The sequence below is a fragment of the Salvia splendens genome, chromosome 9, assembly GCF_004379255.2.
Source record: "Salvia splendens isolate huo1 chromosome 9, SspV2, whole genome shotgun sequence".
Lineage (NCBI taxonomy): Eukaryota > Viridiplantae > Streptophyta > Magnoliopsida > Lamiales > Lamiaceae > Salvia > Salvia splendens.
In genome coordinates this window covers 23,446,854-23,517,740 of record NC_056040.1, presented here as the reverse complement: position 1 = coordinate 23,517,740, position 70,887 = coordinate 23,446,854, and the positions used below count along the sequence as shown (strand labels likewise).

Sequence of the window (70,887 nt, the reverse complement as noted above, 5' to 3'; positions counted from 1 at the left end):
GACTTCACTCCTTCCATGGCTACGCCGCCCTTGATCAGATATTTGTTGGGGTGTTGTAGTCCGGTGCAAGCATTTAAATGGCTATTTCCCTCTTTTTGCCATTACTTAGATACATTATATAACCGAACTACCCCACTATGTACCAAGCATGCATTATAACTATGGTACTATTATGCTTTTGTAATGAACTTAGAAACCTTATGGTTTGTTTCCATCACATGTATGCGGTTTTCATATATAAAATACCTACTTATCGGCTCCAAATGTGAGGAATTACTACATATTGAGTCCATCATCAATTGTGGATGAGTAGTTCAGTAAGGTGGTAGTCGAATACTGACTAAATAACAATAATCATAACACCGACAAGCAACCATCCATGATCCACCATTGAAAACAAGAATGTCCATGCATTCGGAATTACATATTTAAAATCTAGCAGCTGATGTCCACACAAGAATGTCAATGCATTTATATTACATACAAAAACTAGGTGTTGAAAGAGGAATTCATAACCTACTAAATAACTTACTGAAATCAAAACATGAAACTAGAATTCCCATAGTATAGTAACTTCCAACACCCACAAAAGAAGCCAAAAAGTGAGATTCAGGCAGCACGGCGAGTCTCCTCGATCATCCAGAGCACATACAACTGTTTTGCATCATCCGGCATGCCAAGAAAGACCTCAAGCCACTAAGAATTGGCCCCGAGGATGTTGCACAGTGAGAACCTCTACTCAAGTGTCAGATGAGGGACTTGGCTAGGCTTATCAAACACTCCTTGCATTGCCTTGCCTTCCCCAAGTCAAACTCATATCCAATCCTAGATGAAATCATCTCAAGGCGAGCGTTTGTCTCGGCATGTAGGTTTCCCAGGAAGTCCATCAAATTTGCATCAGCTGCATCTGTTTTGCGCTTCACCCTAGTAGTCCTCTGTGTGGATCCGGTTCGGCCATTTAGTCCACTCATATTGTCACCAAGAGGGTCCTGTGTCTGCGTCTGCTGCGGTGCAGTGTTGTTTTCATCAGGGAAAAAATCATCGAAGATAGCGTGGTAATTATTCTGCACATCTTGGCTTGACTGCTCGTTCTATGATATAGCATCCCTCGCTTCCCTAGCAGCCTGGCCAGTGCCGCAGCCCCTCCTCCAGTCGCACGGTCCTTCCCAAAGATTTGCTTCCATAGCTCCCACAGAGGCCACGGCTTGTCATGCATCAACTTGGCATTGGCATCGACCTAGCAAAAACATAGCAACGATACAGTAGAAGGCAATACAATGGATATGATATGATATCTCCAATGAATTAAAGTTGACTCAACAAGAATAAGCCTGCTCAATTATACACCATAGACAAAAAATAACGAAATGCATGGCACACCTTACATAGCAACGATAAAGTAGAAGGCAATACAATGTGTATGATATGATATCTACGATGAATTAATGTTCATTCAACAAGAACAAGACAACCAATTATACACCACAGACAAAAAAATAAACAAAGGGCACACCTTTCAAATTTGCTCCTATTGTTCATCTGAACAATCAATTTTGTAGTCATTGTTCACGTTGAAGCCAATGCTACTGCGGGAGAGGATTTGGCACAAGCTGTTGTAGCATTTTTTCAGGTGGATATTTTTGATGTGATATGGGGAGTGCCCCTCAAATCAGTATTAGGGAACTCCTTCCTCAAACTTTCCTCAATCCTCATATGATACCCGGCCCGAAAGCCATTATCACTTTTCCATCCTTGAGCAACCAACTTAACCAAGGATGCAATTAGTACTTCCCCCTCGCGGGTTGACCACATTCTACGTGATCGCTCCCCCTTGCGAAACTTCAACCTTGCTGTTTTCATGCTTCCTGAGTTGTCTCTAGATAACAACAGAGTAAAAAAATCACAAAATCACATTGGAGTAGCAGTCATAAAGTTACTGGAACAACTAGTAAATTAGAACCAACCATTCGGAGAACCGGATTGTTTTGCAGGTGGGACGAACGCTCTATTGTAATCCGCCATTGATCCTGTGCGATACCAACAAATAATGGATTGTTCACAAATTACTATGGAGGGAAGTATTTTGAAAGAAGTATACAAATTGTAGAAGATAAAAGTGAAACCTGGATGCAGATGGATGAGCTTCTGATAATTTTCTACAAACCAAGGCCTAATTTATAGGAGAGCGAAAAAATTTGAAAATTGGGCGCCATACTAAAAATTTATTGCCGCTATTTTGCATTTGGTGAAGAGAAGGGTGAAGATGTCAAGTTGGTAAAAGGACAAGGGCATATTAGACTTTTTAGCTTCATAACACCTGCATAAATGCACACCAAATGCTTTGCACGTGAAAAAAATGATATTTCAACCGATTTGTATAAGCGTATCCACAATGGTAAATAGGTCAGCCATAGGCTAATCATAACTCCTGCCACATCATCAACACTAAAAACTCCTCCTGCCACATCATCACGACAAGCAACTGGACAAGCAATAGGCTAGCCACAATAAACAAAATTATAAAAAACAAATAATTAACAATCACACAAAATACGGAATTAAATTTACGACACAGATACGGGAAAATTCAATAATAATATTTAAATTTAAAAAAGTACATTAATTACAAAAAAATATAAATTAATATAAAAAAAATTCAATAATAACATTTAAATTTAAAAAAATTACATTAATTTTAAAAAAAACCCTCCTCCACGCACGAGCCCCCGCCTCACTCGTCGTGGCCGTCGCCGTCGCCGTCGCCGCCGTTGTCATCGCCGCCCGCGTCTGAGCCCCCAATTGTGCCGCGGCGGCATCCAAATCGACCCGCATACTCTCGAGCATTGAGTGAAGAAACCTCTTCTCCACGGGGTCAGTTGCCTCCTTTCTGTCAGCTAAGATCTTGTACATCTGAGCTCGCATTTGTTGACGCGCGAATAAGGCGAGCTCGGCTGTCGACTTGGCAACAGGGGGGATGCCGACCGGACCTCCTGGGACCCCTGGCGAGCCAGTTGCGCCCACCTTTGACCAACTGGGCGAGTGCGGCGAGTAAACACGGGAGGGGACGGGAACTCCTGAACATCCTCGGGGAGGTTGTGGGAACCGCCGCTGCTGCCGCTGTAATCACCGGTATAGTTCAGTCGCAGCTTCTTCGGCCAGCCAGCATCGACACCTGCCCGAAACTTCTCGGAGTCCATCAGCACCTCATAGCAGTTCCAGTAGATGAACTCCTTATAAAACCCGGGCACGGGGAATGCTTTCTCCGCTATCCTCCTGCAGTCCTCGTCAGTTTGGCCATTGGTCTGCATGCGGAGGGCGTTGGTGTACAAGCCCGAAAATCAGGAGACCGCTACCTTGATTCGGTCCCACCCCTTCCAGCATTCCTCCCAGCTGTGTGGCCTCCCCTCCGGGCAAAATACCTTGTAGGTTGCTGATATTTTAGCCCACAAGTTGACGATCCTCTGATTGTTCGAATGGAGGGGATCATCGCAAATACTCACCCAAGCCTTGGATAGCGCGACGTTTTTCGCATCCGTCCACTTCCTCCATGCCGGGCTGTCGTCATCAGCCGGCTGCGACGACTCACCGACCAGTCACTTGCCCTTCCCCTTGCCCTTCTTCTTCTTTGGCTTGCCCCGACCCCGCCCTACTCCCCCCGTTTGAACGAGAGTGTCCGCATCCCCGAGATCTATCCCCAACTCCTCTAAGGAAAAAGTATCACACCCAGTGAACTGCGTCTCCGATGGGGTCGATGTGTGTGAAGAAGCAGTAAAAAAATCAAAACTGGGACGATAGACGTTGTCCCCCCTCCCCCAGCGTCCCCTGCATCCCCGGCTGCATCCACGGGTGCCACCCCGGCATCATCTGCATCCCTAGTTGCATCCCAGTACCCCCTGCCCGCCCGGCATCGCCGGCCCGCCCTGCATCCCCTGCCATCCCGACATACTACCCCCGGATGCCATCCCGGGCATCATCTGCTGCCAAGGGTACATGTTGTAGTACCCGGCCATCGGACCCCAACCACTTCCCACGGGTACCGTGGGAGTGTGAGACTCGCTCGTCACTGGAGTAGACTCGTTGTTGTGCTCCATTTCGCGTTGTTGCTCTTGTACAGAAATTAAGATAGAGAGAAAACTCGTTAGAACAAGTGGTGCGAATGAAAATGACGTGCAAATCGCGTATATATAGTGTTTTGAAAATTAAATAAAAAAAATAAAAAAATCGGCTGGCCGATCGCAATGGCGGCGCCCAAAAATCGGCGTGCGCTCGCCATTTTTCTCGCCGATTTGCCGCTCGCCGGCTGCAATGGTTCGGCAAGCGGACCGGCTAGCGCCAGGAATCGGCTAGCCGATCCGCTCGCCGCCATTGTGGATGCTCTAAACCAAACAGCTGACCCAGTTTTCCCTTCTTTACTGAACTGTACTCAATTCTCATTAGAATTTAATTCTATACATTTCACATCTAATAAAGCAAACATGCCCTAAATATTTTGTTTTATGAAAAGTTGCCTAGTTCAAAACATATTTACTAATTATATTCAAATTAAATTTCCACAATATTTGCGTAACAAAACAATTACATCAAATACTAGGGTTTTTTTAACTACTGCTCAACCAGGACATGTCCACAATATTTGCGTGTACACGATTTAACGTAATAACAATTACTCCGTTTACCAATTTTTAATTCAAAACATTTATTTATAATATTAGATAAATTTTAATTGATATAGTTTATATACGATAAACATCAGTCTTAAACACCTCGATGGGATATAATCAACATGACTTTGATCAAGACAGAGTTTAATTCAAAAACAATATTAACACATCTTGTCAATAATTATTATTCCCTTCGTCTCTAGATAGTTGAGTCGTTTGTTTTTAGCACCCGTTTTGAAAAAACGATAGTATTAATAAATACTAAAGTCGAAAGAAAGTAATGTAAGAGATGAAATAATTTAGATCAACTACCTTAGGATAGGGGGAGTACTACCCAAGATGTCTTGATTGAGTCAGGTTGCAAAAAAAATCAACCCATAATGACAAGTCAAAGCAATAGAAAATCATTACCATACGCTCAATGATATACATTAATCTATAAATAATAATTTTTAAGATGTCGTCTTTCACTACGACAAGAAAGATTTCTCTTAATGTGGTATTTTCAGTGCTATACCATAGTAGGGTCATTCGTCTCCCAAAGTTAGAGCATCCACAGTGGGGCGGATGATGGCGCTGGAATACGCATCGTCTGCGGTATCTTCCGCCCTATTGCAGGTCACGCAGACGATGCAACGCGTTTTCTTTTTTTATTTTTTATTTTTTATAATTTCTTATCTATATATACCTTGTTTCTCATTCCATTTTTCACACCAAATTTTCTCTCTCATCTCTCAATTCTATTTCCCCCACACACCAATCTTTCTCACTGAAAAAAAATGAGACCCGGCGACGACTGGAGTACCTCGGAGGGCATTACTCGGGCCTTATTCGATTCCGTTCAAGAGGCTGCAGTTGATTGCTTGGCCAAAATGTAGCGCAGAGCATATCCAAGCGGAGCAGGTCCAGAGGCCAATTCGACATCGGACCTTTGTACGCCGCGAGCACGACTTAGCTCACCAACGACTGTTCACAGGCTATTTTGACGAGGAACCACGGTGGGGTCCGACGGTTTTTACCACCGGTTTAGAATGTGGCGGGATCTTTTTCTCCGCATTGTCCACACATTGGAGGCACGTGATCAATACTTCAAGTATCGAGAAGATGGCATCGGCAGACCCGGACTTACGCCGTTGCAGAAGTTCACAGTTGCGATCCAATAGTTGGCCTACGGCACCACGACGGACATGTTCGACGAATACCTTCACGTCGAGGAGACAACTGGCCGCGAGTGCCTGAAGAAATTTTATAGGGGAGTTGTGGAGGCTTTCCACAACACATATTTGTGAAGGCCGACTACTGACGATTGCCAGGCCCGGATAAACATGCACGAGACGGTGCACGACTTTCCTGGAATGCTAGGGAGCATAGATTGTATGCACTGGGAGTGGAAAAATTGTCTGACGGCGCGAAGATGCGAATTTACTAGTGGATACAAGGGCAGCCACCTTACGATGATCCTCGAAGCCATCGTTGACCATCGGCTCTGGAGCTGACATGCTTACTTCGGTATGGCAAGGTTGAACAACGACATCAACGTCCTAAACACATCGTATCTCTTCATCGAGCAATGCAATGATAATTGCCCGGCCATCGAGTTCACTGCAAACGGACGCCCGCATCATATGGGGTACTACTTGGTTGATGGCATATACCCGAGGCGGCCTGTTTTTTTTAAGACAATCAGCTGCCCAACGGATCGGAAGATTGCTTTATTTGCGCAATGACAGGAGGCTGCGCGGAAGGATGTGGAACATGCATTTGGTGTGCTCCAAGCGCAGTGGGCAATAGTGAAAGGTCCGGCGCGTTTCTGGTACAAGGAAGTCATCGCCGATGTCATGTATGCGTGCATCATCTTGCATAACATGATAGGTGAACACGAAAGTGGAAGAGTCACCGATTGGGGCGATGATGAAGCTGGATCTAGCTCCGGCACGGCGACCCCGCCCCACGTTCGAGGATTACTGAAGGGCTACAATAAGGTTCTAGCGGCACAGGCCTCAATGCGCAACCAACAAGACCATGTTCGGCTCATGTCCGACGTGGTTGAAGAAATTTGGGCACGTAACCGTCGCTGAAATTGTAGTTTTTAAGTATTTTGTATTGTGCTCTTTCAACTATCAATAAAATGAAGTTTTTTTTTAAAAATTTTGTTGTGTTACAATTTTATATACTAATAAAAAGTAAAATAAATACAAAAGATAAATAAAATGCTATAGGGCGGAGTATACGGAAGGTTATAGGGCGTCCCACTGCAGGTGGACAGATAGGAGGATAAAATGCAGATGTGGTGGAGGATAGGGTGCCCTATAGGGCGGGCTATAGGACGCCCCATCGTGGATGCTCTTAGAAAGACTTTACACTTGACAATGTAACCTTTTATATTGTTGAGGTTGTGAAAATCAAATTACTTTTTTTTTAAAGAACCAAGTAAGAGACTATTAAGTGTTAATTATTCTCATTAAGGACTCGTTCGGTGTGGACGATTTCACCAGAAATGGCTTTATTTCTGCGCATTCATGTTGTTCGGTGTGTCTTAATTACCGGAACAAATGGCAAAGCCCGCACTGTTGCAATCATAAATGCCAATTTTTAATTACCTGGAACCACATATTTTTTAAGTCGGCATCGGGGACTTCATCAACAGATGAGGTGTGTCTTTCCCAAATTATCCTTCTCGTTTTTTAATACACCCCCTTCCTTCAGCAATCATTTTCCCACACAACAATTGAAGCTCCAGAAACCCTAGACAGCAGGAAGATGGCACAACATAGCTCTCAGTTCGCATCATCCAAAATCCAGACTTTGCCGGCGGATTGGCATCTTCTACTCCAAACTCTATAAGCTTGCTCCAAGCCGGAGCCCCACTTGGCCATGAGCTCTTCCCCTCCCCTTCCCTCCCTCGCCGCCCCAGATCCCCATTTCAATGATCCTCTTTATGGAACCAGCAACGACCATAACCACCACAATCTTTAAATGCATTCCTCACTAATTTCATCCCCAAATCCAACTCCAATCGGTGGAGAAATTCACATAAATTCCAACAAAGCATACACACTTTTGCTAGAGCTGAATTCCTACCTTCAATCCTCGTCAAATTCAAGGTTCACATAAATTGTCACAAAAATGTTGTTTCTTGTAAAAGAAACATATTTTGTGTAAGAAATTCCTCCAATCAAGATGCAGAAGCCCAAATTTCTCAAGAAAAAGGAGCTCGCGATAATGACGGCGGTGGCCCCTCAACTAGCTTCTTGTCTTTTCTTTCTTTGTCCCTGGCTTAAGCTCTTCTCTTTAAGTATCTATGATTCAATTGATCAATTCATGGAAAAGGGTCTTTTCTTTTCTTTGTCCCTGGCTTAAGTTCTTCTCTTTAAGTAACTATGATTCAATTGATCAATTCATGGAAAAAGGGGAAACGGGAGAAGAAGATGAAACTGTATTTGTTTAGAGAATTTGGCTGAATTGATCAATTCATGAAAAAAGGGAGAAGATGATGAAATTGTATTTGGATTTTGCTAAACCAAGGGGGTAGCGGGTGGAATTTTGAAAATAAAGTGAGGGCAATTTTGTCATCTGCACGGATTTCTCGTGTCAAGGGAAACTCATTTCGGTATCACCAAACATCAGCATTTGTATATGGCTAGGTGGGACCGCCCACATTTATTTCTATCCGGTATCATTTCACACAAAACCAATTGTGTGTAACCGAATAAGCCCAAAGTGAAAAAATTGATTGCGTAAGACCATCCACAGTAGGCGCCCAGCAACCGCCCAGCCGAGCGCCGGCGCTGGGCGGTTCGTTGGGCGGTCTATTGCAGCCGCCCAGCGGCTGAGTGGAGAGAGAAACCGCGCAGCGCTGGGCGGTCGGCTGGGCGGTCCGTTCGGCGCTATTGCAGCGCCCGGATCGCCCAGCGCACCGCCTAGCGCGAAAATTAATTTTTTTTTCCGAAACACTATATATACGCGCTTTGCTCGTCATTTTCATTCGCACCACTTGTTTTAACGAGTACTCTCTCTAATGTATTTTTTATTAATGCGAGGAGTGAATTGTCACTCTTTTTTATTAATGTATTTTTTTTAAAATTAATGTACTTTTTTTAAATTATTGTACTTTTTTAAATTTTAATAGTATTATTAAACTTTTCCCGTATATGTCTCGTAAATTAAATTTCGCATATTGTGTGATTGTTAATTATTTCATTTTGTATATATTTGTTAATAGTGATGTGGATAGTATTATTAATGTTTCCCGTATATGTCTCGTAAATTAAATTCCGTATATTGTGTGATTGTTAATTATGTCATTTTATATAATTGTTATTAGTGATGTGGCTATTGATGTGGCTGGGCTATTTATGATGTGGCTAGGCTATGGCTGGGCTATTTATGATGTGGCATGAGGATTTTTAGTGCTGATGATGTGGCAGTGGCTAGGCTATGGCTGGGCTATTGCTGGGCTATTCCTATTGTGGATGGCCTAAGACCATCCACAATAGGAATAGCCCAGCAATAGCCCAGCCATAGCCTAGCCACTGCCACATCATCAGCACTAAAAATCCTCCTGCCACATCATCAAAACAAGCAAATAGCCCAGCAATAGCCTAGCCATAGCCTAGCCACATAATATCCACATCACTATTAACAAATATATACAAAATGTAATAATTAACAATCACACAATATACGAAATTTAATTTACGAGACATATACGGGAAAAGTTTAATAATAATATTAAAATTTAAAAAAGTACAATAATTTAAAAAAATACATTAATTTTAAAAAAATACAATAATAAAAAGGAGTGCCAATTCACTCCTCGTCTCCGTCGTCGCCGCCTCCGTCGCTGTCGCCACCATCGCCGCCGCCGCCGCCGGTCTCCCTCCGTGCCGCCTCCAACTCGTCCTGTAGGCTCATGAGCAAGGTTTGAAGCACGCTCTTCTCCACGGGATCCGTCGCCACCCGCCATTCGGCCATCGTCTTGATCAACTGAGCGCGCGTTTGGGCGCGAGCGAAGAATTTGAGATCCTCGATGGATTGGCCAAGGGGGGATGCCGACTGGACCTCCTGGGAAGCCCCGGCGTTCCCCCTCGCCTCCCGCTGAGCGCGCCTGCGCCCCATCGGGCGAGGTCGGCCACCGACCGAACGCGGCGTGGGGAACTCCTGCGTCGTCTCGGGGAGGTCGTGGGAACCACCGCTGCTGCCGCTGAAATCGCCGGTGTAGTTCAGTCATTGCTTCTTCGGCCAGCCAGAGTCGACACCTACTCGGAACTTCTCGGACTCGTTCAGCACAAGATAGCAGTTCCAGTAGGTGAAGTCCTTGTATACCCCCTTCAGTGGGAAGGCTTTCTCAGCTATTCTCCTGCAGTCCTCCTCCGTTTGGCCACTGCTCATCATGCGGAGTGCGTTGGTGTACAAACCCGAAAATCGGGAGACCGCACCCCTGATTCGGTTCCAGGCCTTCCGGCAATCCTCCCTGTTGTGTGGCCTCCCCTCCGGGCAAAATCTCATGTAGGCTGCTGCTATCTTGCCCCACATGTTGACGATCCTCTGCTCGTTCGAAACGAGAGGATCGTCGCAAACACTCACCCACGCCTTGCAGAGCGCGACGTTCTCCTTGTCCGTCCACCTCCTCCGTACCTCCTCCTCACCTGGCTGCGACGACTCGCCGACCTTCTTCTTGCCCTTCTTCGCGGGGGCGACACGCACCCGCTCTGCCCCCCTTCAACGAGAGTTTCCGGAGCTCCGGGAGTATCAAACACCAAGTCATCTAAGGAGAAAATATCAAACCCCAAGGGCGTTTGGGTCGATGTGTGCGATGAACCAGTCGAAAAATCTAAACTGGGGCGATAGACATCCCCCGCCGTCGCCGGGGACCCCCCATAAGTCCACTGTGTAGCCGGTACTACCCCCGGAGTCCCCTGTGTCGGCGGTACCCCCCCGGGCATCATCTGCATCCCGGGTGCCCATCCCGGTGGTGCCTACACCGGTACCGCCGGAAACCCCCCGGCGGACTCCCCCCGTTGGCATCCCGGAATACATCTGCTGCCACGGGTACATGTTGTAGTACCCGGACATCTGACCCCATCCACTTCCCACGGGGATCGACGGAGTTTGTGACCCGCTACTCCCGGAACTAGGCTCGTTGTTGAGATCCATTTCCCTTGTTGATCTTGTACAGAAATTAAGATAGAGAGAGTACTCGTTAAAACAAGTGGTGCGAATGAAAATGACGAGCAAAGCGCGCATATATAGTGTTTTGGAAAAAAAAAAAAAATTTCGCGCTAGGCGGTGCGCTGGGCGATCCGGGCGCTGCAATAGCGCCGAGCGGACCGCCCAGCGCCACGCGACCGCCCAGCGCTGCGCGGTTTCTCTCTCCATTCGCCCGCTGGGCGACTGCAATAGACCGCTCAGCGCCGGCGCTCGGCTGGGCGGCATTGTGGATGGTCTCCGGCGCTGAGCTGGGCGGTCGGCTGGGCGGCATTGTGGATGGTCTAAAGAGTACTAGAAACGCTTTCGCAAGTGGCAGTAGAGAGTAGCAGATACGCTTTCGTCGTCGAAAGTAGATCAAAGTTGATTTCACTGCAATTCCAAAATTGTTAAACTCAGGCATAAAACAAGCAGAAAAAAATAGCGTATTCCTTCTGCCGGCAAAAATGTCGGCCATAAAGTTCAGTGTAATGGTGAGCCTCTTCAACTGGATGCAGAAGAGCAAGTCCTCCTCCATCAAGCGCTCCAAATTCCGCAAGTTTCTCGACACCTTCTGCCGCCCCAAAAACGGCGCCGACTACTTCGCCGCCATCCGCCTCATCCTCCCCGCCCTCGACCGCGAGCGAGGCTCCTACGGTCTCCGCGAGCACGTCCTCGCCACCTGCCTCATCGACGCCCTCGGCATCTCTCGCGACTCTCCCGACTCCCAGCGCCTCCTCAACTGGCGCAAGGGCGGCGCCAAGTCCGGTGCCTTCGCTGGAAACTTCGCTCTCGTCGCCGCCGAGGTCGCTTATGCAATTGATTCACATTTTCTTCCACTTCAAAATTTGAACCGATTTTTTTCCCGTATATTCTCTTCATTTTATTCAATTGCTTTTAATGTTATTTTATGTTTTGTAGTTTTAATATGTCTAATCCGAATTACATTTTGCGAACTACTTTCACCATTTTGGCCGCTTGCAGTTGTCCAACGATTAGGGGCAAATGAAGACAAATAGTTTGATAGAATCTAAAATATTAAATATAAGGATAGATGAAACATAAAAATTGGTTGGGGGTGATTGATAGTTTTCTGGAATAGAAGTGTTTCTGAAGCATGGTTATCACTCTGATTACTCCTATCTATGTGATAGTATTATTATTAGGAGAAATGTACACTCATCATCAATCATTTTACTATTCCACATGGCTCCATTTGTTTTCAAATCTTCATTGTTGTTACGAATTTTATCTTTTGCTTGTTTTCAATGGTGCTGCTCCTACCAGACATAAAGAGCGTCTAACTTTGATTTTCTATCATTTATCATTTTGTGCCTTAATTGTTTGATAAGTCAGCAGGCCATGTACCAGTATTCAGACTCCAGTCTCTGCATGCTACTGTTTTCCCACTAGTTTGATAATAATCTTTTTCTCTCTTATTCTATGTCAATTTGTTGATTTAATTGACTATCTTTGCATTTTTCACGCATATTATGTACCCACATATCGGTGTCATGGTTTACTCTCTTATAAGATGTCATCAGCTCTTGCATGTGTTGGCAGGTGCTTCAGCGGAGGCAGGGAATGTCTTCAGGGGAACTTACTATACTAGAGTTAAATGAACTACTTGATCGTTTGTCCACTTCTGATAATAGGTAGAATTTATCCTATAGGCCTATCACAGCATATTTTCCTTATTTCCAGTGAAGTTATTGCGTTCATAGCTTGCCTTTCAATCTATGTTCTTTTTTGGCCTTCCTTTTTAGTGTCTTGTAATTGTTTTTGATCCGGTCTCGTGGAACAGAAACAAATGGATCCTATTCTCACTCTGTAGACCACACATTAAATAATCAAGAAGATAGATACTTTGGTTGATTCATATGCATCATGAATTAATACCTGGATTTGGGGTTCTTGGTGCAGATCAGAAAAGATTTATGTTCTTTCTGAACTGATAAGGAAAACAAATGTTCAAGAAATGAAGTGGATAATCATGATAATTCTCAAAGGTGGTTTGGGTTTATGTTTTATTCATCTCTTGTTTTGATGTTTTTCTCTTAAGCTTTAACCTTCTTCATCTTCTGCAACTCTGCCAAATTTCAGATCTTAAGCTGGGGATAAGTGAAAAGAGCATATTTCATGAATTTCACCCTGATGCTGAGGACTTGTTCAATGTCACCTGTGATCTAAAACTCGTTTGTGAAAAGTTACAAGATCACAGCCAGCGGCATAAGCGACAGGTTGGTCTCAGACTCTGGAAGTATCATATCTAATGACATTTATTTATCAAAAAACCATTAACGGGGGAGGCATAAAACTTCGTATGTCCAACTTTTTATAAAAAAACTATTGCCTGTATGTGTATTAGAATTGACATAATCAATAGATGTATGTTATTTGACTAATGAAATTTTATTCACCTGGTCAATCACAATTTCATATTCTCTTGGATTTTTTCTATGTCATGCTGCATTCACTGTATTTTTTTGTTTTAGAAAGTGATTTACTGGACAATTATATCTATTAGACTCTTGAAAAAGTAACTTTCATGACCGTTGTTGCTGTTTAGCTTTTCTTTATTTTCCTAACTAGGTTTTACTCTATTGCCAATATTAGGCTAAAAACATGGGGCCTTTTTGACGTTAGATAGATTCTCATCTCAGCAGACTATGCTTTGTCAACTTCTGAAATTAATATCCAGATTTTACGGATAAATTAAGGTTTGTCAATCTGTGACTTCTATTTCTTTCTCAACCACAACACAAATGAGAGACCTCACCCTTTCTTCCCTGCTAAAATGGAGCGTCTCTTTGCTTTTTTCCTTTATTCCATCTGAAATCCCCTGATCGGTACTCGGTAGAGAAAACACCCTATTTGACATTATTCATACTCAGATAGCTCGGTTCTTTAATATTCTAAATTTCTAATCTATGCTCACATGTCTTTTCTTTTATCCCTGCTGTGTTATCTCTTTTCAAGTTTCGTATTAGATAATTAGTCCTTTCATCTGCAACATGTGTTTATGACCATGATGCTTTTTATTCTTATGTAGGACATTGAAGTTGGCAAACCTGTCCGACCTCAACTAGCTTTGAGAGTGAGCAATGCGGCTGCTGCCTGGAAAAAGGTAGGCCATTCAGTCAGAAGAATCATTTGTCAGAAACAATTTTATTTATATATTATTAATTTTTTTGTTTATTGGCAACATCGAGTTCAACTATTAGAAGCATATAAAATTGCCCTTTTGCCCCTGAATCCCAGCTTCTTTATTGTCTTGCATATTTCTTTCCGACCAAATAGCTTCATGGAAAGGAAGTAGTCGTTGAGTGCAAATTTGATGGTGATCGCATCCAAATCCACAAAAATGGAGCTGACATAAATTTTTTCTCAAGGTAGTTTACTTTCTTACAATCAACTCTTTTGTTACATGTGCTGAGTAGTTCAAATAATTATGCACCTTTCTAACTGGCTGGCTGGTACTACAACCTTTTATTTTTCGTTACCTGAGTGTCAATTTAGAAAGTAACTTGGGATCGTCTATATAAACAAAACAAAACTAAGTCGATTCAAATTAATTTAAAGTTCACAAGATGTCATGAAAGTGCTTGTACTGCAGTTGGTAAGGTGTTTCTTCCTTGTTCACTTGCCAAATGATCCAACCCCATTAGTCACAAATTAATAATATATTTTTTTGGAAATGCTTCAAAAAAATTTAACAAACCAGTTCAACTGGCTGACTGTTCACGGCCGAACCAACTGTTTTTTCTGGTTCATAGCGGCAAAAAAGTATGCCGGTTTAATGTTTGAATCAGACGGGACCAAGCACTGATTTGCAGCTGAACCGGCCACTCCAGTTCAGTTTAAAAAATAGTGTGCACCCCCATACTTTAGTTGTCACCTTATAGGTCACATGAATTATAAACAGCTATGCTTCAATAATTAGTTACTTCTATTTAATGTTGACACTTGACAGGAATTTTCTTGATCATCCAGAATATGGATATGCCATGTCAGACATTATAAGAGAGAATATTCTGGTGGACAGGTGAGTATTGCGAAAACCAGTAATTTGCCTCAGCTGTTCGTTCATCTCTATATTTAACCTTTATTTAATTCTATCATCTAAAAAATGCTGATTACCTATTTTATTCTTGATTTATAAAGAAATGCTGTTCTAATTTGAAAAAAAACTCCATCCTTGAAAAAATTGGAAAGGACATCTTGGCTGGAAATAGCATTTTGACCAAATAATGCTAATTAATAAATTGAACTTTGGGAACCCTTAAAAATAGTAAATTGAACTTTCTTTCCCTCCTTATGCAACCTTGACTAATATTTCATCGGATCCCTCATTTTCCACTCTCACTCTAGTCTCTACACCAAGAAACAGGGTTTTAGGAAATTCGAAATCATATCATGACCTTAGCAGCATATCCAAAAGGATCTGAACAGATTTGAGATGCCATTACTTCATCTTCATGTCACCTGATAATTACATGGCATAACTAGTTGCTTTTTCTACTGCAGATGTATTCTTGATGGTGAAATGTTGGTCTGGGACAAATCTGCAAATCGTTTTGCAGAGTTTGGTTCAAATCAAGAAATAGGTTTCATTTCACTGCCTTTGACTGTGTTTGCTGTATCTCTAGTTGCTATGTGTATAATGTTAAGCAGTCTTCTGTATCCCTTGTTTTGTCAGCCAAGGCTGCCAAGGATGGGCTTGATACCGATCGACAGGTCTCTTTATTTGTAATATATTCAAATAAATTTTCAAATTTAATCACATCCATTCTGTTTTTGACCTTCACTTTCTTCTAATGCAGCTGTGCTGTATCCATATGTGGTTTAAGCAAAACAGGACAGGATTTTCTTGAATTTCATGTTTAGTTCTAGTTGAGGTGTACAAGAAATAAAATTAATTCCTATCAGTTAAGAAGTTTTCTGGCCTTTGTACAGCCTTCTCTTCCCTTGTTCTCCTATTTTTCTTCACTGCTACTTCCCAGCCCTCCCCCCTTTTTGAATTTGCCTTAACATGACATTTGGCTAGATGTTGCGTTTGACATCCTTTATGCTGGAGATACCAGTGTTATTCACCAGAGCTTGAAGGAGAGGCATCAACTTCTTCAGCAATTTGTCAAACCTATAGCAGGTTGTTTGGAAATTTTGGTTCCTAATGGTGGCCTTAATACACATCGTCCTGCTGGTAATGATAATGCACTTGTTTCTTACTTTCTTTTTCGTTATAACCTGGTGCATTTATATTTATAAATGTCAATGTTAAGGAAAATAATACTCCGTTTTACTTTGTAATTATGATAGTGTGATAGGTTTTTACCATTGTATAGTACTAGTCGGCAGTGCTTTGATGTTGCTATAAGGAAACAAAAATTCATAGGTTTCCTGTCATTCTGAAGCATATTGTAATGACACAGGGGAACCATGTTGGTCTCTAATTGTTCATGATGTTGATGGCATTGAGAGGTTTTTCAAAGAAACCATTGATAACAGGTTATTGTTTCCCCTCCCTCTCATTTTCTTGCTTCCCCATTTTCTCTCCTCTTTGAGCTGTTTTTGGTGCTTGTGTCCTTGCATGAGCTTGTATTCCATCGATCAATTTGGCTTTAGCAATCTTTACTATGTGATTTTATTTCACGGAAGATAAAATATTGGGCACACTCACCTTACATTTTCAACGTTTACATTTCAGTTGAAACTATAACTAATGAAGTCAATTAAATTATCACGAATCATCTAGCATGTTACATAGAAGACAAATTGCCCCATTTAATGATGCCAATGAACAAGTAGAATTGGTCTGTCTCTTGATATTTAACTAATTAATAATGATTAGAGGTTTGATTTCATTTACAGGGATTAGGTTCTCTGTGACCATCTTGTATATGCTGAAACCAAACAATATTCAAAGCCAGACTTCATGCATTTATTTGTTTCTATACAGCACATATCTTTTTTGAGCTCTGGTTTAAATATAATCTACGATTAGGGAAATGGGACTATAAATATGAGGATGAAGGGGGAGGATAGCAGACGTGGAGAATTGACGCAGTTTTCATTTTCCAGTGATGCTTTCACTTGAAGCTGTATTTATTTTGTGTAATTTTGTGATATCCAGCTGAACTTAATTTCCTTTCTTCTACTGGCAATGTTAGAGATGAAGGAATCGTCCTGAAAGATCTCAGCTCTAAATGGGAGCCTAGTGATCGCAGTGCAAAGTGGATGAAGTTGAAGCCTGATTACATCCGAGCAGGCTCCGATTTAGACGTTCTTATAATAGGTCTGAGATTTACACTTTTAACTTAATTTTAGAAGTAATTTTGGCGTTACCATCCTGTACTTAAGCTATTCAATGCAGGAGGTTACTACGGTTCTGGACGTCACGGAGGCGAGGTAAGAAAAGTTGCTTTAGCTGGTTGATTATGATTGCTATCTAACTCCCTCAAGAACCTATTTACATTGTGTTCGATGATTGAATCATTGAAGGTAGCACAATTTCTTGTGGGCCTTGCAGAGCGTCCAAGCCCAAATGCATATCCAAAACGGTTAGTCTTTCTGCAATCATTGGCTTCAGTGTTTAGTCATACGTTGCATCGGAGTTGTGTATAGTGTTAAAAATGTATGTCTTTTACTTTATTCATCTGTTACTTGTTGATTGTTGATGAAAGTTGTCTCTGCATCATGTATTTATAATAATAGGTATATTTAGGCATTACTCTACTTTAGCAATTTGTTACTGGTCGTTTTCCTGAAATTATGTAAATGATTACATGGATTTTGTTATTATCTTTAGTTATTATTTTCTCAGTTGTTGATTAGTGGAGTCTTAGAGATAGGTTTAATTAGTAGAGTTCGAGTAGGAGTGGTGTCTTTATGTAATTGTGACAAATAGCTCTTCATTAGATGAGCTATGGGTCTTTGGAAAAAATTAGATTATGCTGATAATTTATCTTAACGATGGTAGTTTAGGCTAGCTGTAGGGCCTCGAAAGAGGATTATCTTTGTAATCTGTCGTTCAGTTTCTATCAATTATATTCAGTTTTATTTTCTGTCCCTTGCTGATATTCCTGCTTGTCTTATGTTCGTTCTTCATAACAGCTGCCTTATTTCAACACAATTATGCTCTTAAGTGGGATAGATTCTACCACCATAGTTCACCCAAGTAAATTATAAGAAGCATAGTTTCAACCGAGAGAGCCAAGTATACATTTGTTCAGAGAGGAACGGCCTTGCTTTGATTAATAAATATTCCATGCCCTAATATTAACTAGAAATCCCTAAGTCCTTCATTCAAATATCTTGGCCTGCCATCTTTGAAGCTATATTCAGAAAGACAAATTCTTCGTAAGTTATGCAAGAAAAAAGATGCATGCCATGAAAATTCAGTTCTAGAGTTTATCCATCTTTCTTTCAAGTAGTGGAGCTTCCGGCTGTAGGCAGTGTTAGAGTGAGATTTGGGGAGGATTTTTGGAGGGAGGATGTTTCCTTTGCTGTGTCTCCATCATTCTATCAGCACCTTCATTCCATAAGCAATCGTTTGCTTCGCTTATCCACTTTTATTTCTCAAATGGGTTCGCCCCGCGTTCTGGATCTGCTCTCTTAGTGGAACTCTGGCACATCTGATCTTAGTAACATTTTGGGCCGAGTGGAGAGTACCAGGATATGTGGGGATGAATCGGGTTTCTTCTGGTGTTTTTTCTAGTAGACCTTTATACCGATCATACTTTTCTTCTCGTCCTTGTTTCTTTTTCTTAATTTAAATAAGGATACCAAAATTTTAAAGTAAGGTTCTTTTTAATGGACAATGATTTGGAGTGGATTCCTTATCCACTGTTTGTATCTTATCTTCTCATTTAAAATTTCTGCTTCTTACAAACGACAATACATACAACACACTCATACACAAAACACCCTAAACGATCATTCCTATTTTTTACTCATGTTGATTTTACACTATTATCTTACCATACTAACTATATTTATTTTGATCCAAGATTCCTACTGCTTGTTTGACATTAGGTAATTGGAATACTAAAACCCTGTTTATCTTTTATGCAATTTAATCAGTGAAGCTCCTGATGTAAATGGATATTTTTATTTTTGGACTTTGCAGTATATTTTTGTACTGAAGGAAATGATGTACCCTAGCTCATCTTATGCCTTAATTTCCTTTCTCCTTTTCAGAATACATTTGCTTCCATCATATACTATAGCATATTAATGGTATTTACTGCAGTCTACTCCTATAAGTTGAAATATATTTAGCGTTGGAATGCTGTGGGGGGTTTCATCATCAAAGTTGCAGTGTTGGTATTAGCTCCGATTCTGATTTTTCTGGCATTGCAGATTTCTTTCATTTTGCAGAGTGGGTACAGGACTTTCTGACGAAGAGCTCAGTGCTGTTGTCACCAAATTGAAGCCCTATTTCAGGTGACTCTTTATTAACTATGTTTGAGATTGGGAATTGGGTTTGCAAATTTTTTGGCTGCACATTATTAGAATTCCTGCTGGGTAAGTCACCATTTTTTTATTTATCATAATTTACATAGTTTGTTGTTTAGGAACTTGTGCCACTGTTATCTTTTTAATACATTCCGTTACTTCTTATTTATATGCATACCACAAAGATGCATGCATTCTTACTCTTTTGCTGAGTTGTTTCTACTTAACGGTCAACACTATGCCCTAACAGTTCCCTACATTGTATTACTCTCTATTCCAGGAAATATGAATATCCAAAGAAACTGCCTCCAAACTTTTATCAAGTTACAAATAATTCAAAGGAGAGGCCAGATGTTTGGGTTGAGAGCCCAGAAAAGTGAGCTGAATGCTTCAGCGATTTGTACAGCTCTTTAATGTTTTTATCTATTTGCTTACCATTACCTTGTTGTATACACAGATCAATTATAGTTTCCATAACCAGTGATATTCGAACAATCAGGTCAGAGGTATACAAATTGAACTGCTTCATTTTTTTCATTGTTGTGTACAAGTATTTCATTGTGCAGTGATACATAAACTATCAGGGACTTTGATTGTGCTCCAGTTCCTTGTAAATTTGTTTTTCTCCTCTTAAAGATTATTATTGTTATTATTATTATTAACTCTCTGCAATTACTTAATTCTGCAACACTACCCTATATCCTTCTGGGCAGTGTCAAATGGAATTAATTTAATATAACTTGCAATCTTTGGTGATCAAGGTATTTACTGCTCCTTATAGCTTGAGATTTCCGCGGATTGATCGAGTGAGATATGACAAGCCTTGGCATGAGTGCCTTGATGTCCAGTGTGAGTAGACATATTGATAGTTAGTTAGTGACAAGCATTCTCATCCACTTTAGGGTTTCTTATATAGACCATTTTACCTGTTGCAGCTTTTGTTGAATTAGTCCATTCAAGCAATGGTACTATGCAAAGGGCAATGGACGACACAGTTATCCCGGAAAATAACACAAGACGTAAAAAGTTATCTAGAGGAACAAAGAAGAATGTCTCTGTTGTTCCTTCCCACTTCATTCAAACTGATGTTTCTGGGGTTAAGGGTGAAACATCAATATTTTCAAACATGATATTCTGTATCCTATTACCACGTACATTTTATATCACTGACTTATTATGCATCTTGATTATGATGTTTCCTATCCATGAGAGGAATGCATCATGACCTTTAACACTAGCATGGTATTATGTTATTAACTTGTATAAGACTGAGGAATTAATCAAAATTTATCTGTTACTGCTGAAGGTCACTTGTAGAGCTTGTAATGTTTTTCAAATGCCGCACAGATGCCTTACCAGGACACCTTCTAGTTTGTATAGTCGATTACGACAACTTCATTCGTAATTGGTCTTCTTTAACATTTAGACTTTGTTAATGTGCCTATATTGCACTCTCTTGATTCCTTGCACAAATTGGTGGTTGAGAATGGCGGCACTTTTTCAATGAATTTGAACAGTTCGGTTACTCACTGTATAGCATCTGAAAGTAAAGGTCAGTCACTCTTGTCTGAACAATCTCAGACTCTAGTCACTCTACGTAACAAAACTTGGCCATCAACTTTGAGAAAAGTAAAGTAACATGTGCTTCAAAAGGAATAACTGCTGAATATATATAATAGGAATCAAATTTCAAGCTGCAAAGCGCCAGGGAGATGTTATTCATTACTCTTGGCTCCTTGAATGTTGTACGCAGAAGCAGTCTCTCCCTTTACACCCAAAGTCGGTCATAGACTTGTATCTTAGCAATTCTCTCCCTCTCTCTCTCTCTTTGATTATTTCCTTGATTTTTTAACTGGCCGTTCTCTTCTCCTTGAAGGTATTTTCTTTTTCTATCCGATGAAACAAAGAAAAAGCTGGAAGAAGAAGTCGATGAGTTCTCCGATTCCTACTTTTTGGATTTGAATGTGACAGAACTGGAACAGGTACGCATATTATCTAGTTATTCATGTTTTTAATCTCATGAGAAGGTTAGCTATTATTGCTTAGTGTGAAATTGTGAATTGGGAGATACAGATTTACTGTATCAAACACTGATGTTTAAACCAATTTTTAATCTTCATGTGAGTTTAATGTTGCTTTGCAGATATTAAACAACATCAATAAGATTGAAGATTCCGAAGCAATAGAGTACTGCAAGAAATTCTGTCCCAGGGAGGAGTGGGTTCGCTTTCATGGTTGTCATGTTTACTTCCACCTACCCATGCAATTTTCGTAAGATACTTGAGATTTATTATTTGATCGGAATTAAGTTCATCCTGGTATGCGTTTGAGGCATTTACATTTATTTTTCTTTGGTGCTTAGAAAATATAGAAACTGTGAAGTTCCATTTGAACTAGCTATTAGAAGGATGAAGGTTGAAATCTGCACTGGAGGTGGCAGTATTGCAGACACTCTTTCTCATGCTACTCATTTGGTGATTGTCTGTAGTCCAGAACTTGGTTTCGACTTTGATACACTTTTGAATAGGTGAGCTATGCTATAAAAAGCATTTTTTATAAGGCTTTCTGGTAAAATATAATCTGGCTGTGGAAATGAAGTCGTGTGACACTTTTGGTTTCTTCCTATTGTATGACACTGGTTGGTGTTTTCTAATCCTCCACCACTAATTATTGTTTTTGAAGGAAAAAAAGTTGCATTAAAGTTAAAGGTTTTCACAAGTAATTCCATCACACAAAATGTAGTCATTATTTTAGCTTCTGTTCCAGCTTGAAGTTAGTTTATCATTGATTTCTATTTGTTAAATTCTTGACAGTGTTTCTATAAGTGAACTTATATTCTTTACATGCAAAGGAACTATACCTAGACCATTGATTCATCTCTATGTAGACGATGGCATGATTTAATCACATTTAAATGAAAATGGAATTGAACTAGATCATTGCTTTGACTCGATTTCTGTGGAGTTTTCAATTTCAAAGGATCATTACTTTTTCTTTTCTCTGTTGTGTCAGTTTTTCAGAAGCACAGAGGCTTGTTTTGCACCGTAGAAGTTTGCAAATTGTAAAGTCCCAGTGGTTAGATGATTGTTTTGAGAGAAACCAGAAGTTGCCTGAGGACATATATAATTTGAAGCCCTTGCAGTTTCAACAAGTATCAAGTGGGGAGAGGTAAGTGTTTTTATGAATGTTTTCTAGTATGTAGTAATATGATTGTATCTAGTGACTCATGGTAATATGATTCCTGGTAGTAACAGTGTAGCTGAAACTCTATTGGTGAGAAGACAGTTGTCAGAATCTGACACATAGATAAGCCCCACTGTGGGGATGGTGCAGGAGTTCTAAAAGAATAAACTTTTTCCGATATTGTGACTGTCTGATTCAGTAATTGAGAATGTGTTGGTGAAACTACCTTTCAGAACAATAAAATTTCTGTAACTATCACTAGTACTGGTTTGGGTAAAGAATATATTTTGAAATCATAGGCGTTAGATTGAACACTAACTCATTGGAGGTTTATGTGACTGTCCCTATCGAGTATTGATGTGCTTGGTGACATTTGCGGCAGACATCACTGACTTATCTGTAAGACGTGCAATTTATTATTTTCTGCTTTTAGCCTTTATTGTTCTAGACATAATGGATTCATCTGAATGGGTCCTTTTTCTTGGTAAATTACTTTAAGTAAGCATGCAGTTTCCATCATTTTTCTCTGTTGTGTAAAAATAGACGTTGTGTGCTGGTATGTGTCTCTGTGTACCTGCTCGCAATTTGTTAGTAAAATACTTTTGCACTTCTCATTGTCTCAGTTTATGCAAGATATGGTGATGTAGTGCATGCTTTAGTCCTTTTACTATTCCAAATGAATCAATGAAAAAACAATTTCTCCCCGACGTGTTTTCATTAGATAGCAATTTAAACCACACCCACATGCAACTTCTTCCCTGAGGCGATTTTCTAGGTTTGGAGAGTTACTGAAATGTGAAAATAGTTTGTATATAAAGCTTGTAATTGGTTGAATACAGTGCATACTGTCTGATTACCATTGAAAGTTTGGGATTATGCTTGAATGCTGCTCTTGGTATTGTAATCCCAAACTCTGCTTACCTTAAAAATCAACACTCCAGGTAGTCAAACAGGCCAATTCTTGCTTTGTAGGAGTGGGAAATAACAGACAACACAAAAAAGGAAAAATCATCAATTTGATTCTATCTTGTATTGTCTGTGTTGTTACTTGCAGTGATGAACACAAACATGCTGGAGAAGAAAATGATAGCTTGTCGAGAGATGCTTCATCTTCTTTTGGAGGGGTGAGAGAAGAGAATGCTGCACCACACAAGCCAAGAGTAGTCAGCTTGCCGGATGGGGTCACGAAAAGGAGAAGAGGTGGACCCAGTGGGACGAGTACTGGAAAACGCAAACCACTTGCCAATCTGCCCCGGAAAACAAGACCACGGGCCACAAAGAAGCCTGCTAAGATCAGTGATTATGAATCCGATAATGATGCATCTTCTGGTGACAAGGCACACTTTGAAGTCAGGAGCACAGATTGTGGGAGTTCCGCGAAGGTAGACAATAGAAAGAGAGCAGCTCTAAATCAACCTAGAAGAGCAAGGGCAGCCCGGCTTAGAAACAAGCCCGTCGAGATCAACGACAACGAATCAGATGAAGGTGCAGCAGCAGTAGAGGAGAAAACTACGGTTGGCAATTTCAAACCTAATCCATCAACAAATGAGAGGCTCCGCGACACTCCAAGCCAACAGCCCGTTCCCGATTTACATCAGACCGAGGTAGTGGAAGGTTCTATACCAGATACTGGCAAAGCAGTCGAACAAGAGATTGCAGAACCGAGCGAGTACATTGCAAGATTTGACAAGTCTGGAGTCGGGCAGAGCAGCAGCAAGAACCCAGGTGAAGAATATGTTGATCCGGTTCAATCAATGCTACTGAGCATGTTACCGGGGCTTGCAACGAACAAGGTGGAGAGCATGGGACCGGTTCGTGAAGAGGCTGGAACAAGAGCTCCTGATCCTGTCAATGAAGAATATAAAGTGGGAATGGATGCAGAAAATAAAGCAGTTAAGAAACGGAAAGTAAGCTACAAGGATATGGCAAGTGAACTTCTCAAGGATTGGTGAAGTTAACTCAGCTTGTATGTATATGCTAGAAACACTGATAGTGACACTGAACTTTTCATTTTGGTTCCACTGTTGCATAATCTTTCTGCTAGGTTTTAGGTCATGCATTCAAGTGAAAATTATTGATAATTTATAAGTAAATTAAGCATTGATAGTTAAAAGGTACTACTAGTACGATTATTGGTAATGAATTTTCTCCGAGTAAGATCGAGCTAGTTAAAAGGTACTACTAGTACGATTATTGGTAATGAATTTTCTCCGAGTAAGATCGAGCTAAAAACAGTACTACTACTGCTACACAAATCTAGTGAATGGCAATGAATGGAACATCAGAATTCCCAAACTGAAATTTCTATTTCTTTTTTTATAGGTTGTCTTCTTTATATTATTCTCTCTTTTACTTTACTTTTTTTCTATTTTAATTATTTATTAATATTTTTTTAAAATGAGAAAGAAAATAAAATACTACTATTAATATGAAATAGAGGGAATACTATTGTAAAAGAGCTCCCAAATGTAAATCAATATGAACTATTTTCATTTATAAATGTAGTGAAAATGGATGGGTAAAAGAACACCATAGTTCTACAAAACGATGTCGGATATTGACGAGTTGTCTAAATCTATTGATTACGTTTGATTTACTATAAATTAAAATTCAACTTTTTTACTAAATACTGTATCATTTAAGTATAATTGTGAATAGAATATACTCCAATATTAAAAAGATTATAATCCAATCCAAGGAGTATGGTCGAGTGACATGAAACTCGCCCATCTTTAACCAAATTGTCAGGAATAGGACCCCTACTTTGAGTATGAAACAACTTTAAATCCTTGAGTCAGATGTCTATAAATAAGCACGGAGAATAGTCACTGAGTCCGCAGGTGTATACCTTGGTAATTAAAAATAAAATAAAATAAAAATTTACTCAATGAAAAAGATTAGAGCATTAAATGGTAAATAGGTTTACTATATGTGTATGAATGAAAGTCAAAATTAAAGAGAGCTCTCTAAAACATAGTGGAAGCACAGCACTGAAAGAGAAGAGAAATGGCATCGTGGGCTCTCTCTAGAATCAGCAACCTCCAAAAACACTTGAGCCCCAATATTCCCTCTCCAAAGGTACTATTTTTACTTCTCAAATTCATCCTAATCTCCCAGTTTTTGCCGTTTCCACTAAGTCGATTTATTTAGGGTGAAGGGCTAGTTAAGATATCACCAGAAGTTTCAGAAGCTCTGTCACTTGGGAAACCGGTGGTTGCTCTTGAATCTACAATAATTTCCCATGGTATGTAGTACAAAATTATATATACTATTATTTTCCAATTGGCTGTTGAATTGTGGACTGATACTACTTCCCAGTAAATAGGGGTGATCGCCATTTTGCTTTCATTCTACGTTGTTGGTATTGAAATGTGCAATTGTGAAGAGGGGATTCATTATTCATAGGAATCATAGCATGCGTGATCAATGTTAAATAGTGCATTGTTTAATTTGGCCTTGGATTATTTACTAATTTGTGGTTTTATGCGTTTCTTTGGAATGTGATTTGAAAGACCTGCTTAGTTTACCCTTGGGCATACTTCAAGTCTTCAATCATCATGTCTTCTACCAAATTACTTGTTAAAAGAAATGAGGTTAAGTTTTGGAGTTTGCAAATTGCAATGCTGTTTGGGTGCCAGGACGTCTTATTTTTGTACTTTCTGATTATGTGATGTGAATTTCATTGCTCATAATCGTAAAATGAATGTCATTCACCCCCTTCTTCATCTATCTTGTTCATAGGAATGCCATATCCTCAAAATTTGGAAACAGCTAAAGAGGTCGAGGCTATAGTAAGACAGAATGGAGCTATACCTGCCACTATTGCTATTTTGGATGGTGTACCTTGCATAGGTGTTCTTCCCATGAGTTTTTCTTTCCGTTTACTTTTAATTGCCTTTGTTTCTGGATTGTTTTTCATTCAATATTGAAATAACAGCATTAAGTTTCAATAAACAGAACTAAATTATATTCATGAACTGATATATAGAGGGTCAAGCTAACCCCCAAAAAGTGATATAAGGTTCAATGGTTCATAGGCATGTATCAAAACTGAAATTCATCTATACAAAAAGATTATGGTAGAATTCGAAGGGGTTTTATTAAGGAATTGACAGAAACTTGTGAATTTTGTAACTTGAATTCTATAGACGTACCATGTTATCCTCTCTATGTTTGTGTGCTCTAGTGTATAATCATTTTCCTCATGTTGTCTAGTCAGTCGTAATGTGTTTGAGAGTAAGGATCAGATATATGGTTAAAAATTTCATCATATTATGATTTACAGACCCTTTTTAAAGTTTCATTCTACATAGGAACGTTTTCCTCTTCTTAATATAGGAACTAAGTTTCTGTCACCTTGGTGAACTGATAATCCTCAGAGCTACTGATGAAATATAAAATTTTAATGGTATTTTTTCAAGGAGCACTTCTTCTCTGATTTGACTGTTTCCATCTTTCCATGAAATCTCAAATTGTTCATCATTGTTTTTTGCTAATCCATTTCTTTCTGGTAATTTGTTGTCATTTTGTATCTTAACTGCATGTGATGGGAAAAAATGGTTAATAATTCCTAATGTTTAGCATTATATTATAAGGTTTATCTCCAGAAGAACTTGAAAGGCTTGCTACTATAGGAAGAAAAGCTCGAAAGACAGCTCGCAGGGACATTGCACACGTTGTGAGTATTTAAGGCTGAATTAATGTTACATGTCCGTGGCTATTAATAGTTTAAGCTAAAGATATTAGAAGTGCTGCACAAAAGTAGAGCAGAGTCTTAATCATAGTAACTTTTAAATGTTGTTAAGTGGGTTTAATTATGGGCAGTCTCCTTGGGAGAAATAATCACCGGGCAGTCCTGCATAGGACAGAATGCAATGACAGACATCACATGATGTCTCCGACTCTCTAATGGATAAAACTGTAGTGGACATTTTCCCCGAGGAAGAAAATATTAAAATTTAAAAAGACGGTTCAATAGCCTTCTCTAATAATTTCTGGCTCCCATTTTGCAGAACTGTAGGAGAATTTTAAGAATTTTCTAGTATAGTCCATTGTAATGTCATATTGTTGACGCCCCCTCCACCCTGCCTGTGGCCAGAGATGTTACTTTTGAAAAAATATTGATGCCTCTAAGATGATTAGATGAAACATATCTTCTTTTCCATATCCTAAGCTAGGATTTATGTTCTTAAACCTAATTACTATGGGCACCTTTTTCAGGTTGCCACGGGAGGGAATGGTGCCACTACTGTTTCAGCAACAATGTTTTTTGCATCCATGGTAATCATACCGTGCTTAGTCAAATATTGTGATTCTCTTGTCCTTCCACATAAAACTTAAAATTGTAAATTGTATATGCTCACTGTGCAGGCTGGGATCCCAATATTTGTTACTGGTGGTATTGGGGGAGTTCATAGGCATGGAGAGAGTAGTAAGTTCTTATGACCTGCTAATGTTAAAAATAACATGCATTACGATGTGATTACTCTTGGTTTCCCATTCTTGAACTTATGGTTGACCAATCAAGATCTTAGATAATTGGGCTGTATGGATTATCATCATATAGTTTTATAGATGTCAGAATTTTAATTAAAGTACATGATGGGCACTTCTGATATATTCATGAAGGTATCAAGGCTAATTCAATAAAAATTTGTTCTGGCCTGATGGCTTCAAGATCTAGGAATTTAAAGAGTCTGGGACATAGTTTTCTTTTCTTGTAAGGAGTAGAATTCTATTTTGTTATCGAGGAGACCAATTATTTTGTCTGGGAACAAATAATGATCATCTTATTATATTTAAATTGCTGAGTGTATCCCAATTTGAATACCTAGTAGATCACTGGAACTTTGCTGAGTTTGTTGTGCTATGAATTTGTCCCTTAATCAATTGACACTACCAGTGTACCACATAAAGATTTTTATGGCTATCTGGAGCAAACATTGACTCGTCTACTTTATGACTCAAGGCTGTGCCTGTGTTACAATTGTCTGATATAGTATATGTATAACTACCAAACATACTACTCTTGTTTTGGTCCTTAAAGTCCAAACCTTTCCCCTAATGTGCATGAAATAGAATAAATTCTTAATATTGGTTAGCTTACAGCATATTTATATTTTTGCACCATCTGTTACAGCTATGGATATTTCTTCTGATCTCGTGGAGTTGGGAAGGACGCCTGTTGCTGTAGTTTCCGCTGGTGTGAAATCAATATTAGATATTCCTAGAACGCTGGAATATTTGGTAATTGTCCTTTACACTCCTATATGATTATCAGTACTTAGTAGGTCTCTTGTAGGATGAACTCACATACTACACTAATGTTTATTACTTCATAAGTATTACTCTAATTATAATTGTCCCAAATATTAGTATCGAGTATTACTCAGATATTTCACAAATTTTGGTCCACTAAACTGTTTTATACAAATGTCCGACTAATATTCTACCCTTGTTTACTTATATTATATATAAAGTATAACCCTTTGATGGAATACAGGAAACTCAAGGAGTTTGCGCTGCTGCATATCAGACCAGTGAGTTTCCTGCCTTCTTCACCGAAAAGAGTGGCTGCAAGGTAGTTCCTCTCATATATTAAGCTGGCGGTTATTATCATTGTGAGTACTGCTTACTGCTCTACCAAAAAAGTTGAAAATCCTTCGAGCTAACATATGAAATATGTCAAAACTTTATATGGATCAGCATTATAAGTGATAATGTCTTTTTGTCATTTTATTATTACCTCATACAGCTCTTCATAACTGATAACCCAAATAAAAGTCTAAAGCATTCATGATAGGCTTTGCCTTGTTATGAAGGCACACCTCTGTTTAGTTTTCTGTGGTTCATCTTACTTGTCAAATTCAAAAAATGTAGTGAGACTCTGATAGAACCTTTATTCCGATGCAACATTATATGTGCTTCTTGATAAGTCGGGGGGGAATTTAAGTTGCTGATTTTGATAGAACAGAACCCTAAATGCCTATCCATTTTCAGCTGTGAAATTGTTCTTTTGACAATTTGTGTTCTCTTAAGGTATTAACTCATTCTTTAATCTGCTAATGGTGTTTGTCAATGAGTACAGGCACCCTGTCGTGTTGACTCTCCTGAGGAATGTGCTCGATTAATAGGTGTGGTTTCTAACTTTGTCTCATTGTTAATATGTTACCTATTATTTTGTGTAACCACACTGATTTGATGTTCTCAAACTTCCCCAGAAGCACATAATAGTCTTATGCTGGGGACTGGAATTCTTATATCAGTCCCTATTCCAAGCAAATATTCTGCCTCAGGAAACTTTATTGAGTCAGCGATACAGAAAGCTCTAAAGGAAGCCCGGTAGTCTGTTCATTTGTTGTCTTTTTTGTGAAAAATCTTTTTAAAGTGTAGATGTCAATCACTTACTTCTTATTCTCAACAAACTGATGATAATGTAAAGGAGGTGTGATACAGGGAGCAGAATATTACTGGCAGCAGTGAAACTCCGTTTTTGCTTGCTAGAGTGAACGAGCTGACTGGGGGAGCCTCCCTCTCTGCAAGTATTCTTTGTCAAATTCCTTCATCTTCATAACCAAATACACTGATAAATAGAGACTAAAGTATGCTACCATTATTAATCAATCACGCCTAACATGATGCGAACTCCCTTTTACTAAAGTTTAGAGATGTCTTTAACTGCTGAATTTCATTTCATCATGACTTTTCCTTAATAGAGTGCTACTAGACATTGCTCTAGTGAAAAATAATGCACGTGTAGGCGCTCAGATTGCAGTCTCTCTCTCTCAGCTGCGCCAAGAAAGTTATAAAGGTGAGTTTGACTGTTCAAAAATCATGCTATCTAAATCTGATTTATAGAATATATCTTGCAGTTCTGTAAAATGAATTCATTTATCCGTACTTTTGTTATTGATTCTGAAGATAAACAATTTTCTCTTAGTAAAATTAACAGTTGAGATATGTGATATACTTTGTGAAATGTTTATTAGTACATCCCATTATCGATGCACATATATAACAAGTAGTCGCTCTTCAAGAAGATTTATTAAGTCGAAACAACTGAACATCCATGATGTATGGAGTATTTGTTTTGCAGAATGCAGTTAAATGTCCAAAATGGTAGTTCAGCAAGAACAATAGCAACTGAAGCCCTATCTGTTGAATTTCTTGTTTTAGGTACCTAACGGTGTAGAGGTGAGGTCGATTGGTAACAACTCCCTTTTCACATTGCTCGTAGAGAACTTCATTGTGAAAGGAATATGCGTGGTCTCTAAACTATAACCTTATTTTATTTTTTTCGTTGGTTACATTTTACCAAAATGAAGTTTTCTATCCACCAAACCCACAAGTCTTATAGCTCAGTTGTCTCCTTTACAAGGAGATAGATATCTCCATGACTCCAACTACGCGTGAGCTGTCGATGGCTATATCATGTCCCTTGCGAAATGAATGACAACGATCCTACCAGATTTAGGGTTGTAAAAAATTTTTGGCAAAACACATCTATAAAAGCCCTTATGCTTTGTAGTACTCTATTAAGTACATTAAATCCTTGTACAATTTTTTTGGGTTTTAATAAATCCCTTTACTCTTACATTTAATTTTGTTAGGTCTTTATTTAACAGATTTAATAAGTCTGTCACCATTTTAGTTATCTCATGGCTCCTTTCTTTTTCACTATTTCAAACCCCAATCTCTTTGTTAATGATCTTGGTGTCGTCTTCGTAGGCAACGTGCCCGGAGATGGATCTCTGTAGGTGAAACAGCTGCAGAGGTTGTAGAAGATGGTGCTGACTGCTGCGTAGTAGTGTTGCCTTCTTAATCTCCTTGCACTTTAATGGTAATGAATAGTTGTTGACAGAAATTGGAAATTAACCAAAAAGATAATCAATAATTTGAAGAATTGCACTTTGAAGAAGGAACAGACAAACAGTACATCTTTTCCAAATGTATATTCTAATCTATATTAAAACAAAAAAATAAAACTGTAAGGATCTCTATATAGTGTTTTGCCTGAAAAATAAGTTACAATAGTTAGGCAAAGCTCACCATACTTTTAGAGTTGGCAAATACTGTGAAAGGGTATAATGAATAGATATTATACTATAGTAGAAAAACAAGCACAATTTATGTAACAAAGTAAAATTCACTAATTAGATTATGACAGTGATATTATAATTGAAGTTTGTTGCTACTTTATTGTCTTATATCTTTAATAAAATAAAAAAAGAATAAAATTTACTCGAAGTGGGTGAAAAGGAGGATGGTGGGATGAGTGGCAAATCCTACAATATGTGATGTATACAGTATAGTCTTGGATGGTTGGTTGAAAGAGTCGATAATACCAATTTGAAGGTGCATGAGAAACAAAAACAGTGGTTGGAAGTATATATGAGAATTTCTTGCAATTCACAAACTAGTGATGGCACATTGTTTGTTTGTCTTTGTTATGTTATGTGTTTGGTCCTTAGTGATACTCCAAGAATATTCAACACTTTAGGCACCCCTTGATTCCCCTTCCACCTTATGTCATGACAAATATACCACATTTAAAAGTAGTTCCTACTACAAAACATAGACATGGGTCTCTGTCGATGTCTCTGTGTGTGTGTGTGAGAGAGATAGAGAGAGAGAGAGACCAAGTTTTCTAGCAAATCTTTTGCACTAGTTGTGAATTAGATCTTCACATCCAATCCAAAACACACAAAAAGTCACTCAATTTTCTTGTCCAAATAAACTTCTGAATATGCCAAATATTTCAAAATAATTATTGAAACGTCTATCTATCGGCACACTGTATGATACACCTAAAATCAAAATCAACTTTGATAGAAAAAAAAGAAAAAATCAACTTTGAATAGGATGTGTTACATAATAAAAGCATTCTACAGCCGAAATTAAAGTGTATATTTACAATTTGCATCTCTCTAAATTTCGCAGTACTAAAGTCATTTTACCATTTTAGTATGTTCTATAACAGTGAAGTCTTTCTTTTCTGGCAAAAGTCAATATATTTTGCTTTATTCTCTCTTACTTTATTATCTCTTCGTCTCTCTACTTTTTTATTTCTTACTTTAATTTTCTTTTACTTACTCACTTAACCCATTTTTTCTTAAATCGCGTGCTGAAAAGAAACTCATCCACTATTATAGAACGGAGAGAGTACCATTTGGTATGATAAATTAAAGATAATCAGACTTGGCCTAATCTTTAAATGAAAATTTCAATTGCTACATTTATAGTAGTACTATATTGTATAAAAACGATTGAACGTGTCAGATTGTCTACCAAATGCAAGAACTTGATGGGTCAATTCGATGAAGTTGAATGTAGAAACCATCCCACCCTTGCTCAAATTACAAGAAAAATTCGAACAAGAACAAGATTTTGGTACTATAATTTTCATCAATTCATTGTTCGTTTTAGCAGTTTAATTTCTAGGAAAAAGCGAAGCTAGTGGGAATTTGGCAAGCCCAAGTAATTCTGGGTAGAGAGAGAAACGAAGAAGAAAATGACGAGAGAGAGACAAAGAATGAGAACAAAATTCAAAAATGGGCACTTGTTCTCATAAATTCCATATTCCTTCGACTCGCTCACGACAAAATCTCCCCTCACGTTTTACTCCACAATACTGCCATCTAACACTGACTAATCTCTTCCCTCTCTCTCCCTTAAATCCCACCGATTTCATTCAAAACCCCTCTCTCTCTCTCTCTCTCTCTCATGAATCAGAAAAGAATTATAAGAGCTTGCATGTGCCTTTTTGTGGGTTTCTTCTGAATTCAATAACCCACAAACGAATTGAGATAATCTTCGCTTGATTGGTGAGTTCCTCAATCGAATTTCCCTTGCTCTGTTTTCGCGCTTTACTCGTTTCAATTCAATTTCGCCTCGTTTCAGTGAAATTCCGTTAACTCAATTGCTGAATCGTCGCTCCAAACCATAAAGTTGCCTGCTTTTGCACTGATGTTTCAAGAGGACGGATATTCATCTGTGACCTCATCGCCGCTGCAAATGTTTCCGACGCCGTCGTCGTCATCGCCGCCTAGCTTAATCTCGCCTTATCCATGGCTGAAGGATCTCAAACCAGAAGAGAGAGGATTATACCTAATTCACCTCCTAATCACCTGCGCGAACCATGTCGCATCCGGCAGCCTCGAGAATGCAAACCTAGCCCTTGATCAAATTTCCCACCTTGCTTCCCCTGACGGCGACACAATGCAGCGAATCGCCTCCTATTTCTCTGAGGCTCTCGCCGATAGGATCCTCAGAGCCTGGCCGGGCGTTTACAAGGCCTTCCGGTCGACTAAAATGTCGGTTTTAGCCGAGGAAATCCATGTTAGGAAGATGTTTTTCGAGTTCTTGCCGTTTATGAAAGTGGCATTTGTGATTAGTAACCAGGCCATCATTGAGGCTATGGAAGGGGAGAAGATGGTTCATGTGATTGACTTAAACGCGACTGAGCCTACGCAGTGGTGTGCCCTTATTCGAGACCTGAGCGCCCGGCCTGAGGGGCCGCCTCATCTCAGGATCACGGGGATCCATCAGAAGAGGGAGGTGTTGGAGCAGACTGCTCATGTCTTGATTGAGGAGGCTGAGAAGCTGGATTTACCGTTTCAATTCCACCCCGTTGTGAGCAAATTGGAGGATCTTGATGTGGAGAAGCTTAGAGTCAAAACAGGGGAGGCTCTAGCTATTAGTTCAATAATGCAGCTGCATACATTGCTAGCTTCTGATGCCGGTGGAAATAGGTCCCCGTTGGCCCCTATGAAAGGCGTGGGCGTGCACTTGCAAAGGGCTGCGCATACGAATCAAGGCACTTTAGGGGAGTTGCTTGAGAAGGATATGGTTAATGGCTATAGCCCGAGTACTGATTCTGCCTCCTCGTCGCCCTTGTCTTCCATGCCCTCCTCGCCTAAGATTGACGGATATCTCAGCGCTTTGTGGGGCTTGTCTCCCAAAGTCATGGTGGTGACAGAGCAAGACTCGGACCACAATGGGAAGAGCTTGATGGAGAGGCTGTCGGAGTCATTGTACTTCTACGCTGCTCTGTTTGATTGCCTGGAGTCTGCGTTGCCAAGAGCATCCATCGAGAGATTGAAGATGGAGAAGATGCTTTTTGGCGAGGAGATCAAGAATATCATAGCGTGTGAGGGGGGCGAGAGGAAGCAGAGGCACGAAAGGCTCGAGAAGTGGAATCAAAGATTCGAGTTAGCTGGCTTTGGAAATGTTCCTCTAAGCTATTACGCGATGCTGCAGGCGAAGCGATTGCTGCAGAGTTATAACTGTGATGGTTATAAGATCAAAGAGGACAACGGTTGCGTGGTGATTTGCTGGCAAGATCGACCGCTTCTTTCAGTATCGGCATGGAGGAATAGAAGGTGAAATCTATGTCTGATTTTAAACCACCATACTGTCTGATTTAGGTGTAGAGTTTTTAGTATTGTTCTACTACTATTTTATGCTTTCATTGTGTGCTCACAGTTTTTGTAGATATAGCTGGAATTCAGACAGTGTGTTTGCCTATGCTTAATCATCCATATTTCATTTATTTTGAGTTGCTCTTTTACATTTATTTTGAGCTGCATTTTCTTAGATTAGCAGAAGCTGCTTATAACATAACTAGCTTAGTAATGTGTTAAGACAAAGTTGCATAGGAAATAAACATTCAAACATTATTCAATAGAGTGTATATGCAGCCATCTAATCCAATCTTAAACATTCAAACATTTCTTGATATTTCTTGATTTCAAAGTTGGTTTCTTATTATGTATTGAGTGTAATGTTTGTGGTTTGGTAGTCACCCTGAGGGAGGAGGCTCACTTCACTTTGACCATACTGCAGAAAGAGGAATTCAGAAAAACATTAATTAGTGAAGGAAAAAATAGCTTTGAAAAATGTAATTAAATAAGAATAACAAGTTTTTATGGTTTTACTTGGAGGTTTCCCTGTGGATGCATTTGAGAGGCCTACAAAATAAAATCATCTTTAATTTTAGTCTTGCCTTAATCACATAAATCTTGTATCATCATTAGCTTAATGTTAAACTATTAGACATTGTTTTTGCATAAGAAGAAGCAGCATCCCATGCTTCTGGGATAGAATGGTGGGAGCTAAAATTAGATACAAAAGGAAGATGAATTTGGTAGCCGTTTCTTGAGTACACTAATTTAATAAAAGAAGGTAGAAAGTGAGGTGTATGAAGCAATGAAGAAATTGAGTGGTACACAAGGGTCCGCCTCAATCCTGTCGAAATTATAATTTTAACGATGTTTATGTAACACACCAATTCATCAAGTTAAACTATTGTTATCTAATTGTACATAAATATAGATAATTTATTTTCTATCAAACAATAATGAAAAATTCTTATGTACGCATACTTTAACACGAAACCTGCATTTCTTATCTTGTTTTAGATATCTTTTTATATCTTATCTTTCTTATCAAACGGGTCCTAAGAGCATCCACAATGGAGGATGTCCCGCCGGACATCCTCACGGGACGTCCGCCATTAGGCGATGGAGGGGCGGACGCGGAAGTCGGCAGCGGACACCGCACATCCGCGGTTTTCCGGGACGTCCGTCGTGACGTCCGCCATTGCGGTGCCACGGCTGATGTCCCGATTTTTTATTTTTTTTGTGGATGTCCGCCGGGATGTCCTTGGGGATGTCTGTCATTGTGCAGTGGAAGGTCCTTATGACGTGGCAGTGCAGTGGGAGGTCCTTATAACGAGGCAAGAGGTGTTTTTGAGAAATTCGTCGGGATGTCCGCCAGGACATCTGCACCACTATGGATGCTCTAATAGTATAGTTATAAAATTAGCATGCAAAAACTTTAGTGCATCCGGATGTACGTGGATACATCTTCAATAAGGGTTTATCGATTCTCAATGTTCCTATAATTGTAAAATGATTGAGTAAAAACTTCAGTGCATATGGATGCACGGTGAGGACGACCGAATGGATGGATGTATGGGGGCGTGCCTCAAATGGTTGTAGACAAACAGAGGAATGATATGTTTAAATTGTGTCTTTATAAACTTGCTTGGACTCTCGGCCTAAATGACAAAATTATATTTGAGCATTAATTGGTGAAATGAAATAATTAGATGGTAATTTAAGTTTTGCACCAATATATTGTTATAATCTTCCTTGAAACACATGAGAATCGTGATGTATAATAATCAACTCATTTCAAATAATGAGCTAGAATTTAGATGTCAAATTGGTAGCTAATTTTCCGACTCATTTCAATTTTGGAGATATAAGATTTAGGCTAAATGGCAAAAAAAAATATGAAGTTTGATCAAATTCTGATATATCATTTTAGAAATGGTTAATTATATCATAATTTGATATTTTTCTCAATTTTTCCATAGTCTATGATTTATGAGAAATGTGTATGCTTTTGGAAAACGAAAAATATCATGTGAACAAAACATTCAACTATTTAAACGATATCATTTAATACATCTAGTCAATTATGTTTTTAATTTTTACATATGTACCCTTACATTGATAAATATAAAAACATAACATGATGAAAATTTTTTGTAATACCCGAAAATTTGTGGAATTTTATTCTTTTAATTAAGGATGAAATTTTTCTATGTTTTTGTGTTTAAAATATGGTGTGGAAAATATTTTGTGTTTATTTGATTGTTGTGGATATGGGATTTTCTACCTAGCCAAATTAAAATTTGGTTGTATTAATTCAGCTATGTTTTAAAATTCTAATTAATCGATTTAAACCTCTCTCTCCCTCCCCATTTTTCGAAATCCCTTCCCCATCACCCCATGATGTTCTCAACTTCCTCCACCCTCACATAACCGATCCTTTTCTTCCCCTTTCCTTTTCTTTTCTCTTTTCGGTCACTCTCTCAATCTCTCCATCTCTCTCTCGCAAAGTTGCTCTCTCTCACTGGTAAGTCTCCCTCCTTCTCCCTCTCGGTTTTTATCTTCTTCCTTTCACCCCCTCTTATCACCTTCTTGGATTCCTCAAGGTGATACCCTCCTTCGTCGTGAATCGGAGTCGGAAAAGGAAGTAAAGCTTTTGCGTTTCGTTTGAACCATCCGGGGAAGGTAACCCCTAACCCTTGTTTAATTCGAAAACTCATGCATATAGGACGTTTTGGTTGGTTTAGATGCTGATTAGGGTTTGTGGCTATGTGATATGGTTGAGCATGTTTTTGATAGTAACTGGCAGTGGGTTCCGACCACTTTTTAACTAAGCAAACGATCTCCGTTGGGTACGAAATTTTGAACTGTGTAAAGGTTAATGTGTCTTTTGTGTGGTGTGTAAATTTCAGCATCTTTGGATGTCGTATGAATTTATTATGATTTTTGCAAGTAAACTGCGCAGTTTCGCGAGTTGTATGTTTTTGGGAGATGTTTTCATGTGCAATTGGCGTGATTCTGAGTGATATGTTTTTGTGATGAATGTGGGTGTGTTTGGCCAAGAGATGGCTCGGAGGAATCAGTGTTTGGTTCGAGAGTTTTCGTGTGTGTTGGCCGAGAGTGTTGGGTTCAGCCTAGGGCAGATTTGTGGAGAGTCTGGAAGGGATGATCTCAGGTGTCTGGGTGTGTTTTGGGATGTAGAATGCGTGGTGTGTTTGTCGTATAGGGTTTGAGAATCGGGGGTCAGAGGAAAAGGGGTGTAAACTAGGTGCCGAGCAGACGGCCGAGGTGGTCGGCCGAAGTGCCGAGCATGCGGCCGAGATGGTCGGCCGAGGTGCCGAGCAGACGGCCGAGACGGTCGGTCGAGGTGCCGAGCCGGACGGCCGAGGTGGTCGGCCGAGGTGCCGAGCATGCGGCCGAGACGGTCGGCCGAGGTACCGAGCAGGCGGCCGAGACGGTCGGCCGAGGTGCCGAGCCGGACGGCCGAGATGGTCGGCCGAGGTGCCGAGCTGTGCCGAGACAGGTGCCGAGCTGTGCCGAGACAGGTGCCGAGCTGTGCCGAGACAAGTGCCGAGCTGTGCCGAGACAGGTGCCGAGCTGTGCCGAGACAAGTGCCGAGCTGTGCCGAGACAGGTGCCGAGCTGTGCCGAGTCAGGTGCCGAGCTGTGCCGAGACAGGCGGCCGAGGTGCCGAGCCAGGCGGCCGAGACGGTCGGCCGAGGTGCCGAGCCAGGCGGCCGAGGTGCCGAGCCAGGCGGCCGAGACGGTCGGCCGAGGTGCCGAGCCAGGCGGCCGAGACACCGAGCCATGTCGAGACGCCGATCCTTTTTCCGAGTTTTTCCGAACCTTTTCCGAGCCAAGTGAGCCGTTTGCACAGTAAGGGTATGCCAGGACTTGGAGTGCTGTGTTCGTGTGTCGTGTGCGCGTTTTGGGTACGTCGTTTGCATGCGGGGTGTGTTTCGAACGTGTGACTTTGTGTGTTTGTTTTGTAATATGTTGTTAAGTGTATGTACGTGTAACGTGCTAGATGTTGAAGTCGTCCACGTAGGATTCATGCATTGTCGTTTAAAGTCTCGTCTCTTCTGACTCTAATCATGATATTATTTATCTTTCAAAAGGGTGATCTTTTTCGAGGAAAGTGTGGTTGAAGGGAACTGTTTTAAAAGCTAAGCAATCGAGGTGGGCTTTTCTACCCTACTTTTATGTGGGTTATCTTTAAATACGGACTTTGTTCCGGAAATGTTTATGGAGGTGAACTGTTTGTCTTGCCAATTATTTCGTTTTGAAACCTATCTGAAGTGGTTTACCACATATGTTTAATCGAATTCGGGTCTGTTGGGCTGCGAACCCTCAGGCTAGTGTACACGAGACTGGGTGCCATCTGAGAGCAAGTTGGCCGGTCTAGATGACCTGGGGTGTGGCCACGCCCCTTGTCATGGTTTGGATCAGATAGTGTATGATTGAGGGAATAAGGGTGGCACTATCGGAAAATGACTGCGCAGTCGAATTTATGAAATGTATTTTTTGTGTACTTGGGTTATTTTCATTACACTCAAAACCCCAATGTTACACTGTTATGGCATGACAAACTATGTTTTTGGCGTGTGTCCACTGAGTGCAATAAGTACTCAGCCCTGCATGTTGTTTTCTTAATGTGCAGGTTGAGCGGCGATGGGGAGGACGGATGTTGAGCAGTTAAAGCCAAAGTGTGTTTTTATCTTTCGGATGGTGTCGTGTCGTCATACCCGGCATCATCTGTCTTTTGGTCTTTTCCGCTGCTTGTAAACCGTCACGATGTTTTCATTTAAAACTCTGAATACTTTAACTCAAGAATGTCGTCACAGTACTTTGTTTTGAATTGAATTTCCTTTTATTAAATGTTTTCGAGTCAAATATTCTCGTTCCCCCTTTCTTCCCCGCTTCTTTACTCCTCCCCTAGTCGCGGTCCACCGTACTTCCTATCCTTAGGAAATGCGGGCGTGACAGAGTGGTATCAGAGCCTAGGTTTTCTCTTTCTGCTCTGGACCCAAAAAAAAATTCTTTTTCTGACTGGAGTAAGTTTTCAAAAGTGTCATTGGCTCAACATCCGACTCATCGCACTCAACCTGAAATGAGGTAGTGAAAACTTCGAAATTTTGGAAAGTATATGGAAGTGGAGGAAATTGTGATTTTGGTGTTGAAAATGTTTTATGTAAAGTTTAAGTAAATGTTGAGACTTGTGGAAGGGTACAACGTGATGTGGAAAAGTTGGAAATTATTTGAGTTATGAACTGTTATGGTGTTATGAACTGTTGATGTATGATGAACTTATATGAAAGCATGTGGCTGATGTGTGATGATTTGATGACGTGAATGTTGATGTGAGCTTTTATGTGAGTATGTGTTGGCCTTTTGAATGTTTGAACTTAGACGTGATAGAATTTCACTAGTGCTTCTTGGACCTATGATAGATAAGAGCTTTTGGCCTTTGAACACCAGCGGGTTTGGGTTAGAACAGCGATACGTGCATACACTCTCTCTCTCTCTTCTTCGGTTATGTACTCTGTTTTTATACGCGAGGCGGTTGTTTCTGTTTTTTCTATAGATGGCGCGTATGTTCCGAACCGCGCGACGGAGTGATCGCGATAGACTTAGGGCACAGAGGGTGCTCAGAGATTATAGAGTGTACCGGAAGAAGGATCATGTACCGTTGATCGAGTTCGTGGCACACTTCGACACCCTCTGGAGGGCAGCTCAGGAGTTCGGAGTGACAGAGCATGACGGCATTGAGAAGCTAATAGATTTGCTTCCCGATAGCTGGAAGGAGTGGGCCGAAAGAACGGCGAGGAGGTACACGTGGCATGAGCCCGCTACCGATGACATGGTGGGTGACATGGCTGGCTTTCGGAAAGCCGTGTATTGTGCACTGGTGGACTCTCGAGAGGAGCAGCCCCCACAGGAGGTGGAAGAGAGGGTCGTGTATCAGGACAAGTATGTGAGCATGTACGAGGGTGAACAAGGGTATGAAGATGTTTATGAGGAGGCTCTGCCAGGGAACTCCGAGGAGGACGACGACGAAGACCCGGAGGAAGGGCCTATGGATGAGGATGATAGAGTCGTAGTCTAGAATTAGAATAGTTCGTTGTCTTTTCAGTTTTTGCTTTCAGTACGATCTACTCTTGGGAACAATGTTGGCCTTCTTTCTTTTAATGAGAATTTTGATTTTGGTTTATATCCTATGTGTTGCATCTTATACTACATGAAGGTTTTATAAGAAAATTTTGAGAAAGTGGTAATTTTGGATGAGAATTGTAGTAACACTTTTTGGATATTGAATCAGAATGCCGCCAAGACGTGCACGCCAACCACGACAAGAACCCCACGTGGAGGCACCACCTCCACCACCACCGCCACCACCACCTCCACCCCCCGCCTCAACAAGAAAGATTCATAGTTACGTTCTCAAGGCAGAATCCCCCGAAATTTGACGGACAGGGAGACCCATCCAAAGCGGAAGAGTGGATACGCGGCCTCGAGCGTATCTTCAGGGTCATGGAGTGCACAGATAGGGAGCGCATTGCTGGTGCTACCTTTCAACTGTTAGGTGCTGCCGATTACTGGTGGGAGACTCGGCAGAGAACTATGGATCCTGCACGCCTGGAGGCGCTAACATGGGAGGAGTTTAAAGTAGAGATCGATAACAAGTATGTTCCAAAGACGTACAGACGGGCCAAGGTGGTAGAGTTCCACACACTAAGCCAAGGCCGAATGACTGTAACCGAGTATAACCGAGCCCTCGCGCAGATGGCACGATATGCGCCCGAGTTGATGGACACCGATGAGAAATGGGCGGTGAAGTTCCGGGCCGGGCTCAGAGATGAGATAAAGGCCGCATTGGCCTGTCGAGGAGAACTCTCCTACTCGGAGATCTTGACTTGTGCACTGGACGTGGAAGATGCACTCCCTAAGCCAAGAGTTGTGGCAACAACAAACGCGACACCTCTACAAGCTCAGCCGGGCCACCAAGAGAAGCGGAGGTGGGATGGTGACCAGGCTCAGTATGGTGGTAAGAGGCCACAACACATGAGGAACCCACCCTACAATGGCGGGAGACAGAATACTTTCCAACCGAGGGCAAACTTTCCGCCGAGGAACCCTCAATGTGGAAGGTGCTTCAAGTACCACGCCGGGGAGTGTCGAGACCCTAGGTGCTTCAACTGTGGTGGGAGTGGCCACTACATCCGAAATTGCCCAAACAAGCACATGGGAACGGGAACGAGACAGAACCAGCTAGGTTTCCGTCCACAATCCCAGGCACTACCTGCACCTCCACCGCAACAACGCCGCCAAGGATTACCATCGCAAGCAAGGGCCTACGCCTTGAAGGGGAAACAGCCGGCAAACGGGAAAGAAACCTTTGAGCAAGGAAACTTGGCAGGTATGGGCACACTTCTAAATATGCCTATAGTTGTCTTGTTTGATACGGGTGCGTCGCATTCCTTTATATCAACGTCTTGTGTGGATACTTTGGAATTACCTACTGTTAAGACCGAACCCACTATGAGTGTGACCTCACCGGTAGGCGGGGCTATAGATATATCCCGATCTTGTGCATGTGTGAACTTTGGAATAGGTGAACTCAGTTTAGTGGCTTATAATTTGCAAGTAATGACGATGGGTAGCGTAGACATAATCTTGGGTATGGATTGGTTAGCGGAGAACCACGTTACCCTTCATTGTAGAGAAAGGAAAATTTCGTTTGAAACCCCCGGAAAAGAACCGATGAAGTTTCACGGAGTCCCAATGAGCCGACGCAAGTCCATTATCTCTGCGCTGCAAGCCACTACAATGATGAGGAAGGGATGTCCAGCGTACCTTGTTTATTTGAATGGGGAGGAGAAGAAAGACAGGAAGATAGAAGATGTGGCGATAGTGAGTGAATATCCCGATGTCTTCCCCGATGCATTGCCGGGACCCCCACCCGACAGGCAAGTAGAATTCACGATCGATCTGGAGCCCGGATCGGCACCAATATCAAAAGCACCTTATAGAATGGCGCCAAAAGAGTTGGAGGAGCTTAAGGTGCAACTGCAAGAGCTACTGGAATTGGGATTCATTAGACCTAGCGTGTCACCATGGGGAGCACCAGTGTTGTTCGTAAAGAAGAAGGATGGAACGATGAGGATGTGCATCGACTACCGGGAGCTAAACAAACTAACGCTGAAGAACAAGTATCCACTACCAAGGATAGACGACTTGTTTGACCAACTTCGAGGGGCAGGAGTCTTCTCTAAGATGGATTTGAGGTCTGGGTACCATCAGCTGAGGGTTCGGCGAGAAGATGTACCCAAGACAGCTTTTCGAACAAGATATGGTCATTATGAGTTCGTTGTAATGCCTTTTGGACTGACGAACGCCCCGGCAGTGTTCATGGACCTTATGAACCGCGTGTTCCATCCATTTCTGGATCGGTTTGTCCTGGTTTTCATCGATGACGTGCTTGTTTACTCAAAGGACGAGGAGGAGCACAAAGAGCACTTGAGAACCGTCCTAGCAACTCTAAGGGACGAGAAACTATATGCCAAGTTCAGTAAATGCGAGTTTTGGCTCAAGGAAGTAAATTTTCTTGGACATGTAGTAACTTCAGATGGAATTCGTGTAGATCCGGCCAAGGTAGAAGCGGTGCAGGAGTGGAAGTCACCTTCTACACAAAACGAAATCCGAAGCTTTTTAGGACTGGCGGGCTATTATCGAAGATTCATCGAGGGATTCTCGAAGATAGCAAGGCCAATGACGCAACAACTAAAAAAGGGAGTCAAGATGATTTGGACGCCGGAATGTGAGGCGAGCTTTCAGTTGTTGAAGGAGAAATTGACCACCGCACCAATCCTAGCTGTGCCGGAGCCAGAGACTGACTATGCGGTATATACGGATGCGTCGAAGGTGGGACTGGGATGTGTGCTTATGCAGAAGGGGAAAGTGATTGCATATGCATCGAGACAATTGAAGCCCCATGAACTGAATTATCCGACGCATGACTTGGAACTGGCAGCTGTGGTACATGCTTTGAAGATCTGGAGACATCATCTTTATGGAGTCCGTTGTGAGATATACACGGACCATAAGAGTCTAAAGTACTTCTTTGAGCAAAAGGAGTTGAACATGCGCCAACGTAGGTGGCTCGAGTTGGTAAAGGACTACGATTGTGGTATAAATTACCATCCGGGAAAAGCAAACGTAGTGGCCGATGCTCTTAGTAGGAAGTCTCAATCTCAGCTGGCCACCTTTCTTACTATCGAGGAGAGTATAATCCAAGAGTTCAGTAAGATGCGCTTGGAAGTGGTGAGAATGCCCGAGACTGTGGAAGGGATAGTAGCCACGTTGGTGATGGAACCCGACTTAAGAGCCAGAATTGTAGAAGCTCAACGGCGAGATACGTTACTAGAAAAGATTCGCTCAGAAGTGAGGACGGGTGAACTCGGAAATTTTCGTGAGGCAGCGGATAATGGTCTCACATACAAGGGAAGGTTGTGTGTGCCTAAGGATGAAGGCCTGAGGATGGAAATCATGAGAGAAGCACATGAAACCCCATACGCTGCTCATCCAGGGAGCACCAAAATGTATCAAGACCTGAAAAGACAGTTTTGGTGGAACGGTATGAAAAAGCATGTTGCGGCATTTGTGGAGAGATGCCTAGCATGTCAACAAGTAAAGGCGCTACACCAACGGCCCTATGGGAAATTGCAACCCCTCGAGATTCCGGAATGGAAGTGGGAACATATTGCAATGGACTTTGTGGTAGGACTGCCAAAATCCCAGCGAGGGAACACGGTGATTTGGGTGATTATAGATCGTCTCACCAAATCTGCCCACTTTGTACCGGTTCGCGCTACTTATGGATCCGATCAGTTGGCTAAGGTATATGTACGGGAGATTATACGCTTGCATGGAGTTCCAGTGACAATCACATCTGATCGTGATGCTAAATTCACTTCTAGATTTTGGACAAGCCTGCAGCGCGAGTTGGGGACTAAGTTGAATTTCAGTACAACGTTCCACCCGCAAACCGACGGGCAGTCGGAGAGAACGATACAAGCATTGGAGGACATGCTACGAGCCGTGGTGCTAGATCGAGGCGTAGGTTGGGAAGAAGTGTTACCCTTGGTAGAGTTCGCTTACAATAATAGTTACCAGGCGACTATCAAGATGGCCCCATATGAGGCCTTGTATGGAAAGAAGTGTAGATCGCCACTTTATTGGGATGAAGTGGGTGAGAGAAGAATTCTCGGACCAGACTCTGTAGAAGAGATGATAGAGATTGTCCGACAAATCCGTGGGAGGATCAAGGAGGCACAAGATCGACAGAAATCTTATGCGGATGTTCGAAGGACCGATTTACAATTCGAGGTCGGAGAAAAGGTCTTTCTAAAAGTTTCCCCTTCTAAGGGAATAACTCGTTTTGGAGTGAAAGGAAAGCTTAGACCCCGATTCATCGGTCCATACGAGATTTTGGATAGAGTCGGCGCGGTAGCATACAGATTGGCCCTACCACCAAGCTTCGGAAATGTGCACAACGTCTTCCATGTGTCACAATTGAGGAAGTATGTGTATGACCCCACACACATCGTTCACCAAGAAGAAATGATGGTCCTAAATCCCGATCTAAGCTATGAGGAGAAGCCCGAGGCCATTGTGGATCGGAGAGTGCAAGAATTGAGGAATAAGTCAATCGCTTCGGTGAAAGTACGGTGGAGGAATCATGGAATCGAAGAAGCAACATGGGAATCAGAAGATAAGATGAGAGAGAAGTTTCCAGAGCTGTTTGAGTGATCTAACAAATTTCGGGACGAAATTTTTGTTAAGGTGGGAGGAATGTAATACCCGAAAATTTGTGGAATTTTATTCTTTTAATTAAGGATGAAATTTTTCTATGTTTTTGTGTTTAAAATATGGTGTGGAAAATATTTTGTGTTTATTTGATTGTTGTGGATATGGGATTTTCTACCTAGCCAAATTAAAATTTGGTTGTATTAATTCAGCTATGTTTTAAAATTCTAATTAATCGATTTAAACCTCTCTCTCCCTCCCCATTTTTCGAAATCCCTTCCCCATCACCCCATGATGTTCTCAACTTCCTCCACCCTCACATAACCGATCCTTTTCTTCCCCTTTCCTTTTCTTTTCTCTTTTCGGTCACTCTCTCAATCTCTCCCTCTCTCTCTCGCAAAGTTGCTCTCTCTCACTGGTAAGTCTCCCTCCTTCTCCCTCTCGGTTTTTATCTTCTTCCTTTCACCCCCTCTTATCACCTTCTTGGATTCCTCAAGGTGATACCCTCCTTCGTCGTGAATCGGAGTCGGAAAAGGAAGTAAAGCTTTTGCGTTTCGTTTGAACCATCCGGGGAAGGTAACCCCTAACCCTTGTTTAATTCGAAAACTCATGCATATAGGACGTTTTGGTTGGTTTAGATGTTGATTAGGGTTTGTGGCTATGTGATATGGTTGAGCATGTTTTTGATAGTAACTGGCAGTGGGTTCCGACCCCTTTTTAACTAAGCAAACGATCTCCGTTGGGTACGAAATTTTGAACTGTGTAAAGGTTAATGTGTCTTTTGTGTGGTGTGTAAATTTCAGCATCTTTGGATGTCGTATGAATTTATTATGATTTTTGCAAGTAAACTGCGCAGTTTCGCGAGTTGTATGTTTTTGGGAGATGTTTTCATGTGCAATTGGCGTGATTCTGAGTGATATGTTTTTGTGATGAATGTGGGTGTGTTTGGCCAAGAGATGGCTCGGAGGAATCAGTGTTTGGTTCGAGAGTTTTCGTGTGTGTTGGCCGAGAGTGTTGGGTTCAGCCTAGGGCAGATTTGTGGAGAGTCTGGAAGGGATGATCTCAGGTGTCTGGGTGTGTTTTGGGATGTAGAATGCGTGGTGTGTTTGTCGTATAGGGTTTGAGAATCGGGGGTCAGAGGAAAAGGGGTGTAAACTAGGTGCCGAGCAGACGGCCGAGGTGGTCGGCCGAAGTGCCGAGCATGCGGCCGAGATGGTCGGCCGAGGTGCCGAGCAGACGGCCGAGACGGTCGGTCGAGGTGCCGAGCCGGACGGCCGAGGTGGTCGGCCGAGGTGCCGAGCATGCGGCCGAGACGGTCGGCCGAGGTACCGAGCAGGCGGTCGAGACGGTCGGCCGAGGTGCCGAGCCGGACGGCCGAGATGGTCGGCCGAGGTGCCGAGCTGTGCCGAGACAGGTGCCGAGCTGTGCCGAGACAGGTGCCGAGCTGTGCCGAGACAAGTGCCGAGCTGTGCCGAGACAGGTGCCGAGCTGTGCCGAGACAAGTGCCGAGCTGTGCCGAGACAGGTGCCGAGCTGTGCCGAGTCAGGTGCCGAGCTGTGCCGAGACAGGCGGCCGAGGTGCCGAGCCAGGCGGCCGAGACGGTCGGCCGAGGTGCCGAGCCAGGCGGCCGAGGTGCCGAGCCAGGCGGCCGAGACGGTCGGCCGAGGTGCCGAGCCAGGCGGCCGAGACACCGAGCCATGTCGAGACGCCGATCCTTTTTCCGAGTTTTTCCGAACCTTTTCCGAGCCAAGTGAGCCGTTTGCACAGTAAGGGTATGCCAGGACTTGGAGTGCTGTGTTCGTGTGTCGTGTGCGCGTTTTGGGTACGTCGTTTGCATGCGGGGTGTGTTTCGAACGTGTGACTTTGTGTGTTTGTTTTGTAATATGTTGTTAAGTGTATGTACGTGTAACGTGCTAGATGTTGAAGTCGTCCACGTAGGATTCATGCATTGTCGTTTAAAGTCTCGTCTCTTCTGACTCTAATCATGATATTATTTATCTTTCAAAAGGGTGATCTTTTTCGAGGAAAGTGTGGTTGAAGGGAACTGTTTTAAAAGCTAAGCAATCGAGGTGGGCTTTTCTACCCTACTTTTATGTGGGTTATCTTTAAATACGGACTTTGTTCCGGAAATGTTTATGGAGGTGAACTGTTTGTCTTGCCAATTATTTCGTTTTGAAACCTATCTGAAGTGGTTTACCACATATGTTTAATCGAATTCGGGTCTGTTGGGCTGCGAACCCTCAGGCTAGTGTACACGAGACTGGGTGCCATCTGAGAGCAAGTTGGCCGGTCTAGATGACCTGGGGTGTGGCCACGCCCCTTGTCATGGTTTGGATCAGATAGTGTATGATTGAGGGAATAAGGGTGGCACTATCGGAAAATGACTGCGCAGTCGAATTTATGAAATGTATTTTTTGTGTACTTGGGTTATTTTCATTACACTCAAAACCCCAATGTTACACTGTTATGGCATGACAAACTATGTTTTTGGCGTGTGTCCACTGAGTGCAATAAGTACTCAGCCCTGCATGTTGTTTTCTTAATGTGCAGGTTGAGCGGCGATGGGGAGGACGGATGTTGAGCAGTTAAAGCCAAAGTGTGTTTTTATCTTTCGGATGGTGTCGTGTCGTCATACCCGGCATCATCTGTCTTTTGGTCTTTTCCGCTGCTTGTAAACCGTCACGATGTTTTCATTTAAAACTCTGAATACTTTAACTCAAGAATGTCGTCACAGTACTTTGTTTTGAATTGAATTTCCTTTTATTAAATGTTTTCGAGTCAAATATTCTCGTTCCCCCTTTCTTCCCCGCTTCTTTACTCCTCCCCTAGTCGCGGTCCACCGTACTTCCTATCCTTAGGAAATGCGGGCGTGACATTTTTATTATATGACAATTGAGAAAAATATCAAAGTTATAATTTAATCGGCCATTTTTAAAAAAGTTGTATGATTGACCAAAATTTGACCAAATTTCATAGTTTTTTTTGGCATTTACCATAAAATTTATTGGTATGAGGGAGAAATCTAGTGAGGATACTTACATTGATTTGGTATGTATATATGTTAATATAAAGTTACATAAAGGCACAACACAATGCCTAGTCTATAGAATAAGTTAAATTTTGTGGAATGGTACACTCTTATTTATATGGTTCCTTATTATCTTGATATAAATCTCAAACCCTATTTATATCCAGTTTACTCTCATCCTTAGTTCATCACTCTACAATCTATAGATTATCCCTACTTCATCGCACTAAAACAATATCACATTCGATTACTAATGTATTAGAAAATAATCTCATAGCATATTAAGTAGTATTAACATGGAAATAGGTTGTTAGATTGTTGAATTGCATGAGCTAATGGAGAAAAATGAGAAAAAGAGCAAAGTATTATAATCCATGTGCCTAAAGCAAGTAGAGTGATGGACGAGTCCATTAACATGTGTTTCTTACGTAAATGTATATATTACTATCTCCCAACATATACAATCTAGATTTGTGACATATACTTGCACGACTGTTTTTTTATAATATTTTACTCAAAAGTAAACCTTTTTTTTTTTACATTTTAGCTCAATTTTACAACAATTATCACATACTATGACACTAATGTGAGTTTATCTCCATTGTTCCTTCTATATAATCTGAGTTATAATTGGGCAAACTAATGTTGTTGTATTGATGGGGTTATAGTACTACGTAAATGGAAATTAGAATCTATTTGTTGAATATATAATTAATTCAATTCATGCTAATTCAATTAATTGTATGCTAAAATGCAAATAATTTATGTAATAACAATTAAAATCTAGGACATGAAATCTACAGTTAAATTAACGGTCCGACTGATTCTCCAAAAAATTATCAATTGCTTGCTATGTCTCCATATGAATTGTTGTACTCTACCGCAAATCTCCTGATTTGTTTCCCGAACTCCTTATTCGGTCTTTGTGTGAGCAAAACTTATCGAATAATTCAAGGACTAGACTAGAAGAAAGAATAAAAGAGCTTTAAAATAAAACCAAAATTTTTGAAATTCTCCGTGGGAGAATTCAAAATTTACCGTTATGAAACTTAGGGTTTTTGACTTATGTCTAATCTTCCATTTATAGAGTTATAATGGGTTAGATCAGAGATCCATGAAGGTTAAACTAAATCATACTATATGTTTGGGTTATCTTTTAATTAAAACAAAACTAACCATAATTTAATTCAAGGTAAAAGGAATATTATTACAATAGAAAAATATTGATTGTTTGTTTAAACCCTAACTTATAAGTATATGGTGTTCCCACGTTAACTATATTATTTCTCGTGTTCAAGATATAAATATTCGTTAATTAATTTAAGTATGCTAATGACTCTAATTAACTAACTTCATTTTTCAAGAGTGGTATGAGTTAAGAAATATTATTTATTATTCGTGGAATATTTTTGAACTGGCCACTCTTCTGAACACCTTTTGAGAATATTATCAAATTTGACTCTCCCGGGACGCGATTCAGTTTAATAACAATCCTAGCACCGTTAGACGACAATTACCACTACTCAACTTATCAGGATTCTTGGGTTCATACCTTCTGATAAATCAAAGTATGCATAACTTGTTAAAACGGAAATACAAAAGCACTAGCCGAGCGTAATACTATCCAAAAGAAGAACAATCAAATTACAATAAACTGAACGAACTAAACTAGAACAGAAACCACAAAACCGTAAAAGAGGATATGCCGAGTCAAAGAGTCCTCTTTATGCAAGATGACATACGTCATGTAGTGCTCTCGGATTGGCGTATTGTCTCCTAAATATAAAACAGTTTCGTCTTGTTGTCGCAACACCGCAGACATAACAAGTTCCGGCGAACTGGATGAAGGCGAGGGCAAAACTTCGATAGAAGACTATGCAGAGAGGAAGAGAGAGCTTATCATGCAGAATGCTTTGCAGTGTTGTTGTATAATGCATGGAATGACTAGTCTATTTATAGGCCTAGTACAGTACATGGGAACTGATGTCGTCAACAAACTTTATGTTTGTTATGATGGCTTGACTAACCGTCAGGGCTTACAAGCCGTTACGGGTGCCAGAGTTGCAGCCAGACGCTGATCTTTAACGGAATGTATCTGGACACACCTCATGTCTAGGTTTGATGATATTTTCCACTATTCAGCTTACAATGTAGAATATTTAGAATTGTTTGTTTTTTTATGTTTATAAAACATATGATAATAAGTCAAACTCCATGTGATAAAATTATTTATTCACACATCAGGCGGAAAATGAATATAGAGTTGATTATACATCGTCTCAATTTGCGCAAGGACTCGAAATATGTTTTTCAATATACTAACCGTAACAAATAATACAATTATACATTATATGAGACTCACTTACTATATTTTATTAACTTATTATAGTCACATTTTATTTTAAAATTAACATTCCATTCATCCAAAAAAATAAGCATGTTTTTTTATTTTGATCCGTCTACCAATTATAGTTCCATTTCGATTTAGGAAAACTTTCTTAACACCTATTCTCCTTTGCTCCCTAAGTTTTATCCATTTTTTTTGTCTCTTTCTCTTGATGACCAATTACAACACATCCATTTTGTAGACATACACTATATAAATATAAGATTTATATTCCACTAACTTTCACATTTTCATATTCTTTTAAAATCTGTCTAAATTAAAGTGGGACACATATTAGAAAAAAGAAGTATATTTCCTTTTATGTTATTCAAGTTTTAAAACATAGAATAGAACTCACTGCTATTATTCAGTTTCATCAGTCATTGACTTTTCTCTTTTTTGACTGCAATTTCTTTATAATGTTTCATTATCCAAAAATACTCATAATCATAACAAAATCCACTATTTATAAAAAAATAAGGAAAATTCATTAATTGCAGACCATATTAATTTGAATATTCAAAAAGACAGGGCAAAGTAATTTGTTCGAAATCTGAAATGAGAACAGTAGTAGTACATTCCGCCTAAACAGTTGTACTCAAAATTTATTGTTTCACGAAAAAGGCTCCTCTAATTTCGTGTGTTAGTCCCCACTTCTTCACACCATCAGCACACCAAACTTTCCCCTTTTTAGAGAGAGAAACAAAACCCCTCAACCATTTCTCTCTCTAACCATAGGCCTTTCTGCTGCCCAATCCAATTTTCATTTTCTCAATTCAACTTCGATTTTGTTATTTTTGGGGATTTTTTTTCCTTCTGAGATCGGGGGATGGAGTATGTGGGCAGACAGGTGAAGAAGAAGTTCAAAGGGCACGGCACGTTTTTGGGTTTGGTAAAGGCGTACGACGCGGAGACTGGTTTTTTGAAGATTGTATACGACGACGGAGATTCCGAGGAATTGGAGTTGACTGAAGTCTCTTCGCTCTTGATGCCTGCTGAGCCTCAGCCGTCGGGATCTTCTGCGGGGAGGCCGGGGCGCAAGCCGAAGAAGCGACGCCGCATTGGCGTTTCAGGTGACGATGTTGAGAATTCAGCTGATGGGGCGATTTCTGACGGTTTGGAAGGTAGAGATGGGGAGTCTGGGGAGTTTGACTTGAATTTGACTGAGAGAATAGATTTGAATGATGATGGCGTAGATTGTTTGCGTAATGCTGGTCATGCGAATGGTGGAGGGAGTAAGCTGCATGGTTTGGATTTAAATGAGTTGGTGAATCTAGAGCTGAATAAGGAAATTGTTGAAGATGGCTCCCAAGAGGGAAAGAAAATGATTGACTTGAATCTGGATGTAAATGAGGGTTTTGAGAAATTGAGTGACGAGAGAGGAGGACGATGCTTTGACTTGAATTTACAGCTAATGGAGGATGAGGTGAGGATTTTGGAAGGTTGTGATGCGAGACTTGGAGAAGGTGACAATGGTTGTTCTAGAGAAAATGAGAAAATGGAGGAAGGGTTGGTGGTGGAGGATGATGCAGTTGAAGTGTTAGAGAATGGAAATGGAGATGATAAGGTGGATCATGTAGTTCACATAGACAAGGAAGATGATAGCCAATTGAAGAACCATGCCAGTGTGGTTGATAGTGAGAATGTGGCTTCATTAAATGTGCAAGTCAAGAGAAGGGGTAGAAAGAAAAAAAATGTATCAAATAACATTACTGAATTGGCCACACAATTGGATAATGAAACAGGGAATGTGAACTTAGAGCTGGAAAGAAGAGATGAAACCCCATTGAAAAATGTTAGTGGTTTAGTCGATCATGACAATGAAGTCTCAGAAACAGTATTGAGTGGGAGAAGAGGTAGGAGAAAAAGAGAGCCACCAAATAATGAAGTTACCTTGACAACTCCCGAGACTGGATTGAGAAGGAGCAGCCGCAGAGCAAAAAGAGCTGCTTTGTCTGATCTAGACCAAGTACTTAATGAAGCAGAGCTTGTTGGCATCAATCAGCAGTTGTCCTCTCCAGCCATAAGCAACGTGTCTCAAGAAAGGGTTACGGTGGCAGCTCGTGGAAAAATTTCCAATGTTGTAGCTCTTCCAGAAAAAGTGAAGCTGCCGCCACCTTCTTGCGACATGAACTTAGTTGGAGTTTCACTGTTTGATTTGGTTTCTGTTTATACGTTTCTGAGGTCATTTAGTACTTTATTGTTTCTAAGCCCCTTCAAGCTGAATGATTTTGTAGCCTCTGTTAAATGTAGTGATTCATCATCATTGTTCGACTTTATTCATGTTTCTCTTCTAAAAACATTACAAAAACATTTGGAGACCCTGGCAGCTGAAGGCTTTGATTCTGCATCGGATTGTTTGAGGTAATGTTTCCACTCCTGTTAGAAATCAATCAATTTACATTTGAATCCAGTTCGTTGTACTTATATTTTCCATATCGGAATATTATATAGGTCGCTTAATTGGGATTTTCTCGACTTGATTACATGGCCAATGTATGTGGTTGAGTACCTGTTATTACACAGTCCTGGCCATATTCCTGGTCTAGATCTTTGTCAACTAAAGTTTTTCCAGAATGACTATTACAAACTGCCGATTTCAGCAAAGGTTAAGATCCTGCAGCATCTTTGTGATGACGTAATTGAAACGGAAGCCTTTAAGTTGGAGCTGAACAGAAGGATTCTGACAACAGATAGGCAAACAGATTTGGACCGAAAGATGAAACTTGAGAGCAGCAGAAAAAGAAAGACCACAGTCGATGTCGCGAGCACTTCCTGCATTACAGGAGAAGGGGATGGCGCTGAGGATCCTGCAGATTGGAACAGTGATGAATGCTGTCTGTGTAAGATGGATGGGGACTTGATATGCTGTGATGGCTGCCCTGCAGCATTCCATTCAAGATGTGTAGGGGTAGTCAGCAGCATGTTGCCTGAGGGTGATTGGTATTGCCCTGAATGTGTGATTGAAAGGGATAAGCCTTGGATGAAAGTGAGTAAGTCAACTCGAGGGGCAGAACTGCTGGGGTTTGATCCCTATGGCCGACTGTACTATAGCAGCTGTGGTTACCTGTTTGTGTAAGTTCCATTTTATAGTTAGCTAAGAAATTGCATGAATTAATTTTCTACAAGTTAATATATAATTTTTACCTGCATTATCCGTCTCTAAGTGTGGACCAAAAAATGCATATCTAAACAAATTGGCTTTTGTTACTTGTTAGATACTAATATCAAGCTCAAATTCAATCCTAATAACTCTAAACTATTAAAAAACCTTATTCCATGTAAAGTTTTGTTAGTGTTGATTTCATTGCTGGTTGCTGCATTGTTAATATTGTTATGAAAAGCTCTAAAGGCACATGAGTTTGTATTTGAGCAATTAATAGTAGGACGTCCCAAGAAATGCTCATCTCATTCTGCATAGAAGTCGCTGTCAACTTCGAAACTTATCATGGACTAGAAATCGTGGCATGTGATATGCAATCATTTTACTAATAAACACGAGTGTCATGATTATGCTTCTTCAAGATTTAATCTTGAAGGGGCTAACTTTAAATTGAAAAATTCCTCAGTTGTTGCATATCAATCAACTCTGGGATTTACATAACATAACCAATATCATCTATCCCTCTAGTCTAGAAAATGCTCATAGTTTGATGCTCTTAATCTGTTATGATGATTATTTCAATTCTTTTTCTTCCTATCTAATGTCAAGATTATAGAAGGTTCCAAATATTTGTAGCTTATGTTTTCAAGTTTATGTATTGAATGATTTGATTCTGCTGTCATGTATAAATTTGACTTAACTTCCCTGATTAACTGTGTGATTGGGAAGTTTTTTTTTATGAGGCAATAGAAAACCTCATGATAGTCTTGTTGCCCTTCTCCTCATGTTAAATGTCATGAATTGGAGCACTTCTTCTGGAAGGAGTATTGCAAATAGCATTGCTGTATCTAAACATTTAAATTAGGCTTAAAACTTTAGTTGGCTTGGCATGCATTTTTCCTGGAGCTTCAAGCCTTTTTTTCTTACCCCATAGAATGTAGATTAGTTATAAAAGAAGCATTGACTAAGTGTTTTTTATGCGGGTATGGGCATCATGCTGAGGGGTTTCAGTGTTTTGCCAATCGGTCTCATCTGAACAAAAAAGTTTTTTAATTACTTATGGTTTTCACTGGTGCTATCCTTGCTATTCAGCCGTATCAATGCGTTGGAACACCTGAATAAGTACTGTGTCTCATAACTAATATATTAGGGCAATATTCAAAGAAGTGACAGGTGAATCATTTTCAGGTGATGTCTAAGTCTTGTTTCATCCTTAAATACAAGTCAGGGCGTTCTTTTCACCTGTGACCTCAAGCCTTTGTTTTCATTTTGCCTCTCTCATGAATTCAATATACCTAATCAACTTTCTTATAATAGTGGTGATTGCTTGCAGTCGATTAAAGGTCAATGTGACCTTGCAGAAGCTTTGTTCATGGGCTCTTGAGTGGTCTGTAGGGTTAATTCATTACTATTTTATTCGGAGTTTCTTTTACTTTCCTTGGTCACATACATCTTTAAAAGTTTTGACATTATTTTTTTTTCGACTTATTGAATTATGGTTGTGGTTAGTCTGAGGTCTCACTGTCTCAATCACATATGAATAAAGATTTGATTGTGATAAAAATATTGTGTCTGGTTCGATTTGAAGGTCTATTTACCATAAAAATGCCAAGAATCATTCATCGGTTCACTTTTAATTTGACTTGGCCATTTCATACTATCTCAAATTCAACCACATTGAACTTTAGTTGGACTTCTACTGTTAGTTTTTGCTCAATAAACACCGTTTAAGAACAAGATGGATTGATTCTGTTGGTGATAGCCAACCACTTCGGAAACTCCATATTGGCTCCTTTAGTTTTATAGCTTTTCATTTTCTAAGTAACATTCGATGTCATAAGTTTCTCAATGATATTGCCATTATATCTTTTGAATTAAGAAGGGCCTTTTGAACAAAATCAACACAAAGCGGTCTTGCTTCTTTTTTTTTTGTTCTGAGTGTTGGCGCATTTGAGTTCATCTTTTCGATTTTAGATAAAGGAAATTCCTGATTTGTGGATCTCTCTATATAGAAATAATAGAACAGACAAAGAAATGAGAACAAAACTACTCCTTAGATTATGTGTAATGTAGTATTTTTGTTCTTTCATAGGATGAAATTTTCTGCAGCACATGAACAGTAGAAACCAACAAACTACCGGTGTCATTTTAATCAGATCATCATACTGTTAGTTCAATCTTTTTAGCACTTTTAGCAGGCTTAACCTAAAAGGTCCATAGCATGTTTCTTAATTTTAGTATTTGGTAGTTTGTTTCTTTTACTGGTTATGTAGCATCACGACCATCATTATTGATTATACAAGTAACATCTTTGTATGTGTGCTTGAAGTTTATGGCTCTACAAAAAATTGTATAATAATTATTATTAATAAACATTTTTATCAATGTCGATGGAATTTATATTGACTCCCATGTTGCTTTGCAGGTTAGAGTCATGCAATGATGAATACATGTTTTGTGCCTACAATAGAAATGACTTAACTACATTGATTGAAGCTCTAGAGTCGTCACCATTCATCTATGACAAATTGATTAATGCTATCTGCAAAAATTGGAATGTAAGTCGTGGAAGTTGTGGTGCCAAAAATGATTTGGACACTCGGTCTTGCTCTATTCAGTCAGTCTTTCCTGAAAAAGGCCAAATGCCAGATATGCTTATGGTACCTTCAGAATCCATTATCAGGAATGGCAGTTCTAAAAAAACATCAGATGAAAAGTCTATGGTGACTACTTATTCCAGTAATGAAGAAAATCTTAATTCTGAGCGTGTTACAGCTATGGTGGAGATTTGCAACCATGGACTGAAGATGGAAAATCATTTAGCAAGTTCCGAAGGATCAGCTGAAGTCTCTCAGACTTCAATGAAGATTGATAACCCAAAGGAAAGTGTGCTGGAGTGTACAAAAACATGCTTTGATCCTTCAGATTGCTGCGATATTCCAGAGAAACTTATCAATGCTGGTGATCATGATATGGCATCTACTTCTTTAAACTTTGAAGAAGGGAAGAGTCTTAAACCCTATTCCATGAACTCTAACGTAGAAGTGGGTTACGGGACAAATTATATGAATTGCTATGAGTTTGCTCGTACAGCTTCAGATTATTACCAAGAGTATTCTCGTAAATCATCAGATAAGACCTCTGGTGATGCCCCAAGATCTATTGAAGAAGTCTTAGCAGGACAACTGAAGATTGTATCAAATAGATTTGTTGAATTTTCTTGGTCAAATATCCAAAATTCTAACATGACCTCAAGGAAAGAAAGGTGTGGATGGTGCGTCTATTGCAGGGTTCCTGGAGAAGAAAGGGACTGCTTATTTTCTATGAATGATAGTATTCCAGCAGTAGAGAAATTTTCCCATGAAGTTTTAGGAATCCCGTCACAAATGAATGTGAAGAACCATCTGATTAATATAATGTGCCACATTATATGCATGGAAGATCATCTGCAGGGTCTTCTGTTGGGCCCATGGTTAAATCCAGACTATTCCATGCTTTGGCATGCCAGTGTTCGTGGAGCAACTGATATTGCTTTGTTGAAAAATTTGCTGCTCCAGGTATTTATAGCATTCTGGATCCTGTTTCCATAAGCTCATATACCTTCTGAACCTGTATTATGATTTCATTGCTTAGATCAGTTTGTTGGTTTTATTGGTTTAGTTTAAAGGCTCTGGCCCAGTGCCCCTTTAAAACGATAATCTAGTCTTAAATCACACTAATAAAAGTAACTTACAGTAAAAAAAGAAGGAATGATTAGGCAAGTGTTTGATCAGCACTTGCAGAAGATCCGGGGAAACTCAAAATTGAATTTAGTCAAAGAAGGTGATAAGAGAAGATGCGGCTGCTGAACTGGAAAATAGGTAGAAAATACAGAAAATAGAAAGAACATGAAACTAATGGTTGAATGAAAAAATTCAATTATAAGATATATTCTTCTCCATTGAGGCTGCTCCTCCGAAAAAGGCCACAAACAACACGCCGAACTCAAAACTATTTTTCTTGATAATTAAAAGATAGGAACACAAGCCCCATTTATAATAAGCTACTGACATACTCTCAACTGAAATAAAACTCTTAACTTGATTCTAACTCTTAAAGATAAAACCTGTCTCTAACAAACTACTAACTTGACTCCTCAAGTAGCAGACACCTAATTAATTAATTAATTAACAACTAAAAGATAATGCAGGGACAGTACAAATGGACGGTTTCTATCAGTTACACAGCCGGAACCATTGTTGTTAAAAACGCGCAGGGCACACAAGGCGTGGCTGGAATTTCCCCTAGGTGGCTGGGGTGAGCGAGACCTAGGGGCGAGGCTGGAGCGAGGCTGGGGCGTTGTGTAGATCTAACTTCTAAGAATACACATTTATACCTCTCCACCCTCCTTTATAGTTGATCATCCCAACATCTTTCTCTCCGCCCTTCATTAACGTGTCAAACCATGGGGATCCTATACTCATTTAGTCATTTATATCTCTGCACCTCCTTTTATAGTTGATCGTTTAATATCTCTCTCTCCTCGCCTCTAACTGGTTGACAACACCGGTGTCATTAACGAGTGCTTTACTCCCTTTACGCCATTAATGTGTCGAACCATGGGGACCCTATGTTTGTATAATCCCTGCACCCTCATTAACTTGTGCTACACTCATGTATACCCCTGAACCCTACATTAACAAAAATTCAGACTATAAACACAAATTGTTGTTTCTTCTTCAAATCCATTAGTAAGCCATGATTTGTGTAGGTGGGGTGGGGTGGGGTGGGGTGTGGGGGGGGGGGGTGGCAGCTGGAGTAGGAATCGTCCATGGATAGCCAGAGGACATTGGAACGAAATGCTGCTGCGGCAGGTGCAGGTGGTGCCAGAGGGCTGGATTAAAGCTGGGGTGTAGTTGTAACGGCCAGTGGTGTTGCAATAGCAAGTAGGGTGGGGGTGATGGCAGAGAAATGGAGACGGAACATTAGGGCTGAATAAAAGCAGGGTAGGGTGCGACAGGAAACAAAAGATTCCATTGTTACCAAACTTGGACGATCCCCTGGCTGCAAGACTACCCTAGGGGCAATGACCTTACCAGGTGAAAGGCTGTCTGTTGGATCGACATGCGATGGGCTGTGTTTGGCTAGGATAGAAAGCTACATAGTTGTCTCGAACTTCATGTTGATCGAAGCATGTTTGCCTAGTCTTCATTGTGTTTGCTGCCGGTACCAAAGCCACCTTCTCTAAACCCGCTAAACGAGCATAATTGTTTTGTATGTTCACCATTGTTCACAGCACTAAGCACCAATTGATTGAGAAGATGCGGTTGTTGAACTGGAAAATAGATAGAGAATGCACAAAAGAGAAAGAACAGGAAACAAACGATTGAATAAAGTAGCAAGTAAAAGATAAATTTTCCTAGTGGTCGGTCCTCCGAAAAAGGCCATATCAAATTATCAATACTCTGAAATCAAACTGTATTTCTTAACAATTAAAATGTAGGAACATAAGCCTTGTTTATAATAAGCTACTAACATATTCTCCAACTGAAATAAAATTTGTAACTTGACACTAACTCTAAAAGATAAAACCTATCTCTTCATGGTAATCATGAATTACTTTGGAAACCTTACACAACTCTCGACCTGTAGGGTAATACCTCAAAAATATTAGGGGCTTAGCAGGAGAATTCATTGGCATGTATGATGAATTGATGACCATATGGTAATGTTACGAGGGTTAAAGTAACATGATTAGTCGCTGAGGTATGTGTGTATCAGTGTATGCACTTACTTTCATGTTTGTAGCCTTTTGTGTAATTGTTTTTTATCTTTAAATTTGGAATCCTAACAACCTTCATTCAAATGTAAATATCATATGAGGAGAAATAAATTGTCATTTTGTTTGTGGTTTTAGTCATCTTATCTTGTAGGCTGAACTGCTGAAGTTCTTTTTTCTTTTCCTTCCAATTGTTGATGTTCCATTTCCAAATTTCGACTTTTGGCTCCAGCTAGCGTCCAATTTACATCATCTAGCACTATCTGCTGACTGGAGAAAGCATGTCGATTCTGTTGCTACGGTTGGCTCTGCCACTCATATTGTCAGCACATCTGCACGAGCATCGGCAAAACATGGAATTAGCAGGAAAAGAGCGAAGTCTTCTGATGTGAGCGGACCATCTTCGAATGCTGCAACTGGTCTGAGCTTATTCTGGTGGAGGGGTGGAAGGGGCTCACGCACACTCTTCAGTTGGAAGGTTTTGCCTCACTCTTTGGCTTCCAAAGCTGCCCGACAAGGTTAATAGTTTTGTTTATTGGTCCTCACTTCAATTTGTGATCTGTCAAATAAGTAATTGACCGAACATTTCTGTGTGGAGCTGTTTCAGGTGGACGTAAGAAGATACCTGGCATACTGTATCCTGAGAGTGGAGATTATGCCAAGAGAACTAAATATGATTCCTGGAGAGCTTCTGTTGAGACCTCAAGAAGCGTGGAACAGCTTGCTCTGCAGGCATGTTTATTTCACTTAATTGGCATGTTTATTTCACTTAATTCCCAATGCTATCTAACATAAAGGACAAAATAAATGTAAATGCCAGTAACTTGCCTTCTTATAAATTTATTTTGGTACCCTATAAAGTTTCTTCTGGAGTTTGGCCATATTGTGTATAATATCAATCTGCAGATGGAAAGTACAGATTTGGAACTATGTCCCTCTATAAACGCGTCTAATGGTGTTAATACTTAATAACTAATCTTTCGATGGCGAAATACTAGGGATATACTTTTTCTGTTGTAATATTTTGTTAGTACAAACTGAGAGATAATGATTATTTTCATGTTTGCAGGTTAGGGAGATGGATGCTAATATTCGATGGGATGACATTGGAAATAATAAGCTTTTTTCCAAGATAGAAATGGACTCTAAAAAACCTGCCAGATCATTTAAGAAGGTTATAATTCGTAGGAAGTGTTCTGAGGGAGCTGTGGTCAGGTACCTTCTGGACTTCGGCAAAAGAAGGTTCATTCCTGATGTTGTTGTCAAACATGGGTCCAAGCTTGAAGATTCCTCGAATGAGAGGAAAAGATATTGGCTTGAAGAGTCTCATGTTCCATTGCACCTCTTGAAAGCTTTTGAAGAGAAAAGAATCGCTCGCAAGTCCAATACTATGAAGTCTGGAAAACTTAGTGAGAGTAGTAGAGTAATGAAGAAGCCCTTAAAGGAAAAAGGATTTTCATATCTTTTCTCAAGAGCAGAAAGAGTGGATTATTATCAGTGTGCTCATTGTGAAAAAGATGTCCTAATCAGGTATTATACATTGACATTTTGTTGTTATATTCTTTTGAAGCAGGAAAATCTTTTTCCTAGAAATGACTTCCCAGAGCTTACTTAATGAACTCCTTTTCTGTAGTTGATTATAAATCAGTGTCCTGTCTGAAGGAAAAATATGTACACTCAAATTCGATGGATAGATGATTATATTTTCTGCTGGACGCCCAACTATATGTTGGCATTTTCTGCTCACTAAAAAATGCCTTTTTCAAAGGATTTTTCTTCTTCTATTTTGGCTGTGTTTGATTTGCAAGGTCACTGATCCAGTATCTTGTGCTGATATACAGGGAAGCAGTGAGCTGCCAGCATTGCAAAGGTACACTCAGTTTGCATAATTAATTATTTTTTGAGTTATTATATTTTTCCTTTTTCCGTTGTGAGACTCTCATTACCCTAACAATTACTGCTGCATTGTCCTTTTAGATTTAGGTTTTCATTTTATTGAGTTTTACTTGAGGTTTGTGTTGGTAATAGTGGATGGGCAGCTAAATGATTTATGAATATTTTCTTATAGTTTTCTCTTATCCTTTTGGCATGGATTATAACAGAAATTTGTTACTTAACTAAATTTCAGGCTTTTTCCATAAACGACACGTTCGGAATTCTGCTGGATATATCACTACTCAATGTAAATATACTTGCCATAAATGCCAGGATCTAAAGGTTGTGAAAGTTGATACAAGGAAGGGGAAATCTGAATCCACAAAACTTAAGAAAGCCTCAAAAAGTGTAAAACTGTTACGCTCAGGGAGAGGGAGAAAAAGGGGGAAGGGAAAGCTACTAGTGAATTCTATAAACAAAAAAGGCGTTTCTGTCGCTCCCTTACGTCGTTCAGCTAGGAATGCTGAACGTACTGCAAAAATTCCAATGCAGAACAGTAAGTTAAAAAAAAGAAAAAGGGGAAGAAAGCCGAAACCAGAGAAGTATAAGTCTATGAAGCCCAAGGCTATTAGTCGCAAGAAGCAGAGAACGGCTGTTACGAGCAGTTATTGGTTGAATGGTCTACGACTTTCAAGAAAGCCAGGTGACGAAAGACATCTCAGGAATAGGAAGCTTCTTGTCCTTTCAGGTGAGGTGGATTCCATCCTCAATGAGACTAAATGCAGCCTCTGCCATGAAGTGGAACATAATTCTGAACTGAATTATGTGGGTTGTGAAATTTGTGGAGGTAATTTTTAGATTTTATTAATCCGCACTTCAGTTACACCCACACCCAATAATTGTCTGCCTACCTAAGCTCTTCTCTAAGTAGCTCTCCACTCCTTTTGGCTGTTATGAGACTCTTTTGTGCAGTAGTGTCCGTTAATTAATACTCCCACCGTCCGTAAATATTTGTCTCATTTTGATTTGGCACAAGTTTTAAAAATGCAAATGAGAGTGGGTGTACAAAGTTAGTGGAATGTATGTCCTACTTTTATGTACGGAGTATTAGTTTTATAATGAAATGTGAGTATAATGACTAATGAGTTAGTGGAATGTGAAGTCCATTTACCAAACTGGTACGAGTGAAATGAGACATTTGATGGTGGACATCCCAAAATGGCGGACGAAGGGAGTATCTTGTTGTGCAATATTTTATCGATAGATAAAAAATGAAAATCTTGTCAGTTGATTTGGCATTGGTTTCCTTTTGATTGAAGCCATTAGTTGCTTCATTGAGCTTATTTCTTTTACTTCTTGGGCAATTCTGCAGATTGGTTTCATGGAGATGCTCTGGATCTCGGAGCTGAAAAAATTGAAAACCTTATTGGTTTTAGGTGTCACATGTGTCTCAATAAGCCACCTCCTTTTGGTTCTTGTAGTCTAGGTGAAAACAGCAAGCCCGATTTTTTTCCTGAAAATAATGCCAAAACTGAATGCAATGAGGGAGGTCCTTATTGTTTGGCCAACCCGGAGGATGGATTAGCCTATCAAAAGACACATTTAGATGATAAATCCATCGATACACTTGCAACTGTTAATATGGAGAAGCAGTTGCAAGGATCTGTGCCTGAGTCAGACCTGAAAGATAAAGACTTAGAGATGGCTGAGAAGACTTTTTAGGGAAGGATCCTACGGAACTTGGTGGAGACAGAGGAGATGTGTTGAATACTCTTGAAACTGAATCTGTTTTCCCAAACTCTGACATTGTCAAGTAAGCTGAATGTGAATCTGTACAGCCTGACCTTGTGGAGAATGGAATTGCCAACAATGATCATTCTGATATCCGTACCAGATAGAGCTCATTCTGACACAGCTAGAGTTGTATTCAGAAACCAATTTTTGATGTCGGTCACTTGGGTAATATGCTGTTTGCGGGGAGAGCAAAACTTAGATTAGATGTGTTCATAGTTTACCCTTCACAAGGCATTGATTGCTCTAGTATTAAAGATGTTAAAATCTTTTATGGAACTTGAGATATTAGCTGCAATTCAAAAATTTATGAAGATGATTTTCTTGAAATTAGAGCAAATATAATCACATATGCTAATTTTCTCTTCGATATTGATATGTTTTCCATCCCATAGTTTTCCATCACATTGGAATTCAATCTAATGTGAAAGGCAGCGTCTCTCTTTATGTGTGTGTATATAAATGTGTATGCCAGAAAAAACATTTGACATTTTAGAGGTCTTGCTATTAACTTGAACTTTGCCATAATGTGAGGGTGTTTTAATGTTTTTTCATTTTTACTGGTCAAGAATGATCTATGAAAATTATCAGGCCAGTATACAAATAAACTGTTTTGATGCTATTCTGGATTTATAGATTTTGTGACAGTTATGCAAACTGTTCAATAGCACTGTGGTTTGACGATTAAGCTTTATCTCCGAGTTGAGTGGTGTTAGTTTTGATGACACCGCAGCTACAAAGCAGTACCGTCCAACATGTAACTGAAGCAAGTTGAAGACATTGATGAAAATTCGAATGTACAGATAAATGCTGGAGCATAATATGCAGTTGATTAATGCTGAACAACCATCTTGTCCTTTATAGAGGTTTGCTGTTCTTTCCTATTTAATCTGATTTCTTTTATTACCTATCATGGCATTGATGATGCTTTAAAAAGTCTTTGCCTCCGTAAGATTGACAAATAAATCTCGGAACAAATCATAAATTAGCAAAAAAGTGTCTTAGCAGGTAAGATCAGAGTTTATGGATATTCTGAGAATTTTATTTAATGTCACAAAAGTAAGTGGAGAGAGATTGTGGTGGAAATCGGCTAATTAGTAGTTTGATGCATAAATGAGTAATCTTCTACTTGTGAAACTGTCTATTTTAGGTAATAGAGAGACATTTAAGCTAAACTTAAGGCCCCTTGATATTTCTGTTGTAACATACATATACTATCTATTTTTGTCGAAAATGACAACAAAGTTAGTGAAGTGCAGTGATCATTGGTCTGCTTTTAAAATCTTGATATGCTCCTTTTAAATAAGGGGTTTGACTACTCTTTGCTTCTTTCCATGATCCATCCTTAAACTTTGAAAATTCCTTTTCTTTAGAGTTCCGATTGTGTCCTTTTTACTTGTAAAAATTATTGACAATTTATTTTCTGCCACTGCCCAATAATAATGTCCTTCTAACTTTAAAATGCAAACCTTATAAATATCTTGAAACTGTAATTGTATTAATTGCTTCATGTTCTAAATTAAAAGGAAAATAAAAGTCTATAAATTAAAGGGACTTACTCGTAAAATAAACCTTCCCTTTATCACTTCATGACAATTTTTCTTTTTGAAATAAACATCTCTTTATGAAAAATTTCTTTTCAAGTTTCAACCTCTGTTGCCATCGATCAGATTATACTAATCTATTTTGAATTTTAATGTTTTATAATTATTACAGTAATATATATTTTTAGTAAACTAATAAATAATTTTCCATTAAAAAAAACAAGAAAGATGAAAACGATTTTTTTTACATTTATGTTATGCATACTCTTTTTTACATGTATGTTAGTTTAAGGTTTTGCCTCAGGCCAACAGTTTTCTTGATCCTGGTTATCTTCATTGAGCGCTTGCCGCCATACATTTACCGGTACATATTTTGTTGGTGCTATGCGTGTAACAGAGTGAGTGTGCTACACTCAGATGTACATGGTATGTGTTTTAACCCCATCTTGAACTTGAGCTAAATAATCATGTCATGTCCTATCCTGATGTAAATGGATGCCTCTGATGAAAAAATTCAAGAGGGCGACTCAAGTTATTAGGGAAATTTTCTTGATTAGTGGGCTAGTTAATAATGAAAGATGTTGTCACAAGCTACTAGACTGAAATTGGATTCAAATATACATTAAAGAAACATATTCGAAGTTCAATTAACAATAACCAGCAACGTAAACCTTTTGAGAGTCCGAGACATGATGACATAAATCAATAAGATATGGCTTGCAATACATTGAAAAACCATCCATTGTATTTTTTTTATCACACATCGCTTTTGTTTTGTGTTCTATAAACATTGGAAAGTCTTTTTCACTTTTAAGTGGTTAGTAGTTTATATTGCTAATCTTTGTTGCTCGCCTTTGTGATTTAATGTTGACTTAAAAGCGAAGAGTCTTAGCTTGATGTCAACGCACTGTGTAACCCCCCTCCCCGCTCTTCTCTCTGATGGCGACTTCAATTATGCTTTGGATCAGGTAAGTTAAACTCTTAAATGAGATGCTGTGGTGGAGAAGTTTGTTATGTTTTTTATTCTGTCCCCTTGACCCTTTTTGAACTACTAATTTATATAAAAGGGAGGTACTTCATTGTTCTGTAAGATATATATGTACCCACGACAGATTTGAATTTTATGCATTTGTTGTTTTATGCTAGGCAATGGAATTATTACAAACACTGTCAATGGTTTATGACTTCTTGTGAAATGCATCACAATGAGAGATGGATAAGCATTATTACATTTGCTCTAACGTTCTGCAGAATTTATAACGTCTACTAGTGAAATTGTTCGTACTTTTTACTGAAACACGCATTTTGGGAGACTGCCACACTCCATCTATGAGGCTGTTTATGGTAACTGACAAGGGACCATGGCTGACAGAATTTGGATTTGGCAGGTAAAAACAAGGTAGCTACTCTTGCAGGACAGATCTGCTTTTGCACCCTCTTAACCTTGTTGCTACAGCAGAAGCATCGCGCTAGCAAGAAGTTATGGGATCACCACCATCACTCTACTCTATGCTTGTTTTAAGTGCATCGTTATAAATGGATTTTCAGATTAAAGAGAGACAAGTATGTCGTGATTCCTTCCATATTGCAATTTTGATAATGATTTAAATGATTGCAAGCATGTCCATGCTTAACTAGTTGATCAGGTTGAGATTGAGCGTGTTGCCCTACACAGATTCATTGATTTTGCATAGCAATCAGTCCTACAATTTTTTAGTTGGAAAATGTGAGAAGTTGTGTGAAATCAATGGGTTGATTAGTAGATTTACTAAATGTGTTTCACCACCATTGTTGAACAAGAGCCACTTGGAGGAGAATTAGTTAGAGAAAAGGCATAAAAGCCCCCTATCGTATATCCTGAGGCGGTCCATTTCTCATAAAGTTTGTTGGTTTTGTTTGGTTAGGTTGAGAAGGATGGGAACACCCTGTTTTCTCATGGTTTTCTTATGTCCCGGGCTTAACTCTGCAATCCCACAATGTGAGGTAAAATTCATTCCCATCTTCATTGCTCTATTCAGTCATTCTAAAAAATCATCCAGATGCAGTACCAGCGACACAAGGCGAGTCCACTACATCTAATTCCTTGTAGCAGATCTATGAATTTGGAGGGCTTAGCTACCCGCATCAATGGGTTTTTTCTATTTGGCACCACCACCACCACTGATGCTAGTAATCATTCTGCCTTCTACAACGTATGGATAATGTGTTCACTTTGACTCGAAATTGGATCCATAGATGCCAAATAATTATAGGGGATAATAAAGTTTTTGCACTCCATCTCCAATAAATGATAAATCATTGTAATTTTAATAACAAAACGGATGAGTGTTTACAAATTCACGGTATCTATATCTAGAGGATTGATATGCTGAGAGCTCCTAGTGAGTGCTAGCTTGAGCCACTACCACGCTAATTGCATTTTTTTTAATTAATTTCTCTCTCCTCTTACCAACATACATGTTCTTTTATCAAACTTCTGCTCTCCTAAAATTTTGCCTGAACATTTACCTCTCTTGCAAAAGTTAAAAAATTTCTCTACTTCTCTTCCACAATATCTTCTTCACAATTCTTTCGTCACACTACACCAAAATTGAAACATTCAGGATGATAGGGCTGAAGAAAAAAGAGGAAAAGAGCTCCAATTCGATTGCTTTTACCCCAATTAGAAGAAATTTATCTCATTGACCAATTTTCTTCTTTCTTTTCCAATTCTAATAAGAACTGTGGCGATTGTCTTCTTTCTCTGACCTCTCTCATTCTCGGTGATGAGCCACTTTCAAATTCCCCAGCTTTGTTGAACCCGTGCGTAACTCAGTCATTGACCATCACTGCCTGCAAATTGATGCAGCTACCTACACCTCAACCAGTCCATCCACTTCCAGTGCCTGGAAAAGTTTGCAGCTACAACTTTAGATTTTATGCATTTTACTCAAAGATGGATTGACTCTGTACTTGGTTGGAAGTTCGTGTGTTAGTATGTGAGATTAAACTTTTGTGTGTGTCTACATATATTTTTTCAATGTTGATAATGAATTTGAATATTTTATACTACTGTTGTTTGTTTTGGTTGAATAATTCATATTTGTATTGAATAATCATGTGAATTGAGATTGTTAATTAGGATCTTAGTTTTGATAATTCTTGATACTCAAGATAAAATGCTAAAGTAAAAGCTTGCACTTATTCAATAAAAAATTCTCTTATTCTTGCTTCCTTCGGCCTCATCCCATCTTGAATTTAGGTTTTGGTTGATCTTATGAGTGGAGGAGGTGATCCTAGGGAGTGTATTTTCTCTTATGTTCATGCTAAAAAAACAACTCTAGCAGTAGGATTTCCACATAGCAGATAGTCGCTGCATAAAAATAAGATTTTGGCGAGTAGAAAATTGTGGAAGAGAAGTAGAGAGATTTTTTAACTTTTGCAGAGAAGTAAATGTTGATGAGGCAGAATTTTAGAGGTGTAGAAGTTTGAAGAAGAACGTGTATATAGATAAAAGGAGAGACAAATTAATAAAAATAAATAAATAATGGCAATTACTTGGTAATCGCTCAAGCTGGCTCTCACTAGGAGCGCTCAACATATCAATCCTCTCTATATCTATACACATAAAAGCCGAGTCTTAGGTAATATTTTGAATATTTATAAAATTTAGGCACAATTGTCAATATTTGTAAGTTATGTACTCTCTCCGTTCCATAGTAGTGGTGACATTTTTTTGGCACGGAGATTAAAAAAATTGTGTTAAGTGGGTTAAGTAAAGGAAGAATAAAGTAGGAAATGAAAAAGATAGAGAAATGAAGAGAGAATAAAGTAAAAGAGAGTAAAGTAAGTGAGAAGAAATGTGTTGACTTTTTACTAAAAAGGAAAATGACTCCACTACAATGGAACGTATTTGTTGATTGTATGGGCTGTTTAGTTGGTGGACTATTATTTGTTGGGCCCTGGAATTATTTTGGCCCTGGTAAGTTGGGCTGCTTGCCTGCCCTAGCCCATTCCCGGATTGATATACACCACTCCCTCTTCCACCGCCTCACATTCATTCTGCACTCTCTTTTCTCTCACTTCTCTCTCTCGAGTCTTTTGAGTTTCCCTTGGGTTTCCTTCTCTGATGAGTCTCTGATTGTTCCACTGTGGTTTGTCACTGGTATTTGTGTGATTAAACGGTTATGTGGGTGTGAGATAAGCAACTACTTCGGTTGCTTGGGTTCCAGAGGAGTTAGGGTTTCTTGTTGAGAGGTTTCTGTGGTTGTGAGCTTCGAGAGTGGATAGATCCGGTGTAGTGGAGTGGTTTAGGGTTGTAATCCGTGGTGTGTGAAGGGTTTCACGGTTGGATTCAATGTTGCTCTCTTGGATCGTTGTTTTGGTGAATAGATCTGTACTATTAGTGGGTGACTGAGCCATAGCTTGTAGATCTATGCGATTCCTTTGTTATTTCTGTTATTACTGCATATTTTGTGTAGATCCGAAAGGATCTTTCATCTTGTACTAACTAGGGTTTCTAGTGTGCAGGGTTCTCGGTGGATCTCAAGGATCCTGGCCGAAGAAGTGCAGTGTTTAAGTTATTTAGCTTGCTTTGATTGTAATAGCTATTGTTCTTGTATTATCAGTCGCGTGGTTGATAGTTTGGCTGAGCTATCTTGTAACAAGACCAAAGAGGTCTCGGTAAATAGTGAATCCAAAGCTAGTCTGATCCCTACAGTGGTATCAGAGCCACGAGGGGACTGCTTTGGCACGCCGAGTCGCTTAAGGAGGTGGGCAAGAGGAACCCTCCCTCGAGTGGGGGTCCGCTCTAGTAAATTGGCTGAATCCTTCTAATTTTTTCTGTTTCTGCATAGTGCCAACTATAGGACTCAGAGTTTCTCCTTGGTGTGTTTTTTCACTCTGTGATTTGTGCTTCCGTGGTTTCTTGGCGCTCTCTGTATCTTGATCTCTTACTACTTGACCACCAAGCATATTGTGCTGCCTAAGTGACCCCCTGCGCCCTCCAGAAATGAGTGATTGCGAACTGGGATAGCCTTAGTCAGCCCTGCTCGTGACAGTCAAGGATTTGAGATCCTCTGTGTGAAATTTTTTTGGTGAAATCTATGTTAACCTGTGAATTTGTGGTGATTGTCTGTGTGTTGGTTGACTGCTTGCTTGTGTGTTTTGTTATTTTTTTTCTTGCTCTCTGTGTTGCTTGAAAATTTCCTTGTTTTCAAAATGGCTCAACCTATTAGCCTGGTCCCTTTCAATGGCAAAAATGATTTTGTGATCTGGAAACAGAAGCTGAAATGTGTGCTTATCCAACAAAAGGTGTTTAAATGTGTTGATGGTTCTGTGCCTACTGATACTCCACAAGATAAACTTGATGAAATGAATGAATTGGCTAAAGCAACCACTATTCTCAACTTGTCTGCTTCTGTGATTCGAAAGGTTAATCACATTGAATCTGCCTCTGAAATGTGGAAACACCTTGATACTTTGTATACTGAAACTTCCATGTCTTCAAGGATGTATTTGCTTGAAAAACTTTTCAAATTTAAGCTTGATTTGTCAAAAGATATTGATGACAATGTGGATGGATTTCAAAAGCTTGTTCAAGACATTAAGAGGTCAGGAGATAAAACTATTGATGAATATACCAGTATTGCTTTGATGAATGTCATACTTGATTCATACAGTGATGTTAAAGCTGCTATTAAATATGGCAGAGATACTGCTCCTCTTGATTTG

At 39.9% G+C, this 70,887-nt stretch overlaps 4 protein-coding genes across 17 annotated transcripts; all 4 read left to right on the top strand.

The window, feature by feature from the left end:
* The first annotated feature begins 11,201 nt into the window (after positions 1-11,201).
* On the top strand, positions 11,202-24,600 carry LOC121746392 (DNA ligase 4-like). Of its 3 annotated transcripts, none has more exons than XM_042140198.1 (27): positions 11,202-11,653; positions 12,411-12,502; positions 12,771-12,856; positions 12,951-13,087; positions 13,900-13,974; positions 14,148-14,239; positions 14,821-14,892; positions 15,375-15,454; positions 15,547-15,584; positions 15,671-15,677; positions 15,895-16,050; positions 16,280-16,355; positions 17,018-17,142; positions 17,221-17,255; positions 17,349-17,407; positions 19,227-19,292; positions 19,585-19,680; positions 19,762-19,810; positions 20,066-20,153; positions 20,240-20,440; positions 20,731-20,856; positions 20,984-21,083; positions 21,181-21,286; positions 21,448-21,575; positions 21,667-21,831; positions 22,317-22,472; positions 23,542-24,600. In XM_042140198.1, exons 1-27 carry the CDS (start codon positions 11,315-11,317, stop codon positions 24,437-24,439), a joined length of 3,648 nt encoding a protein of 1,215 aa, XP_041996132.1. In that variant the 5' UTR covers positions 11,202-11,314; the 3' UTR covers positions 24,440-24,600. The 3 variants fall into 3 exon arrangements, with proteins under 3 accessions (XP_041996132.1, XP_041996131.1, XP_041996130.1); XM_042140197.1 differs by having other exon boundaries at positions 19,209-19,292; positions 21,676-21,831; XM_042140196.1 differs by having other exon boundaries at positions 19,209-19,292.
* An 832-nt stretch (positions 24,601-25,432) lies between these two features.
* On the top strand, positions 25,433-31,404 carry LOC121746396 (pseudouridine-5'-phosphate glycosidase-like). Of its 7 annotated transcripts, none has more exons than XR_006039022.1 (14): positions 25,433-25,565; positions 25,638-25,731; positions 26,229-26,339; positions 27,083-27,165; positions 27,708-27,767; positions 27,858-27,918; positions 28,627-28,733; positions 28,990-29,067; positions 29,575-29,620; positions 29,708-29,828; positions 29,943-30,028; positions 30,214-30,297; positions 30,583-30,680; positions 31,215-31,404. XR_006039022.1 is itself a non-coding variant. In XM_042140210.1 (14 exons), the coding sequence occupies exons 1-13, from the start codon at positions 25,494-25,496 to the stop codon at positions 30,668-30,670; spliced, it is 1,011 nt and encodes a 336-aa protein (XP_041996144.1). In that variant the 5' UTR covers positions 25,433-25,493; the 3' UTR covers positions 30,671-30,680; positions 31,215-31,404. The 7 variants fall into 7 exon arrangements, 4 of the variants coding, with proteins under 4 accessions (XP_041996144.1, XP_041996140.1, XP_041996142.1 ...); XM_042140210.1 differs by having other exon boundaries at positions 30,663-30,680; XR_006039024.1 differs by lacking the exon at positions 31,215-31,404 and having other exon boundaries at positions 29,943-30,088; positions 30,203-30,297; positions 30,663-31,087.
* A 1,472-nt stretch (positions 31,405-32,876) lies between these two features.
* Positions 32,877-35,037, top strand: LOC121746852 (scarecrow-like protein 3). Its single transcript, XM_042140795.1, has 2 exons — positions 32,877-33,310; positions 33,387-35,037. Exon 2 carries the CDS (start codon positions 33,453-33,455, stop codon positions 34,869-34,871), a length of 1,419 nt encoding a protein of 472 aa, XP_041996729.1. The 5' UTR covers positions 32,877-33,310; positions 33,387-33,452; the 3' UTR covers positions 34,872-35,037.
* A 16,729-nt stretch (positions 35,038-51,766) lies between these two features.
* On the top strand, positions 51,767-68,226 carry LOC121748362 (DDT domain-containing protein PTM). 6 transcript variants are annotated; one of them, XR_006039466.1, is made up of 11 exons: positions 51,767-53,468; positions 53,559-54,179; positions 56,633-57,764; positions 60,198-60,483; positions 60,573-60,697; positions 61,035-61,495; positions 61,807-61,835; positions 62,094-62,687; positions 64,365-64,497; positions 65,480-66,738; positions 67,080-68,226. XR_006039466.1 is itself a non-coding variant. In XM_042142670.1 (9 exons), the coding sequence occupies exons 1-9, from the start codon at positions 51,934-51,936 to the stop codon at positions 63,560-63,562; spliced, it is 5,133 nt and encodes a 1,710-aa protein (XP_041998604.1). In that variant the 5' UTR covers positions 51,767-51,933; the 3' UTR covers positions 63,563-63,964. The 6 variants fall into 6 exon arrangements, 1 of the variants encoding a protein (XP_041998604.1); XR_006039469.1 differs by having other exon boundaries at positions 64,365-66,143; positions 66,564-66,738; XR_006039468.1 differs by having other exon boundaries at positions 64,365-66,563; positions 66,635-66,738.
* The last annotated feature ends 2,661 nt before the right edge of the window (positions 68,227-70,887 follow it).

Bases quoted from the DNA above. Each gene is read 5' to 3' on its own strand.
- LOC121746852 (XM_042140795.1), top strand. From the start codon at position 33,453: ATGTTTCAAGAGGACGGATATTCATCTGTGACCTCATCGCCGCTGCAA.
- LOC121746392 (XM_042140196.1), top strand. From the start codon at position 11,315: ATGTCGGCCATAAAGTTCAGTGTAATGGTGAGCCTCTTCAACTGGATG. The intron at 15,455-15,546 runs GTTTCATTTCAC...TTGTTTTGTCAG, and splicing joins TGGTTCAAATCAAGAAATAG to CCAAGGCTGCCAAGGATGGG. The intron at 19,293-19,584 runs GTGACTCTTTAT...TCTCTATTCCAG, and splicing joins AAATTGAAGCCCTATTTCAG to GAAATATGAATATCCAAAGA.
- LOC121746396 (XM_042140206.1), top strand. From the start codon at position 25,494: ATGGCATCGTGGGCTCTCTCTAGAATCAGCAACCTCCAAAAACACTTG. The intron at 25,732-26,228 runs GTATGTAGTACA...TCTTGTTCATAG, and splicing joins ATCTACAATAATTTCCCATG to GAATGCCATATCCTCAAAAT. The intron at 30,298-31,214 runs GTGAGTTTGACT...TCGTCTTCGTAG, and splicing joins GCGCCAAGAAAGTTATAAAG to GCAACGTGCCCGGAGATGGA.
- LOC121748362 (XM_042142670.1), top strand. From the start codon at position 51,934: ATGGAGTATGTGGGCAGACAGGTGAAGAAGAAGTTCAAAGGGCACGGC. The intron at 53,469-53,558 runs GTAATGTTTCCA...AATATTATATAG, and splicing joins TCTGCATCGGATTGTTTGAG to GTCGCTTAATTGGGATTTTC. The intron at 62,688-63,212 runs GTAATTTTTAGA...GCAATTCTGCAG, and splicing joins GGGTTGTGAAATTTGTGGAG to ATTGGTTTCATGGAGATGCT.